Raw genomic sequence first — 72,089 nt, forward strand, 5'->3', positions numbered from 1 at the left:
GTCATGCCAGAAAAGACAGCCACCACAGGACCCGCAGTCCAGGCCAGTTGCTGCTGCACAGAGAGGCTTGAGAGCTGCCCGGCCCACTTGCCGTGAGTCAGCCATACGAGAACAGGCAGGTGCTGCATGACCCCCAGCCCAGGTCAGTCCCCGCTGCCCAGAGAGGCCTGAGAGCTACCAGACCTAGACATCCTGAGTCAGTTGTGCCAGAACAGGCAGGCACTGTGGGACAACCACCACAGGCTAGTTCCCACTGCCCAGAATTGGCAGTCCCTTCAGGATCCAAACCAGACATCAGGGTGAAATGAGTGGAGTATGATACACCTTGAAACAATGACTAAACACCAAAGGAAAGATACCAGATATATGAAAAATCAAGAAAGTACATTACCATCAAAGGGAAATAACTTTCAAGCTCTAGATCCTGTAGAACAGGAAGTCTCTGAAATGACTGACAAGGAATTTAAAGCAACATTTTTAAGGAAACTAAATGAGATACAAGAAAACTCAGACAGCAAAATGAAATGAGAAAAAATATAAAGATTCTAAGAAGGAAATGTACAAAGAAAGCAATGCCTTGAAAAAGACTGTAGCAGAGCCTGTGGAGCTGAAGGATTCATTCAATGAAATAAAAAACACAACAGAGAGTCTAACCAGCAGGCTAGAACAAGCAGAAGACAGAATTTCTGACCTTGAAGACAAGCTGTTGGAATTAACACAGGCAGACCAGAAAAAAGAATTTAAAAAATTGAAGAAAATCTAAGAGAGAAAACAGACAACCTTAAGCACTCAAATATCTGAATCATGGGTATTCCAGCAGGGGAGAAAAAAGGAAATGGCATTGAAAATATACTAAATGAAATAATAGCAGCAAACTTCCCAGGTATATGGAACATCACAGGTCTTCAGTTTCAGGAGGCCCAAAGATCCCATAACATATTCAGCTCAAAAAGGTCCTCTCCAGGAAATGTTATAGTCAAATTGGCAAAACTCAAAGACAAAGAGAGAATCTTAAAAGCTGCAAGAGAGAAGAAGCAACTCACCTATAAGGGAGCCCCACTCAGAATAACATCAGATTTTTCATCAGAAACCCTAAAAGCCAGAAAAGAATGGGATGATATATTCAAAAAACTAAAGGACAAAAAATGCTAGCTGAGAATACTTTACCCAGCAAGGCTATCCTTCCAAAATGAAGGACAAATGGTATATTTCTCAGACAAAAAGTGTGGGACCAGCCTTCCAAGAAATTCTCAAGGAACTACTGGGTTTGATACCTGAAAAACAACCTTCACTAGGTTGAAAGAAAAAAACCTACCACCAAAACAAACATGCTAACAATAAAGAAAAAAAAAGTTTATTTACCATCCCAAGAAAGCAACAAATATAGAAGACAAAGAGAAAATTAGAGAGAAAGAAACAAAAGGTACTAAAGACATGTAAGCAAAAATCAATAAAATGCTAGAAGTAAATCAACACCTTTTAATAATAACTCTAAATGTAAAGGGATTAAATTCCCCACTCAAAAGGCACTGACTGGATTGAAAAGATGGACCCAAAATATGCTACCTTCAATATTTACCTTACCTGTAAAGACACAAATAAACTAAGATTATAAGCATGGAAAAAGATATATCATGCAAATAAAATCAAAAATGAGCTGCAGTAGCTATTCTTATGTCATCTAAAATAGACTAATGCAAAAATAATAAAAAGAGATAAAGAAGGCCACTATACAATGATAAAAGGATCTATCCATCATGAAGACATAACAATCATAAATATATATGCAATCAATGTCAGAGCATCCAGATTTATAAAGCAAATACCATTTGATATAAAGAATGAGATAGACACTAACACCACAATAGTGGAGGACCTGAACACCCCGCTTTCAACATTGGACAGGTCATCTAGACAAAAAATCAATAGAGAAAACCAAGACCTAAACAAAACTTCAGACCAATTGGACTTGGCAGATATCTACAGAACATTCCACCCAAGAACCTCAGAATATTCATTCTTCTCATCAGCACATGGAACATTCTCCAGGATAGACCACATGTTAGGTCACAAAGCAAGTCTCAACAAATTTTTTAAAAATTGGAATTATTCCATGTATTTTTTCTGATCAAAATGGATTAAAATTAGCAATCAATAATAAACAAAACTCTGGAAACTATACAAACACATGGAAATTAAACAACATTATACTTAATGACATATGGGTCCAAGAAGAAATTAAACAGGAAGTCAAAAAATTTCTTGAAACTAATTAAAATAATGACACATCATACCAAAACCTGTGGGAAACAGCAAAAGCAGTAGTAAGGGGGAAATTTATCACATTAAATGCTTACTTCAGAAGAATGGAAAAATAGTAAATAAACATCCTAACACTTCTCCTTAAAGATCTGGAAAAACAAGAACAATCCATACCCAAAGTTAGTAGATGGAAAGAAATAATTAAGATCAGAGCAGAACTAAATGAAATAGACACCCAAAAACAAAAGACCAAAGAAACAAAAAGTTGCATTTTTGAAAAGATAAATAAAATGGACAAAACTTTAGCAAGGCTAACTAAAAAATGAAGAGAGAAGATCAAATAACAAAAATTAGAACTGAAAAAGGTGATATTACAACTGATACCTCTGAAATACAAGGAATCATTAGAGACTACTATAAACAAATATATGCCAACAAATCTGAAAATCTGTAGGAAATGGATAAATTTGTGGATGCATACAAATTACCAAAACTGAGACAAGAAGATATAGGAAGTCTGAATAGACCAATAAAAATAAAAGAGATTGAAGCTGTTACCAGAAGGCTCCCAACAAGGAAAACCCCAGGACCAGAGGGGTTCACTGCAGAGGTCTACCACACCTTCAAAGAGGACCTGATATCAGTGCTCTACAAACTATTCCATAAGATTGAAACAGAGGCCATTCTCCAAACTCATTCTGTGATGCAAACATCACCCTGATAACAAAACCAGACAAAGATACTTCAACAATAGAAAACTACAGGTCAATATCCTTGACGAATATAGATGCAAAAATCCTCAATAAAACACTACCTAACAGAATACAGAAACACATACACAAAATTTACACCACAACCAAGTGTAATTCATCCCATTGATGCAAGTTTGGTTCAACATATGCAAATCAATAAATGTGATACACCACATCAATAAAAGCGAAGACAAAAATGATCATCTCCATAGATTCTGAAAAAGCATTTGACAAAATACAACATTCTTTCATATTGAAGACTCAACAAGTTAGATATATATGGAAAGTATGTCAACACAATTAAAGCCATATATGATAAGCCCACTGCCAATATCTTCATGAATATGGAAAAGCTGAAAGCTTTTGCCTTAACAGGAGCTAGACAAGGATGCCCACTCTCACCACTCCTATTCAACACAGTGTTGGAAGTACTAGCCAGAGCAGTCAGAGAAGAGAAGGAAATAAAGGGCATCCAGATTGGAAGAGAGGAACTCAAACTGTCCCTGTTTTGGATTATATGATCCTACATATTGAACAGCCTAAAGCATCTACAAAAAAACTCCTAGAGGTGATAAATGATTTGAGCAAAGTTATAGGATACAAAATCAACACATGAAAATCAGTAGTATTTCTATATTCCAACAGTGAACAAGCAGAAAAAGAAATCAAGAAAGCCCATTTACAATAGTCACCAAAAAACTAAAATACTTTGGAATAAAGTTAACTACAGATGTGAAAAATCTCTACAAAGAGAACTACAAACCACTGTTGAGAAAAATTAAAGAGGACACAAGAAGATGGAAAGATATCCCATGTTCTTGGATCAGAAGAATTAACATTGTGAAAATGTCCATATTACACAAAGTGATCTACAAATTCAATCCAATCCCCATCAAAATTCCAATGATATTTTTCTCAGAAATGGAAAAAATTATCCAGACATTTATACAGAATAACAAAAGACCATGCCTAGCCAAAGCAATCCTGAGCAAAAAATAAAAAATAAAAATAAAGTGAGAGGCATAATACTACCTGACTTTAAACTGTATTACAAAGCTATAATAACCAAAACAGCATGGTACTGACATAAAAACAGACACATAGATTAATGGAATAGAATAGGGAATCCAGAAATCAAACCATACACCTACAGCCATCTAATCTTAGACAAAAGCAGCAAGTCTACACACCAGGAAGAGACTGCCTCTTCAACAAATGGTGCTGGGAAAACTGGATATTCATATGTAGGAGAATTAAACTAGAACTGTGCCTCTCATGATAAACCAAAATCAACTCAAAATGGATTAAAGAATTAAATATACATCCTGAAACAATAAAACTCCTTAATGGAAACTTAGGGGAAAATCTTCAGGAAGTAGGAGCAGGTACAGACTTAATGAATATGACCCCCCAATCACAGGCAACTAAAGGAAAAATAAACAAATGCAGTTATCTCAAATTAAAAAGCTTCTGCACAGCAAAAACAACAATCAACAGAGTGAAAAGACAACCAACATACTGTGAGAAAATATTTGCAAAATATACAACTGACAAAGGATTAATATCCAGACTATACAAGAAACTCAAGCAAATTTACAATAAAAAAAAAACCCAATTAAAAAATGGGCAAACGAACTGAATAGGTATTTCTCAAAGGAAGATATATGAGTGGCTAAAAGACACATGAAAAAATACTCAACGGCACTCAGCATCCAGGAAATGCAAATCAAGACAACTCTGAGATGTGATCTCATTGCAGCCAGTATGGCTAATATCCAGATACTGAGAATAATTGCTGGTGAGGTTGTGGTGATAAAGGAACTCTCATACACTGTTGGTGGGACTGCAAAATTGTGAAGCCTTTATGGAAAATGGTATGGAGATTCCTCAACAATTACAGATAGATCTACCATATGATACAGCTATTCCACTGATGGGAATATACCTAGAGGAATAGAAATCATCATGCTGAAGGGATACCTGTACTCCATTGTTTATTGCAGCACTATTTACAATAGCCAAGAGTTGGAACCAACCCAAATTTCTATCCTCAGATAGGTGGATAAGAAAACTGTCATATATCTACACAATGGAATTCTACTCTGCTATAAAGAATAAAATATTACCGTTCAAAACAACATGGATAGACTTACAGAAAATTATATTAAGTGAAACAAGTCAGGCACAGAAAGAGAAGTACTACATGTTCTCACTTATTTGCTGTAGCTAAAAATAAATAAATAAATGAATACAAAAACAAACAGGTGGGAAGAAGACACAACAATCACAATAATGCCTTGAATTTGTTAAGACAAGTTAACAGATACGATGTGGTGGGGGAGGGATGGGTAAAGGGTCATGAAAATCAACTACAATGTGTTGAGAAGTTAAAAAAAAAAATATATATATATATATATATATATATAAACAAATAAATAAATAAATAAAACTATGCCAATGGATGGAAAAAAGAAAGTAAGAAAATTAAGTTGTAAAGGATTATAAATTCACTCAGCTTTTATTTCTCTGAGTAAATTTTTTCTCTGTTTATTTTGGAAGGATAATTGTTGGGTGTAATATTCTAGGTTAGGATTTTTTTATTTTTCTTTTAGAACATGTCATCCATTCCGTTATAGTCTGCAAAATCTTGCTGGAAGGTCTGATAATAATCTAGTAAGAATTCTCTTGTATGCAACAAGTCAGTTTTCTCATGCTGTTTTTAAGATTTTTTTCTGTCTTTAACTTTTGACAATTTTATTATAATGTCTCTTGGTGTATGCATTTTGAATTTATTTTATTAGGTGTCCATTGAGTTTTCTTGATCTGAATTTCTTGGGAAGTCTTTTGCCATTACTTTTTAATATGTTTCAAGAAAACTAGTTTTAATAATTCTTCATTTATATGAGGTGCAGACATTTTAATATATGTATACAATGTGTAATTATCAAATAGGGTACTTAGCATATCCATCATTGCAAAAATTTATTTCTTTGTGATGAAAATATTTGAGCTCCTCTTTTCGAGCCATTTGTAAACATATTGTTAATTACAGACACCTATACAACCATACACCACAAAAACATTTTTCTATCTAGGTATAATTCTGTATTCCTTAATAAGCCTCTCTCCTTTTCCCCTTCCTATCTTCTCTTTCCAGTCTCTAGTAATCAGCATTCTACTTTCTACTTCTTTTAGCTCCCAAATATGATAATTTATTTTCTCTCAGTATGTGTCTCAACAACTACTCCTAGGGAATTTCCTTTCTAGAAAAATGCAGTTGTGTGGACTCCAGGCAACTACACAGGCTGAGTTCAAAGCCTACAAGTGCTATGATGCTTTCCTGAAGATAGGATTGCAGGTGGCCATGATGGGAGTCTAGACTGCTGAGAATTTTCCACTTACCTGCAGTAAAGAGTCCCTCCAATATTCATACCAATCTCATTTAGGCTTTTCACTTACCTTTCTATGATGCCATCCTGAGTTTCTAAGCTTCAAGTGTTCTCTTTACTATTTTGCTCAATTTCAGTGTTCTCAGTTTGAAATACAATTATGTACTTGTTGTTTTGAACTTTGTGGTGGAGGTGAGAGCTGGGTTCCTCTCATCAGTAATCTTCATTTAGTATTTTCGTGAATATGTTTTCAGTTTCTTTCTCTCTGTCCTCTTAATATGTTATTTCAGTGATGCTTATTCAGTTTGGTGGTGTCCCATAAGTCCCATAGATTGTCTTCACTTTTTTCTTTCTTTTCCCTTTTTCTATTTTTATTTCCTTCTAAGATTAAATTATTCCCTAAGACCTTCTGGTTAAGTTTAGGTATCAACTTAGCTAGATTAAGAAATATGTAGAAACCTGGTAAAGTATTGTTTGGGGGAATATAGATGAGGTTTTTGTAGAATATTTTAGCTTGTAAGTATGAGTAGACTGGGTGGGAAATACCTGCCTTCAGTATGGGCAAGCACCCCCAACTCACTGGGGATCTAGGTAGAATAAAAATTGAGAAAATGGCCAATCTTTAGCTTTTTCCACTGGAGCTGAACTACACTCTTTTCTCCTGATCATGGATATCCAAACTTGAGACTTTTCAGACTTTGGGATCCAGGACTTACACTACCAACATCCCTGACTCTCAGACCTTTGGTCTCAGACTGAAAATCACATCATTGGCTTTTGTGGTTCTCACACTTGCAGATTTGAACTGAACTATGCTACCAGCATCCAGTTTACATGTGACCTATAATGGGACTCCTCAGCTTTCACAAATATGAGAGCCAATTCCCCTAGAAAATCCCCCTCTCACATATTTATATACATATCCTACTGGTCTGTCTCTCTGGAGAATGCTGACTAATATAGATTTTGATACAAGGAGTGGTTCTAGAAAGACAGAAAGAACAAAACTTAAAGATTTTTATAAAAATTGGTTTCAGGGATTTAGACCTAAAAATGCTAATAGCCTAGCTTGATTTCTCATCATAAAGAGACCACTGATAGTCCACTACAACAACTGTTTGTAGAGATATGCAAAACAAATCTATTTTATACTACTAACTTACCAGTTGTAAGAGGCAACGAATTAAGTGACTCTGTTCATGATAGTTTTGAGTATTTATGGAAAAACAAGAAGTATAATGACATTGGTTCATTGTTCCTAGCTTTATTGGACAAAATGATGAATAACAAAAAAGAGCTCAGGAATCTGAATTCTCAAATCAAGTACCACATAGCTGACTTAAAATTGTCTATGTGTTCTCTAGGTCAGTGTCTACTCTCCAGTACCCAAGGGCTAAAACTGCCAAAAAATCAAACACGAACCCTCGTTATACTCTTGTCTATACTACAACAAAAATTGAACTCCCAGACTCACAAGGTCCCTATGAATAGTTATGGCATTGGTGGGAAATGAATGGGATTCTCCACATTGGGACAGGCATGTGGGAAAACCCTGATGAGACTGAGGATTTTAAACTCCTAAATTCTAATGAATCTTGTTTGCCAGGAATAAACTCCCCAGCCCATTTGGATGGGGAGTGGCCTTTCCAAATCTGTCTGAGGGGATTATGGATACAGTAATGGCTTTCCCTGAGACAGTTACCAAGCAAGACAATGCTGATTCTCCTCAGGACACACCCCCGCCAACAATTTTTGATTCTACACCCATTCTAGCCTCAAGTCCCAGCAGACCCCTAAGGTTGAAGTACAAAGTGTGACCCATGAGGAGGTGCTTCACACTCCAAGATAACTTCTTGAGTTCTCTAACTCATAGATGCTATCAATGGAAATGGATACTAAGGATGTAGAACACTGGTGGAAAGATCATAAATTTGGATCAGTCTGAATTTACTGATATGAGGCAAATAAGCAGATATTGTGCATTTGGTATGGTAACTCAGGGAGTTAGGAGAGGTGCTAAACATTTGTTTGGTTAGTTGGCTGAAATATGGAACAAAACAGAGCATACTGTGAGTTAGACATGCCTGATTTCCCTTGGTTAACTGTAGAGAAAGGGATTTAAAGGCTTGGGGAGATTGAAATGTTAGACTGAATTTGTCATGTAAAATCTACTCACCCAACTGGGAGGCCCTAGAAGACTTAACTCTCACTAAGTCCTTGAAAAATAGATTTGTGAGGTGAACTCTAGCATCCCTAAAGTGTTCTGTGATTGTTCTTCTCAAAACACTAGACATTACAGTGGAAACCACAGGCAAGTATTTCAAAACTTAAATTCAATGTAAATAATTGGATTCTGGGGTGGCACAGGCCAGGTGGCAACACTTAACCAACAAAGACAATGTGAGAGTAGTTGCCATGATAGACAGCAGAGGCAAAGCAACAATTGGAATAGTCTGACCTACATAGATCTATGGCATTAGCTAGTTAATCATGGAGTTCCTAGAAGCAAAATAGATAGGGAGCCTACTAAATTCTTATTTGGTCCGCATGAGCAGAAAAATTCTAGGTTGAAGGAACAAAAGCTTAACTCAAATCATAAAAACAGAGTCTGGCCCCTCGATTAATTCTGAAGCTTCAGTCAGTTTACAGACCAAAAATCCCTAGAATGAGGGGGTGACTGGGTCCTTTTGAAGAAGTATCTTGATACACTACCAAAAATTTATACTAACGATCTTTTTCTCATCCTTTACCAAAGAGACCTACAGCCTTTTACCAGAGTAATTGTGCAATTGGGGAAAGGAAAATAATCAGAATTTTCAGGGACTACTGGACACTGGATCTGAACTGACACTGATTCCAGGAGATACACAATGTCTCAGTGGCCCTCCAGTTAGAATAGGGGCTTTTGGGGATCAGGTGTTTAATGGGATTTTAGCCCAGGTTTGAGTCACTGTGTGTCTAGTAGGTCCCTGAGCCCATCCTGTGGTTATTTCCCCAGTTCCAGAATTTATAATTGGATTAAACATACTTAGCAGCTGGCAGAATACCCACATTTGTTCCCTGAGCTGCAGAAAGAGAATTATTATGATGGGAAAGGCCAAATGGAAGCCTTAAGAGCTGCCCCTATGTAGGAAAACATTAAAGCAAAAGCAATACTGAATCTCTGGGGAGACTGCTGAGTCTGGTGCCACTATCAGGAACTTGAAAGATGCAGGGGTGGTGCCTCCTATCACATCCCCATTCAACTCTCTTCTTTGGGCTGTGAGGTAGACAGATGGATCCTGGAGAATGATAGTAGATTATCATACTTTAATCTAGTGATGACTTAAATTGCAGCTGCTATATCCTTTTTGGTTTCATTGCTTGAGCAAATTAACTCATTTCTGCGTATCTGGTATGAAGCCATTAATCTGGCTAATGCATTTTTCTCCATCTCTGTCTATAAGGCCCACCAGAAGAAGCTTGCTTTTTGTCAGGGCCAGAAACACACTTTCACTGTGCTACCTCAAGGGTACATCAACTCTCTATCACAATGTCACAATTTAGTTCACTAGAATCTTGATCACTCTTTTCTTTTATAAGAAGGTACATTACACTGATGACATTATGCTGATTTGACATAATGAATGTAAAGTAGCTACTACTGTGGATTGATTTGTGAGATATTTTTGTGTCAGATAATAGGAAACAAATCCAACTAAAGCTCAGGTGCCTAATATCTCAATTAAACCTCTAGGGGTCCAATGCTGTGGGGGTATGTTCAGATATCCCCTCTAAAGTGAAGAGTAAGTTGTTCATATGGCCCCTCCAACACTCAAGAAAGAAGCGCAAAGTTTAGCGGGCCTACCTGGATTTTAGAGACAACACATTCTTCACTTAAGTGAGCTTCTTCAGCCCATCTACTGAGTGACTCAAAAAGCTTCTAGTTATTACCTAGTATTTCTGTTGTTTATATTTGCCTTGCATTAAAACATGTGCTTTGTCTGTTTTATTTACAGCTATAACCTTAGCACACAGAACAGTGCCTGGCACATTATTATTATTATTTTTAAAGTTGCTAATTTTGCGTGGGGCCCAGAACAGGAGAAAGCTTTACAACAGGTGCAGGATGCTGTGCAAGAAGTTTGGCCTCTTGTACCATATGTTCCAGCAGAGCCAATGACACCTGATGGTCAGTGGCAGAGAGGGATGCTGTTTGGAGTGTTTGGCAGGCACATATAGTTGAATCACAGTGGATATCCTTAGGATTCTGGAGTAAGACCCTACTATCATTCTCAGATAACTACTTTTCTTTTGAGAAACAGCTCTTGGCCTGCTACTGACCTTAGTAGAAATTGAACACTTGGGTATGGCCTATTAGCTCACTTGGGAAAGTGTGGTGCTGGCAACATCAAGGTCATGGATTTAGATCTCCATACCATCCGGCTGCCAAAAACACAGAAAGAAAAAAAAAAACTGAACACTTGATTATGGAAAACCAAGTTATCATGTGACATGAGCTGTGTTGTCTCACCCAGCAAGTCATACTGTTAGGCATGTAGAGCAGCACTCCATTATCCAACAGAAGTGGTATATACGTGATCAGACTTGACACAGGTTCTGGAGACACAAATAACTTTCATGAAGATGTGAACCTAAGCTCATGGTTTCTACTCCTGTTATACTGCCTTCTCTCTCCCCACATGCATGTATAGCCTCATGAGGTGTAATCTATGGTCAGTTGGCTGAAGAAGAGACTAGGGACAAGTTTACAGATGGTTCTGAACCATATACAGGCATCACCCAAAAGTTGACAGTTGCAGCACTACAGCCCCTATTTGGGATATATCTGAAAAACAGTGGTGAAGGAAAACCTAAATAGGCAGAACATTGGGCAAAGCACCTGGATGCACAGTTTGCTTGGGAGGAGAAACGATCAGATGTGAGATTGTATACCCATTCATGAGCTATGGTCAGTGGTTTGGCTGGATGGTCAGGGACTTGGAAAGGATGTGATTAAAAAATTGGTGAGAAAGAAATTTAGGGAAGAGGTGTGTGGATATACATCTCTGAGTGGGCAAAGGATGTGAAGATGTCTGTTTCCCTGTGAATGTCCATGAAAGGGTGACCTCAGTAGGAGAGGACTTTAATAATCAGGTGGATAGGATGACCTGTTCTGTGGATACTAGATTTCTGCAACCACCTGGGCATTGCCAAATAGACTCATGAGGAAAATGGCCATAGTGGCAGGGATGAAAGTTATGCATTGGGCTTAGCAGCATGAATTTCCACTCACCAAGGCCAACCTAGCTATGACAACTGTTGAGTATGCAATCTGCCAGCAGCAGAGACCAACACTGAGCCTTGCATGTGGCACCATTCCCAGGAGTAATCAGCCAGCCATCTGGTGGCAGGTTGATTACATTGGATAGCTTTTGTCATGGATGGGGAAGTGTTCTGGCTGTACTGGAATACACACTTATTCTGGATATTTGCCTTCCTTGCACAAAATGCTTCTGCCAAAACTACCATTCATATAGTCACAAAATACATTACTCACCATCATGGTATTCCACACAGCATTGTTCCTGACCAAGGAAGTCACTTCAAAGCCAAAGAAATGCAGCAGAATTCACTGGTTATGCCAAATTCCCCAAGGTTTCGAGAAGGTGTTTGTGTTCTCAATCAGCATACAATATGTAGTTTTGTTCCTCCCATAGTCAAGATTCACAGGTCCAGTTATCAAGGGGTGGAAATGGAAGTGGCAACACTCACCGTTGCCACTAGTGACCCACTAGCAAAATTTTTCCTTTCTATTCCCATGATTTTATACTCTGCTGTTCTAGAGGTCTTAGTTCCAGAGGGAGGAAAGCTTCCAGCAGGACACACAATTCCATTGAACTGGAAGTTAAGGCTGCCACCCAGCCACTTTGGGCTCCTCATGCCTCTAAGCAACAGACTAAGAAAGGAGTTATGGTGTTGGCTGGAGTAATTGATCTCGACTTCCAACAGAAGTTGGACTACTATTCCATAATGGATGTAAGAAAGATTATGCCTGGAATACAGGGATCCCATAGGGTGTCTCTTTGTATTACAATGCTCTGTGACTAAGGTCAGTGAGAAATTAAAGTGCCATCTGGGCAAGACTAAATATGGCCTAGACTACTCAGGGATAAAAATTTATGTAACCTCACTGGGCAAAGAAACCACAAACAGCTCAGGTGCTTGCTGAAGGCAAAGGGGATATAGAATGGGTAGTAGAAGAAGTTATTTATGAATACCAGCTGTGACCATGTAACCAGTTGCAGAAACAAGGACTGAATTTGTCCTCATTATTTTGTTGAGAAAACCTCTCTGTGGGTGTGTACATATACTATATATATAGAGAGAGAAATATAATGTCCATATATCAAGCAATTATCTATATTCTTGTTCTTATCATGTAACATAAGACTTTATGTCAGTAATTAAATACTGTTACCTTTACATGGTAGTATTTGTATTTAACTCACAGAATATCATAAGAGTAAACATCACATAAGGACATTACCTCTTCTCTGGAAAAGGGATTAGTGCATTTTTGGTTATAAGCAGGATAGCTGCATTATGTTAAGCAAAATTATTATATTTTTATTGTCCCATTTGGAGATTAAGTATGGTTTAAGGAGATAAGTATGAACACCGAGTTGACAAGGAGTGGACTTGTGATGGTTAATTTTTGGTGTCAGCTTGACTAGACGGAAATACATAGAAACCTGGTAAAGTATCATTTTGGGACATGTTTATGATGGTGTTTCTAGAAGAGATAAGCATGTAAGCCTGAGAGGAGTTGGTGGGAAATACCTGCTTTCAATACAGGTGTTGGAGTGAGGAGGACTGAAGCCATGTTGAGACCTAAAACCACTTGGGCTCTAAAAGACTTTAAAATGACAGTTTTTTTCTTGGCATGCATTTCTCTGAGTTCCTTCTTTTCTCATGGTTGATATTTTGAACCTTGTTTAAGGGCCAAGATGACATTATTAAAATGAATGTAAACTTGTGTCCAGTCATCCTGGAGTTGCAGAATTGCATGTATCATCTAGACCCCAGGAAACCAAGGAAGGCACCAATAAGGCTATGCAGTTTCCACCCCTCCAAGCAGGACCAGGAGCAGAAAATAGATGAAGACTTTGTGAGACCCTGTAACTGACTCCTTTCATGAAATACCCATACCTCTCATCCCCTCCCTCCTGATTTTCATTTCCCATGTTCCATTCCCTAAACTTCCCCTTTAAAAATCCCTCAGTAAATGTGAGTTTTTGAGATGAATCTAGTCCGGACATTCTCTTTCATGTTTACTGGAGAGATGGTTTAAATTAACATCTCTCCTCAGGTAACCAGTATTCCTGAATAAAAGCTTGTTTCCATTTTTACCAACATTTCATTTTTGAGTGGTCTGTTTTTAAAAGTGGACAGCAGCTGGACCTTTGCCTGGTAACAAAAGCAGGCATGATCCAAATCAATGAGGGCCTGGAGAGAACAAAAATGGAGGAAAAGTTGAATCTCTCACTCTATTCCCTGGAGCTGGGATACAATCCTCTCCTGTCTGTGGATATCCAAACTCAAGACTCTTCATCTTTGGGTTCCAGGACTTACACCAGTGGCACCCCTGGCTCTCAAGCCTTTGTTCTTGGACTGAGAATCACACCACTGGCTTCCCTGGTTCTGATATTTCCAGATTTTTACTAAGCCATGCTATAGACATCCAGATTATAGATGGCCTTTTTAGCTCTCATTCCCAAATAGTAATTATTCCCTGATTCCTGGGTTGAAAGTTACTTTTTCCTGGTCTTCATTTCTTTCTTTTTTTTTTTTGTCTTTTTTTTTGTGTGTGACCAGTAAGGGGATGGCAACCCTTGGCTTGGTGTCGCCCGCACTGCACTCAGCCAGTGAGCACACCGGCCATCCATATATAGGATCCGAACCCGCGGCAGGAGTGCCGCTGCGCTCCCAAGCAGTGCACTCTCCCGAGTGCGCCACGGGGCCAGCCCTCCTGGTCTTCATTTCTGTGTGAGGATAATTCCCTAACTTCTGATCTGCAAAGTGATTACTCCTTACTTTATTTTCTCAGGGAGGTTTATTCCCTCATTCCTCTGTTGGACATCTCTATTCTTGGATCTTTTTCTGAGCAGGGTTTTTCCCTGACTTCTAGGCTGGCCATCTCCTTTGGTTGGTAATATTTTCCTAATAAGGATTATTCCCTAACTATTGGGCTTAACTTTAATTTTCCTGGCTCTCTTTCCTTAGTGTGATTTATATTTAACTTATAGGCAGGAAATCTCTTCCTATTATCTTCCTGAGTGAGGATTATACTGACTCCATGGGTTGGAATTATCCTTTTCCTTATTGAAACTACTTCCAGACTCCCTGGGTGGAAGTCTCTTCTTCCTGGCTTACTTTTCTCAGTGTGAGTATCTTGTGATTTTTCTGAATTGTACATTCTCTTTCCTATTCTTTTTAAATGGAGTTTGAAAATTCCCTGACTCCTTTGGCTCAAAGTCTCTTCTTGACTCCTTTTTCCTTAGCAATTTTACCCTAGTTCTCTGTGCCCTTTTCCTAGATCTTCCCTGAGTTTCTCCCTGACTCCTGCACTGAATTCTCTTATTTCTGGCCTTTATTTCTGAGTGGACATTATTTACTGACTTTGTATGCTGTCTTTCTTCATGCCTTCTTTCCTAAATGAGGATTTTTCCCTGTCTGCCTGGGCTGAAGCTTTCTCCTTTACCCCCTAACCCCACCCCAGCTCTTTGGAACCCTCTGTTCTTTCTTTTGAATTCTGTTTCTTTTTTCATTTATTTTCAATTCCTTTTTTGTGACTGGTAAGGGGATCGTAACCCTTGGCTTGGTGTCGCCCGCACCGTGCTCAGCCAGTGAGAGCACTGGTCATGAGCCACAGAGCCGGCCCTTGAATTCTGTTTCTGATATCTTCTATATCTGAATAGACTTCTGTTTCTCCCATAGGCACCTCTTAGTCAAATGTTAACCCCTCTTCCTGAACAGCTGCTGGCTTTGGGCTCTGCCAACTCTGTTGGTATAATATTTTAAGAACAGCTTGTAACGTCAATAGTCTCTTTAAGAAACTTGGTATTTCCCAAGTGGCATCTCTTAGACAGATTAGAATTGTTCACTGTTCTTTAGTCCTTGTATTACCTACCTTTGATCTTCTTACCTTCATTGAATCTTTTGATAATGTCCCTCTTTCAAACCTGTTCTCCATCACTCTTTCCACCCCAAGCCTTTCTGTTCCAACTCCAGTCCCTGAACTCCCTGTAGTCACTGTAACTTTAGGACCCCTGTCCCAATCAGAAGCTTTCAAGGGACTCATGGACTTCCCCCCCACCACACCCCCTGAAAAACCAAAACCAAAAACCTGAGAATGAAAAAGAAAAAGAAAGAAAGGCTACTTAGGGTAGATGATACTTTATCTACTCAGATAGTCTTTGCAGACACCTAGATAGCCACTACAGGTATCCTCATCCTAAATTTAGTCCTCAGGCTCCGTAAGATTGTTATGGCAAAAGAATATCTTAGAAGTCTTCTTTTAAAGTAAAAAGCATTGAACCTAATATTGAATAGGTAACCTTAACTTGCCTTATTTACCAGAAGTAAAATTTAGATAAAAGCGGATATAATCCACTAAGTTTTACATTACTATGTTGTCTGATTTATTGCTAAAATTTTGTAGTATGAACTATATGATTTCTGTATGCCTCTTTTGTTTATATACATATGTTTGCAAGAACAAAAAATTCATAGAAAAACACAATTAAAAGATGATACAAATATTTCCATAAAATTTTAAAAGTACACTGATATGTGTGATACGTTCTCTCTCTAAATCAAATTTTAAAATTAATTTATAGTGTTCCTTAAAGGGGCTCTATTCAAAATGGCTTACAGATAAATAAGCACTTACATAAACTACTTACTACTAAAACTCCTAGAAATATCAAAACTAATCAAAATGCTTTTCAAGTTCATATGATTTGTGTATATCTTTGATGAATAAGGTTAGTTTAATATTGTTTGCTTAGCAAAAAGAGCTATGTCTTCTGAGTTGGTAGCACTAAGTGAAAAAGGAACATATTTTTCTATTCTACTTGTGTAGAATAAAAACTAGTCAAATATGCTATATATATACATATATATGTTTAGTATATTATTAAAATTGTAAATTCCACCTAAGAACAAATGAGCAAGTAAAGATTCAGTAAAAATAAATTGCTTAATTTCCATTCCGTTTTGCATATCAAGCATAGTAGTTTAAAAAAAAGTATTTAAATTTTTTGATTTTTGCTTTTGTGATGCTTGCCTAACGTGTACATGCTATAAAAACAGTTAATAGAAGAATAACTTGAGATTATTTCTAGCTTCATTTAAAGTTGTAATATTTATGCCTACAATAAAAATCTAGATCATTTGTAAGATGAACTACTGAAATATTAATTACTGAACCTACATTTAAGTTAATATCGTTTTGGCATCTTTTCCTACGGAATAGAGAAGCTAAAGAAAGATTTTTAGATCTATTAATAAACATTTTAAAAATTTAGTACGAGAAAAAATATGCCTCTAGAAATTGTAAAATGCCATATTCTTAAATTTACCAATCTGCTACAATACACTGGTATATGACAGGTGACTCACAATTGTCTATTTCCCAGTTTTCTCTGTAAAAGAATGGTACTAATGGTTAAAAATTATTAAAAATACTAGAAATAATATGGGTGGAGGGAAACATTTATGAAATATACACAAGGAAAATAAAATGTGTGTTTTGTTTGTTTCAATAAAGAAAGGTATGAGTATGAACTATGTAGTATTTTTTGTTCAGGAAGAAAGAAAGAAATTTTAAGTTAGAATGAATGGTAGTTCCAGAATGCAAAATTAGAAATTGGTGATGTTGGGGGAACTAAATGGATATTTTAATGTTGTAAAAGATCTTATCTCTTGTGCTTAAGCTCTTTTACCAATGCAAAACTGAAACAAATATTTTCTTGAATTATAGATCTGTTCTTAATAAAAAGGGTACCTGTTTATTCATTGCATTAATCACAATAGTCAAGATATTGGAGCCAAACTAAGTGTTTATCAAAACATGAATGGATTAAAGAAAATGATGGTGGACAATCAGCTTTGTATCTCACGAATATTGCCTTAAAAAGAATGGAATTCTACTATTTACAGCAACATGGATGAAGCTGGAGGACATTATGCTAAGTGAAATAAGCCAAGCATGGAAAGAAAAAAGTGCATGATTATAATTGTACGTGGAGTCTTTAAAAAATGGATTCATAGAAGTAATTAAGATAGTGGCTTCCAGAGGCTAAGGGAAGCAGGTGGAGCATGAAGATAATTTTGTCAAAAGGATAGAAAGTTTCAGTTAGAAAAATGTTTAATAGATATATTGCCAGGCATGGTGATTATAATTAATCATAATGTAATGTGCACTCCATAAAAAAAATTAAAAAGTAAAAGAAAGAAAGCATACTTCAAATTCTCTCTCAGATTTTAAATGTTCACATTACAAAAAAAAGCATGTGAGATGATTGGTGTGTTAATTAGTTTGAGTTAATCATTCCATTTCATAATGTACAAATATATCAAAACATCTTATTTTATCCCATAAATGTATACAATTGTTTTTCAATTAAAATAGTGTGGAAGGTTTTTCTTCACCTTTTAAGTAATCTGCTTAGGGAGTCAAAATCTGTGCATTACAGAATAATTTCCCATGCTTTATGTTAAACTTTGTGATGTTCTTGATTGTTTAACAAAACCTAATCATATTTCATTTAATCAAGTGTTCAAATATTCTGACATTTTTGACAGTCTCTCAAAATGATAACTTCTTGTTCTCAAACTGACTTTGAGATTCCCCAAAGAGCTCCTGAAAATCTCAGAGGATTGTTCTTTTGCCTTATAAAGAAATATGTAAAAGTAATTCAACTTGGGACTGGCCAGTTAGCTGAGTTGGTTAGAATGCTGTTTTAGAATACCAAGGTCAAGAGATCAGATCCCTGTATGGGCCAGCCACAAAAATGCACCCCCCCACACACATGCACACACACACACACACACAAATTCAGTTAAATATTAAACTACCTAATGGATTACCAAATTTTTTTTAAAAAGCTTAATCTTTCCTAGTTACTTTATATGATCAAATGTTATTAATATAGATACCATATAAATTCAATTTTAGATACCATATAAAGTTCATAAAATTTGTTAACAACCTCATTGTCCAGTTTATATTTTTGTGGTGTGCCAAAGAAATAACCAAATCTCGTCAACTGCAGTGTAATAAACTCATCATATCTTTCACTATGGCTAATATTGTCTTTTGTCATTCACACACAATCTTTGTTTCACTCAATTCTCTTCTGAAAGTGTTTACAATCAACTATAAGCCAAATGCTTCATCTTCAAAGGAATTAACAAGACTCTAAAAGGTACTCTAAAATACAAACCTCTGATAACTTTATGACCATGTCATTGGACTAAGTAAGAATTTCCGGAAGAACTGACTCTTCAATAAAAGATGCTGGGAAAACTGGAAATCCATATGAAGAAAAATGAAACTAGGCCCATACGTTTCATCACATACCAAAATCAACTCAAAATAGATTAAAGAATTAAATAAAAGACCTGAAAATATAAAACTCCTAAAAGAAAATATAGGGGAAACACTACAGGATACAGGACTGGGAAAAGACTTTATGAATAAGACCCCACAAGCAGGCAACATAAGAAAAAATAAACAAATTGGATCATATCAAAAAGCTACTGCACAGCAAAAGAAACAATGAACACAGTAAAAATACAAACTACAGAATGGAAGAAAATATTAGCAAACTACTAGCTTCTGACAAGGGATTAATATCCAGGGTATACAAAAGAACTCAAGACTAAGAAAACAAATAGCTCAAGGAAAAAATGGGCAAAGGAGCTAAATTAGATATTTCTCATATGAAGCTATACAAATGGACAACAGACATATGATAAAAACACTCAACATCACTCAGCATCGGGGAAAGGCAAACCAAAACAACACCGAGATACCACGCCACCACAGCTAGACTGGCTATTATCAAAAAGACAGAGAATAACAAATGCTGGTTAGAATGTGGAGAAAGGTGAACCCTCCTACACTGCTGGTGGGACTGTAAATTGGTGCAGCCATTATGGAAAATGGTATGGAGGTTTCTCAAACAACTACAGATAGAACTGCCATACAATCCAGCAATCCCACTGCTGGGCATATACCCAGAGGAATGGAAATGAACATGCCAAAAGGAATCCTGCAGTCCCATGTTCATCGCAGCTCTATTTACAATGGCCAAGTGTTGGAATAAACCTAAATATCCATCAACAGATGACTGGATAAGGAAAATGTGGTATATACACTCAATAGAATACCACTCTGCCATAAAAAATAACATAATTATGCCATTCACAACAACTTGAATGAACTTAAAATTAGGTGAAATAAGTCAGACACAGGAAGAGAAATACTGAATGTCCTCATGAAGGAATTAATGAAGGAAAGAAAGGAAAGGAAGGGAAGGGACGGAGGAAGGGGTGGGGGAAGAATGAAGAAAAGCAAAGAAGTAAGAAAAAAAGAATTACAATAATACATTGAACTTTAAAAAAAAAACAACTGTGGTTAGTAGAGGTTGCGGAGTGGGGTTTGCAAGAAAATAGTTAAAGGTCACAAAGGTTGATTACATTTTGTAAACACAAGTATACTAACTATCCCGATTTAATCACCACACATTGTACACATGTACTGATATTCAATTCTGTACCCCACAGATGCATATAATCACCTTTCAATTTAAAAAACTGTCAAAAAAACCTTTTCCAGAACTAATAGTCACATGGCTGGATTTATAAAAGTGCCAGTGCAAGATCAAGCAAGACAAAAATTACATAATTACATGAAACTAAATGAGCTGATAATTTTATGTGATTATAATTTTATGGCCTTTTCCCTTAATGTATAACTTAGAGCAATTTAGATTGCACCTTTGTAAATGAAAATTAAAACATTTTTTCTGCCTACTGCACCCTATCAGAATTCAGAAACTATTAATATTTTTATTCCCATGATAATTAGTTATTTACTTAAGTTCAGTAACAATGTTTTCTCCACTTAACAGGACATAATCGGAAATCTTGATTATACTACCAAATCTTTGACTGTTATGTCAAATTTGAAAATGACTTTCATAGAATCAGATATGGCTTGCAAAGCCTTCTTAACAAAACAGGCTGGTACTTTTCTACAAGGTTCCCAGTTTTACAGGTGAGTAAGTAAGGGTCACTTCCTTACAGGTCCGGGAAGCTCACAATATCTTGGGAACTTGGAAAACAGTAACTCACCCATGTTTATAGGTACTGAAGTTAAAGTCTGGCAATAAGTTCCTGGCTTGGCCTCCAACCCTGGATAGGCTTTAAAAAGTCTAATACAAGATCCCTTATGAAAAGTTTCAAACTCCAAAAGGTCTCTCTACTCAACTCCCATTCTTGCAGCACTTATGTAAATAACCAGGCCAGATCTTAGTTTGTGAGCAAGAATCAAAAGGGCAGGCACCTAGAGAAATTTTATCTGTTTCAGTGAAAGACTATATATAGCACACCCTTGTGGATTTCATCTTGTACATTTTGTCAGGATAAATCCTCCTTCTAGTTTTCCTCAGATATATGACTACAACTTTCCAGACTAACATTTCAAAATTGTCTCCCCCATCATAACTTGACACCAGAGAACTAAAACTGCTCAAGTTTCCCAAAACCCTGTAAGCTGAGATTGATTTCTCTGAAGTTGATATTAAGTCTATTATTTTCATGCCTTCTACTGTGTGAGCCACTCTGAAAGTTCACAGAAACTTCTGATGCCAACACCAAAGACATTCAAACAGGAAACAGGAAATCTATTGTACTGCCACTGCCACCCTCACTCCAACATCTAAAATGATGCTTCAAGCTCAGTATCAGAAATCTTTTCTATCGGCTGCTCTCTGGAATCAGAAACTCAAGTTTACATCTTTTAATTTTTTTCATTTTCATAGAAATTCCCACACTAAATACCTAACTACAAGCATCACCTAGCAAATATTCTTTCCAACTCTCCAAAAATGGTTCTGCTAGTCCTTAATGAACAAAAAATGAATGCATAAGAAATGGACTCACATTGTTCAAAAGACAAAAATGAATGTCTCAAAAAAATGTCTTTTCCTTCCTTGAACAAGGGGGTGGGGAGGTTGCTGACAAAGATTCTCCCCTTAATTTTTCAGCCATACCTGACTTCGGACTCCCTCTTGTTCCTGCATTCTCCAGTTTTAGCCAGAATCCCCCATTCTACACATATAATCACCCTGAGTATCTAATTAAGTTGTTTATGCTCCCTCCCTCCCAGCCCCTAGTCCAGTGATAGATCTCCCTACCTACTTTCAGTGTTTGTCTTCAGCAAATATCCTATTAGGTAAGTTTATTCAGAATTGTTCACCGACCCCAATTGTTTCTTCTCAGTAATTCCCCACCCAGCACCACCACCACCCCTTATCCTTTGTGCTAAATTTCCACTTGTCCATGCTGTATTTGGAGTTCAGCCCAGTCTCTCCCTCACTACAAAGCCCCATTTCCAAGCCCCACTCCAAGGCGGTCCTTGGAAGAACAGTCTTCCTTAATGTGCTTTAACAAATGTCAATGAATAAATATTTTTAAAACCTCATAGTACATTAACAGAAAAGCCAGGAAAATTAAAAATCTAAATGTAATAAGAACTTTAAAACTTTGGGGGAAAAAAATGTTACTTTTTGATTTCAGCATAGAATTTAAGTGACACAAACTATTGCCTAAAAATCGTGACAACAAAAAAGGCAATAGGTGAACCACACGAGAAAAAGGATACCTCCAACTGATAAAAACAGAAGATTTTGTATTAGTCCGTTTACGTTGCTTATAACAAAATACATGCAACTGGGAGGAGGGAGGGAGGGAGAGAGAGCGTGCGCACACAAGCAGGTGCCAAAGTCTTTTTAAACAACAATAAAGTGAGAACTCATTCATTAATCCCCCCTCCCTCAGGGAGAGCATTAATCCATTCATGAGTGATCCGCTCCCATGACTCAATCAGTTTCCAACACTGCTACATTGGAGATCAGATTTCCACATGAGTTTTGGAGGGAACAACACATCCAAACTCCATCAACTATGAAATCAAATATGGAGAAATTAATGTTACAGAAGATTCACTAAGGAAAGACATTTCCATTAATAAAGAGATTTTCAAGCACACCAAACATTATTTAACACCACTATTATTTAATTCTTCTATCACTTTTTAATTAGACATTTTGTATCTGAGAAAATTGCCATTTTCCAAAATAACCCAAGTAAGGTAATTTATTACATTAAAAAATAATATAGATCCTTATATTATTCTCACATGTAAGATGTCTACAGGAAACTTGTTAAAAATGTGCATTAAAATTTTACTTGGCACTTTTCATTTTCTAAACGTCCACCATGTGTGAACACAGCAAGAGGGTCCTCAGCACTGAATCTGCTATTGCTTGATCTTGAATTTCCCAGCCTACAGAACTATTAGCAACAAATTTCTGCTGTAAGCCACCCAGTAAATGGTATTTTGTTACAGCAGACTGAAATGGACTAGGAGAGCAAACATATTCAACTATTCACTAAAAAAGCATTATATTCCTATGACAAGAAATGGTGTAACACTTTAGCTCTGGTTACAATTTTTAGAATTTACCCTAACTTGCTGAACAAAATCCTTACTCCAAGGTAGTAAAACCACATCTCCTATGTTTCTGTTCTATATCCTATATTTATAACAGAAAACCTTGTCTAAAATCTCCTTACTCACATTGAAAGATTCCCAGGATCAGAGTATTAAAGCTGTAATTACATGGGCTCCTGTTGAGCAGTACACAATGCTAGGAAGTCTCTCTTTTTACTTAATCCTCACAATCCTACATCACAATTGAATAAAAACCCATCTTCATAGCATAAAGAATCCACCTAAGTATCAAAGTTGGGGGCCGACCCCGTGGCTCACTCGGGAGAGTGTGGCGCTGGGAGCGCAGCAGCGCTCTCGCCACGGGTTCAGATCCTATATAGGGATGGACGGTTCGCTCACTGGCTGAGCACGGTCACAAAAAAGGACAAAAAAAAAAATCAAAACAAAACCCAAAAAAGACAAAGTTGGCTATGACTCCTTTAAAATTACTTTCACCATGTTATGGTTCAAGTTCCCCAATTACTAATCCTCAAGTACTCCTATCTGTGATCATGAAAATTTTAACATGAGTAGTGATCCTTCTTGTAAGAATCACATACTGTTAAGCTTTTGGAGCTTTGTGAATTTTCATTTGGATGTACACTCCGGAAGTTTCACTGGTTCAAGTTTTGATTTGTGTCCAAAAGTCAAGTTTGCTTTTTTTCTTTTTTTGTAATCAATATACAACGTAGTTGATTTTCATGTCCCTTTACCAATTCCTCCCTTCCCCCTCCCTCTCCCACCCATCAACATGGTATCTGTTCTAGTCTTAATAAGTTTCAGGAATTGTGATTATTTTGTGTTCTTCCCTGCCCCCATTTTTCTTTTTAGCTCCCACAAAAAAGTGAGTACATGTGGTATTTCTCTAGTTTCTACACCCACTTATTTCACTTAATATAATTTTTTTCTAAGTCCACCCATGTTGCTGCAAATGGCAGTATTTCATTCCTTTTTATAGCAGAGTAGTATTCCATTGTGTAGATATACCACATTTTCTGTATCCACTCATCTGATGATGGGCATTTGGGCTGGTTCCACCTCTTAGCTATTGTAAAGAGTGCTGCAAATGAACACTGAAGGTCAGGTATACTTTCAACATGATGATTTCCATGCCTCTGGGTGTATTTCAACTTTCATTTTTAATCATTTGATGCTTTAATATGACAGCCTTTATTTAAAATGCATTACACCTTTGGGCCGACCCCGTGGCTCACTCGGGAGAGTGCGGCGGCCCTGGGAGCACCGAGGGATGGCCGGTGTGCTCACTGGCTGAGCACGGTGCAGACGACACCAAGCCAAGGGTTACGATCCCCTTACCGGTCTAGATAGATAGATTAGATAGATAGATTGATTAGATAGATAGATAGATAGATAGATGATAGATAGATAGATAGATAGATAGATAGATAGATAGATAGATAGATAGATAGATAGATAGATAGATGATAGATAGATAGATAGGATAGATAAATAAAATAAAATGTATCACACTTTTAAATAACTGTTCCTTTTAAAGTTTTTACACTTAAGTTTCAAAAAAGATATATGAGAGTATTTAAAATAAATCTTCCTATTCATGACCCTTCCCTTTAGATTATTCAGTATATATACGAACAACTGTTAAACCCTTAGTTACAGGTGCTTTCAAATATTTTAAGAAAGTTATTAATAGGAGTAACTCCTTAAACAAAACACTTGTTTTCCAATTTTTGTTAAAACCCATAAACACTTTATATTTGATTAAGACACGAACTCAGGGAACTTAACTGCTTCGGTTTTGATTTAAGTGGAAAATTTGGTTTCATTAATATTATTATTACCACTTCAGTTACTTAATGCTTTAATATTTAATTCGGATAACATGGATGAGGTAGATTTCTTAAACTTTAGGATCATCAATGTCTAATTTTTCCTTTGAACTTTACCATTCTTCTAAAAGATAACACAAAACTGTTTATCAGTAGATACACTTTTGCAGGATTTTTGAAGACTTCTCAAATCTTTTATACAATTAATTTTTAAAAGACGAACATACTATTAGCCTGCACAATCTGCAGAAAAAAGGAGTGAACTGTAAGGGAAAAGTACCATTTATTTGATTCTGTATACATTTATGTTTAAAGACACAAAAGGAAATTTTAAACAACCAAGGCAGTTCACCCCCCCAAAATATGTGCTTTTTTAAGCTTGTGTAATTTGGAAGCAAAATCGGACAGAAAACAGCATTTCATGCAAATTTTTATTCTGAAAGTTTGAATACAGACATTAAACCTAAACATAACCTTTCTTTTTCAATTAACATTAACAATTATAAAATTTACTATGAGAAATACTACTTTTCAACCTTAAGATGCAGAACAATTCATGGAAGGAAAATTATATAGGCCCTTCCTTCTGAAACCAACATATTTCTTTTAATAGTACTCAGGTAATATAGGAAAATAACATTTTAATTTTCTCCTTGGTATCCAACTAAGTTGAGTGTTAAATTTCAATATCTGCGTTGGCCTCTTCTGTCAGATCGGCTTCCCCCATAACCTCCTCCAGAAGCCCCACGACTTGAGCTACTGTATGATTCACGAGGAACACGGTACACTCTACCCACAGAAGATGGAAGACCTCGTTCTTGTCTGCCACCACGCTCACGACGCCTTGAATAGGTATCACTTCGGCTGCTTGAGTAACTTTCTCGATTTCCACCATTACCATTTCGTGCACTGTTATAATTATCATAGTGACTTTTTCCACGATAAGTTCGAGAGGACCCTAGTGCAGGTGATGCACCACGGGAGCTCCCTACAGGATCAGATCAAATAATAAAACAAACTACATTGAACAGTTTTCTGTTATTTTACTGTAATTGTAGTTAAAGTACTAAATATTTGCAAAACTTGCTTTTCTCTGCCTTTACTGCAGTAGTCAAAGATTTTAAGTTTAAAAGAAAGTCTAAGAATAATATTTTGGAGCTTAATAAAGTTTAAGCTTTATTAAGTTTTAACACTTGTTCAAATTTCCTGAAAATGGGCTGAAATTCTAACTTTTCATACTGTTAAACACTCTCATTCTTTTAAAAATGTTAAAATACTTTCTCTATAGTGAGTAAAACGATAAGACTGCCTACTTATCCTTAAAAGCAATCTGTCAGTTTAAATAACAGCAATTAAGATAATAATACAAATACTCTCAAACTAACCAAATGGCCATACTACATAGTTTTCCCTTTGTGAAAAAATTTCATTAAGACAACAATCTGGCCTGTTAAATATAATTCTATCATTTACAAGTCAAAACAGGACCTTACCATGACTTGTATACACATCTCTGTAAGAGCCTCCACTTCGATTTTCAGAATAATCTCTATCTCGTCTCCTTCCATAGCCATCACGATCACTAAATTTAAAAGAGTTGTAATTAATGTCAAAATTAACAACTTTAAGAATCTATTTGATAAAAACAGAAACTTTTATAGTACCTATACCGTCTAGAAGAATGTTCATCCCGGTAACTAGAACGGCCAATATCACGGTATGCATAATTTCTAGAAGGTGGAGCATAACCCTTGGTGTCTCGAGAACTCGGATAATCTCTGCCAGAATAATTTAAAGCAACAAATTAAAAAATAACAATTTCTAATATCCGAAACATAAACTCTTACAACTTAGCAACAAAAAGACAATAAAATTAAAAATGAGCAAAGGACTTGAACAGGTATTTCTCCTAATAAAATATAAGTGGCTGAAAAGCACATGCAAAGATGCTCTATATACTCATTAGGAAAAAACAAAACAAAAACAAAATGAGATACTATGCTTCAAACCTACATGTACCAAGCATTGAAGAAGATGTAGAGAAATTGGAATCCTGATATATATACTGCTGGTGGGAATGTAAAATGGTGCAGTTATTATGAAAAACGTTGGTGGTTTCTTAAGAAATTAAATAGTATTATCATTTGAATCAGAAATTTCAGTCCTATACACACAAAATAATTTTAAAAGGATGTTCTAATAGATACGAGGGTAACTTCAAACAGTTCATAAAAAAGAATTAAAAGACAATACAAAGCTTTCCATGAACTTTGTTTACAGCAGAACTACGACAGACACAACCAGAACAGATGAGTGGACGTATATACAATGGAATATTATTCAGCTGTAAAAGGAGTGAAGTACTGACACAAATTATAATGTAGATGAACCTTAAAACCATTATGCTAAGGGAGAGAAACCAGACATGAAAGGTCATGTATCGTTTGATTCCATTAATATGAAAAATGCAGAACAGGTTAACTCACAGAGACAGAGCACAGACTGCTATTTACCAGGGACCAACGGAAGTAATAAAATGAGTGTGACTGCTTTGTAGTGAGGTTTTACTTTGGGGTGATGAAAATGTTTTGGAACTAGACAGAGGTTGTTGTCATATAACATTAAATGTACTAAATTTGTCAGTGAATTGTTCAGCTTAAAATGTCTAATTTTATGAGATAAATATCTCAACAACAACAAAAAACAACTGTTTCATTACTTTTCTTTACCTATCTTTGGTAGAATAACCATCATCTCTTCGTGACCTGTAGTCATCTCTTCTAGAAGAGACTGGCTCTCGGCGTGGCACTCTGCCACGTGACACCGGACCTTTAATTTTAAAATGATTATATAAGTATCTCAACTTGAGAATGTCTCCAAGAAAAAAAATTCAAAACTGCTATTTTTCCTCTCTAAAATAATTTTAAAAAATGATCCATGTTCACTTCTACCTTTCAGTTTTAATTTTTAAATTTCTTCATTGTACAAGCTTGTAGGGTAGTTTGTTCTAATACATGAATACACTGCATAATAATCTAATCAGAATAGTTAGGGTATCTATCACCTAAACATTTACCATTTCTTTGCTGTTATAACATTCAAGTCCTCTTTCCTGGCTATCTTCAACCCTTTAAATGTTACTTCCAAATGTTTTAGCTTTTAACACCTTCTCTCCGAATATGCGTTTTGCATAATCTTTAAATTATCATCAGTAGATAGCACCCCAGAAATTGGAGCTAAATATAAGTAATCTTTGGCAACAATTTCCACATATTCAGTTATCAAATCTGCCTCCTTAATATATCTTACACGTCAACTTTTCTCCTCTACTTATCAGTCCTGTTTCGTCCACCTCTTCTCTAGATGACATCTTAGAAAACCTCTTAATCTTGCCCTACTGCGTTTGCATTCCTCATTATGTTTCTCTCCATATAGCGAAATTAGTTTTTCCAATAATTAAATCTTATGTTACCACACTGGTAAAAATTCTTGGATAGCTTTTTCAAAACCATGAAACTAAACTGTTGTTAAATTTAGTTTCAAAAACCAGTTCCCACTTCTCTCAGTATTTTCACCCTATTCTTTCAACCAATCATTTTCTTAAGACCACAAGATACTCCATGTCCTGTCTTGTTTACACATACCAACACTATAAAATACTCTATGACTGGTGCTTATTGATATAGAAAAGGTATTTACAAGTAACTCTAAAGTTTTAATCGACTATCCCATTATTTATCAGTTTCTTGTCTTCTGTAACCACCTCACTTTTTAATAAATTCGATATTAAAAGGTACACTTTCCTTTATATATCCTTATTTAATTCCTTCTTTAAAACTATATTTACTGTATGAAACTCTGTTCCTTTTTTCAAATGTCTTCCCTTTTCCGCTTACTCTCATTATAAGACTTCCAAATACACTGCATAGATGATATTTTACTTTGTCTATGACTCTGCTCATTTTACAGTGGATTTTTCCTTTATTAAATTACTAGCTTAACTATTTCACATGGATTTGTAGGAACCTATGGTTCCTTCAAGGCTAGTGCTGCTCACAAAGCTTAAGCCAAAGATTCATGCACAAGTGAAACATTCTTCATGATAAAGAATTGCTCCAGCCAAGCGATATTTTCTTTCTCCCTTATTTATTCTTTCACTTTTCATATAAGTGATGGTATTAATGGCAGAAAGAAAATATGTAAAACCTTAAAATTGTTTACTGAAGTTCATATGTATCCTTTCTTTCTCAAAGAAAATAATTTACCAAATCATGTTAAACCCATCTCCTATAACAAACACTACCTATTACTGAACTAATTAAATCGTAAATTCTTTATTCATCACCAAGTGGTTGGTTCTATCCTAATGCTGATGAAATAAAATGTATTAGCTTGTCTACTGTAATGATGGCCAATATTGATTTCTACTGCATATCTATCAATACTATTAAGGGCTCCTTTAAAAAAAAATTGAGGCGCTTTCAAAATGTAAAACTTTATCCTATAAATCCTATTTTCTTCATGTGCTTATTCTTAATTCTGATTTCTAGAAGTTGTCTTTCACTAATTTTTATGTTCTCACGGGCTAATCTAACAGAAATGTGCTGGCTTCTTGTATTCTGAAGTCAATAGCCAAAAATACATAATAGCTTCACTGATCTTTTACATATGAAAGATAAAATGAGCAATGGCAGTTTCAAGTTTCTACCATACCAAAAGTCAAATAACAATGCTAAATAAAGAATAAGAGACCCAACTAAAACACTTTCTTACTGAGGCATCACTAAATTACTAAATGCTATCCTAGATTATTTGTTCTTCTATTTGCTCCTCCTATTCATACCTTGTGCTTGATTTTTCAAATAATTTTAAGTATCCACTAAGAATCGTTATGTTAGGTTGTAAAAATCCCTGCACAATCCTAATGATTAACTTATGTCTTCCATACATTTAACAGCTAAGTGATCTTCTGACTTACACTAAACTTGAAACATCTGACCCCTTCAAGTCTACTTGTTAGCCTTATTTTCATTTTTTTAAAAAGATGACCGGTAAGGGGATCTTAACCCTTGACTTGGTGTTGTTAGCACCACGCTCAGCCAGTGAGCTAACTGGCCATCCCTATATGGGATCCGAACCCATGGCCTCGGTGTTGTCAGCACCGCACTCTCCTGAGTGAGCCACGGGCCGGCCCTTAATTTTATTTTTAAATATTACCTAAGACCACGATGATCTTTATTTGTGCTGAATGACAAAGAAATTTGTCTCCTATTTATCTAAGTATTCTCTTCCCAATGAGATCATTTCTGAGCAGAAAATACATCTTGTATGCCTTTATGTATTTTTTTGTATTCTCACACAACCAAATACAATGCCTTGTATGTAAGCATTACTGTGGTCTTAGAAAATGAACCAGTAAATTTTATATTGGGACACTAGGGCACATTAGCAAGGGAAGAACTCATGTTGAGATGAGGAGTGTTTCTACCATACTCTGCATTTAAAACAGAAGCTTTTAAATAAAGCACCATATAATGATTCAAAAAAAAAAAAAAAAAAAAACAGTGAATATCAAGTTTCAGTTATGGTTTATATTTAAATAATAGAACCAGATGGTCAAAATACAAAGTCCAACTACACGAAGATCACACAGGACATCATAATTTTTGTAAAAATCTTAAAAGCAAAAAAAGCCTAGTAATCAAAAAATGTTATCAGGAACTTTAAGAAAAACTAACAGGAATTCTGTAGCAAACATGATATTAAAAACAATGTTTTCTCCAATGTGATATTAATCACCTATTATATCTACAATTAGAAGTTGCAGTATTTCCTCACTACAAATCTGGAAATTTACCTAGTGAGGTGGAAAGTAATTAAGCTAGTGATCAGTAAATATGCCCATATACCTCTAACTATTTTCTCTCTTAAATTTAAAGTTAAACATCCAATCCTATACCTCATTTTCTTTCACAAAAAGTACTCTTTTCTTCGAGATAACTGTTACCTTTTCCTCCCACCTCACTACTGCTTCTTGCTGGAGTTGAAGGAGCAACTTTTTTAGGAGGAGGACCTCCACTTCTTGAAGATGGAGCTCTTTTAACTGGAAAGTGTCCCCCAGAAGAACTTACATTGAGATTAAGAGTATATCCACCATCATCTGTATTTAAAACTAAATCCTTTTAGTTAAAGAGCATTCATATTTTTTCAATAGCCAATATTTACTGTTTATAAACTTTTATTAAACTATTATATTCTTAATAATTCATATTTATCTAAACTAGTACAATTTAGTATTTCTTTATATAAAAAAACTCAGACACTTATGGTAAAAGTCAGTTTGGAAAATTCAGGATAAAAGCTCAAGAAGCATATTATATTCCTGTGAAAGAGAACAACAGAGAAAAAAATGAAGAGTGGAGAAGGAGCAGAAAGAACCCTATCACTTAAATATGTCTAAAATCTGGATTAAATAAAAATGTTTTTAAAAAATTAAAGATAAATATTTAATGATTATTTATCTAATGATACATAGTTCTGGCACAAAGAAAGCTTTTTCAAAACATGTTACAGGCATAAATAGAAATATCCAAAAAATCAAAAGGAAATGATGTGTCAGAAACATGCATTCTATGTTAGGTATTAAACATACAAGTCTTAAAATCCATTTATGAAATAATACTAGTTATGAACTTAGGCTATGCTCAATTTTACTGGTATTTAAAAATGAATACATTTATAAATGCAATTATAAATAATATAACTTTTTTATCTTTCTAACCAGACAAAAATTTAGATATATTCCAACACTTGGTACTGTCATAGGTGAAAAGAAAATTAAGATCCTCATACATTGTAGAGTACAACTTGGTAAACTTGATTTTCAGTATCATTTACTAGGAGAATTAACACCAAAATTATGTATCTTAAAATGGATCAAACCCAGCAATTTCACTTTATTAAACATCTCCAATGAATCACATTTGATTACGGAACTGGAAGCTACACGTTCTGATTTTCGAAGGTCAGTCAATAGATAAAACAGTAAAATTTGTTTGAGACATGGATTTTTTTTCCATAAATACGTTTTGGTTTTTTTATAAATGAAAAAAATTGAACAACTTACTTCCTACTGATGAAAAAGATGTCTCTGAAAATAATTCATAAATACCATTTTCAATCATCCTCCTCTCACACACTCACAGCAAAGACAAATACATATATATTTGTGAAACAGTGGTTTTTAGTCTTTTCCTGTGTCAAAGACACCTTTGAGGAACTAAAGAGAGTTCTAGATATTTCTCTGAATACAGTGTTTTTTACAGCATATCAATGTACTAATTCCTCATATCGAAATGACTAAGCAGATTTGCATAAATATTTGCAAACACATACACACAAAAAAATGCAAAATAATTCCTAAAATATGAAATACTATTTTCTGAATTTGTTGGTATTTTGAGTGACAAATTTTAATACCTGTTGTATGATTTTCAAAATTCCCTAATATTTTTATGATACAACTCATGTAAAGTTCTGGGCCACAACATGGAAAATTCTAATGTATGATCAATAGAAATGAGTTTTGCAGATAACTTGCTGAATGAGTACAGGCAATTAGTATTAATAATAAACTGGATTAATTTTAAATTTTTGGTATTTCAGTAAAGGGTGATTAAGATTTATTAATAAAGTTATTTACTGACTTTAGATATTACTTCAGTCATTGTTACAATTCTTTAACTCTTGAAGAAAACAAAAATTTCAGAGGTAGAAGTAGATTAGAGATTGAAGTAATAAAGAGAAGTTACTGCTTAACAAGTACAGAGTTTAAGTCTGGGGTGACAAAGAAGTTTTGGAAATAGTGGTATCACAGCATTGCAAATGTAGTTGATTTCACACAATGATATGTTTAAAAATGCTTAAAAGGGCAATCCTATATTATATATATTTTACCACAATAAAAAATAATATAATTTTGCTTGTAAATAATGTTAATTTTTTACACATAAAGGTGGTAAATAAAATTTAAGATATTTCTACATATTCAGACTTACTGTTTTTCAGTCCTATGGTTGCATACTTATATAAGGAAACATTACCCAAGTGTCCTCCACGTGAGGGACGCTCTCTTGCTCCTCCATTTCCTCCTCTAACATTTCTTGAATGGCCTCTGTTTTTTGGTGGTCTCCGCTTACCACCACTTTCAGAAGTTGATTTGTTGGCTTGCTCTACGTTAATTATTTTTCCATCCAAAGACTAAAAAGATCCAAGTATTATTATGAATAACATAATATGTCAAATTTAACTTGAACACAGTTACAAACTTACTTTTACTGCAAGTCTAATCGTGTTGATCAATGTCTTTTACCAAAGCAAACATGTGCTTCTGCAATTACTACATCCTTTATATTACCAAACTACAAGACATATGATGAGTAAACTCTGTTCATTAAGCCATCTAGCACAGAAGAGTATGCACTAGTTATTAAAAGTTCTTGAAATGTCCTCTAGTAATTAAATAAAAATAACAACCCCTCAGATATTCTGTAGGAGAATACAAAACGTCTATTATCCACAATGTATAAATCACTTTGTCTTTACACAAAGGTATTTCAAAAAGTTCATAGAAAGATTCAAGTTATCTTGTAATTCTATTTTTCCACAAACTTTCGTAAGTACCCTCATATCCGCACTATGTATTTAAAATTCTTAGTGTCGCACGAGTACAAGAAAGAATATGGCTCATTTATAAATTATTCAAAGTTATTTATTCCAAGTGATTATCATGTTACTCATTCTATATTTTTTTAAAGATGGATCTCCCACTATGATCTGCAGATCTGTATTTACTCTAGTTTTAACATTTTTAAAATTTTTATTTCCTCAATTAGGACCCAGTTTGGTGTGTGTGTGTGTGTGAGTGTGTGTATATATATATATATATATATATATATATATATTTATTTATTTATTTTATTTAATTTAATTTAATTTTGCTTTACCCATTTCTAATTTTGGCTTTAGATGTATCCCTAAAAAACAACTCTTGAATAGAGTCTCCAAATTCTTATTTCTTACAAATGCTTAGACATCTTAATTAATTTCACTATAACTTCCTAATGCTTAATCTTAAGAGATCAAAGTGATTTTTGTAAACATGATTCAGGTCATAATTCCTCTATATACAACGTTCTGGTAGCTTCCTATTATTTTTCGTAGATTTTAAATCGTAAATCACTAGAAAGATCTCTGGGCCCTTCTCCAAAAGTAACAGCCACACAGCCGGTTAATCGCACGTTGGGCCTTTATTTGCTATTTCTAGGCCCAAAATATTTCACTCACATTTGTGAACAGCTGCTTCCTTCCCAGTATTCAGAAGTCAGCTAAAATTCTTTAATCTTCTTATAAAAAAACACTGTCCACGCCCTGCAAGCTCTAACTTACTTACTTTATTTTCCTTTTTAACATTTATATGTATATACTTATATTTCTTTTTACTTCTATATTTCTTTTCTTTTAGCCTACATACATGTACTCAAGAAAACAGGTACTAATTTCATATCTACAGTTGCTATATTAATGCCTAACACACACAATAATCACACAATAAAATATCTTTTGAAAGAAGAAATGGAGGAATGTCCACACAAACTACCTGTTCTTTTGCTTGAAAACTAGGGGAAAAATTATCAATTACTATTCTTTAGACTTATCTCTGTATCTAACACAATGATAAGGCAAACCCAACTTTCAGTTTCTACCAAACATTAAAATATGAAAGGTAAGAATCCATAAAAATGTACTGTCTGCAACGTACCAGGAACTGAGATATATAATACAGAAATAAAGGCAATTACCATACATATTCTACACTAAGAGAACTTAAAAAGCACTAAAAACAACTTAACAATAAAGAAATTAGTATATGGTACAGTGAGTATAAAATACTTGTAATACAAGTGTACTAAAAATCAGTTCATGGAATTGAAATTATCGATTCAATTATCTTTCAATTCTCTTTTTCCATGAACTGTTCAGTGTACCCTCATGTAAGACAGGGGAGGGGTATAAGACCTCTGGAGAAAATACACAACGTAAGTTCAGTTTTTGAAGGAGACTGTTATTTGTGATGAAGATACAGACAAGAGTAATTCTCAGTAAGTCCAAAAAAGAAAGCTTAAAACACATTATAGTTTATTCGGGAGAACTTAAAGAATAAAAGGACCACAAAACAGACTTGGATAATGTAAGGAAAAATATAAATGTTAAGTGGCCTGACAGCAATGATAAGAAGTTCAGCCTTTAATATAATCACTGAAAAATTTAAAGGGTATGTCCTCAGAATTTAAGATCTGAAAGAGCAAAGACCATCTGCTAGATTAAAGTAAGTCTTCAACCAATACTGTAAAATGAATAATCAGATATATACATTACAAAATTCATTCAGGTCACAGGATGAAAACTTTTTGAGGAGAGAAGAGCAAAGTAAGGAGTGCCAATTACTTATTCTGATATCCACCTTCATCAGTTTGCCTACACTACACTCCCTTGCTGCAAGAACCAATCACCTACCTATTTAAATATAATGTAACTACTGAAACAACATTTTCAAGAATTTTTTTTTTTCCCTCAAAATAATGGGCAGTAGTATTCGCTACCTGTAAATCATTTTTTGCTTTCTAGGCTATATAAGTACTTCTGTTAAGTACAATAACTTTTCATAAACAGTAAAATTTCTCTTACCATTTTCTGTATGGTAAGAGGGACTTTTGTAAGGATTTCTTCTAAGTTCTAAAGCTCGCTAAAAGACAAAAGTCTGTTTACCCTATACTGGAATAGTAACATAAAAATAGGTTTAATGTGTATTACTTAACATGTTTATTTCAATCCCCTTTTAATGACACTTGTGAGAATTTATGGGACAAAAAGAACAATGGCTACAGAATTTTGGTTCATATGGCATTATGCTACCTTAAAAAAATTAGGAAAATGGAAAAGATCTAGAAATACTATTCAATGACGAACAGAGCTAGGACATTATTAAGACCCTTACCTTTCCATTCATATCTATGATAGTTTGCTTAGCATCTTCAGGGTTCACAAAAGTAACAAAGGCATAGCATCTGGACTTCCTGGTTACTGGATTCTTCATCAAAAGAACTGTAATACATGCAAATATTTTAAATTTATATAATTTATTATATAATATTTAACTTTTTGTATTTTCAACATTACTCTCCTTAATTTCTCACAGTCTCTTTAATTTGACCTCCTAGACATGGCATAGAACCAACCATCTGAAACTTATTTAACACAACAACAAAACAAACATATTTCATTTAATTACTAGTACTCTAAATATAAATAGGAGATAACCTTTCAGTCAGTCTATCTCATCCCACTTCATAGCCTACCTCCACAGAACATTCATCGTTGCTTGTTTTCTTTTCTCAGTGATAGGGGAACTTTAAGGTAGACCCGTCAACCATGACAATTAGTGATTTCCCAGTGTGAAACAGAAATGAAAAGAAGTCATATAAATTTCAAAAAACAAAAAAATTTAATCTAGTTGCTCAATGGAATATATTTATAATGTATGTTTTCTTTGAACAGATAAATATATATATTTGTTGGTTCTAAAAATTACCTTCTAATATGGGACCATGTTTCTCGAATACTGCTTTAAGAGATTTTTCACTGGTCTCTGCACTTAAGCCTCCTATAAAGAGCTTCCCAGGATGATCCATTTCTACTTCCTCTCTATAAGTAAAAACATATCTTTGTTCAGATAGCAAAAAATAAGCCAAAAGAATCAAATTTTATTACATACTGTGCTTAATGACATTTTAGTGTGTTACCTAAAAATAAAAACGTGAAGCATACAGAGCAAAAGTAACACTGACCTAATGCACAAATTTTCCATTTTTTGTTAAGTATCTGATAAAAATTTATATGTAAATATTAAATGGTAAAGGCTGTAATTCTTTTGGGACACAACATGCAGGGTGCCGCTTTTTAAATTAAATTTTCAATTTATAAATAATTGTATATATTGATGGGATACAATAGGATGTTTTGATATCTGTACAAGTGGGCCATGGTTACACCAAACTAACATTTTTTTGTAGTAAGAACATTTAAAATTTATTCTTTTCGCTATTTGAAATACAAAACAGACTATTAGTACCTATGGTCACTCTGTACTTTAAAAAATAATACAGCAAAAAACAAACAAAAAAAAAGATAAAGCAACACAAAATGAACTGCATTGTACCTATCTAAAAACTAATACTGTAAATTTTACAAAATGTACATAAAATACCGTAAATATATTTCTGAATTTCCCATCTCCTCTTATTTATCTTTGCTGAACACAAATACTTTCATTTGCTTTATTTATTTTAAAGAAAATATAACTTTATTATTATTTTTTTACATTCTAGGATGTTGTCCTGCAGCAGTTGGGAGCAAGGGGGAGAGGGGAAAGGGGAAGATGGGATGGAAGGAGGAAGAAAGAGGAGGTGCGGGATTGAAGCCTGTGGCACCCCTTCATTCCCACAGGGGAGACATGGGGCTTCCAGCGTAGCTCAGTAATACCCGGGCTGGGTGCAAGAGGACAGGGGTGTGTGGCAAAAGCCCTTGTTCCCCAGTGTCCCAGCTCGGAATCAGGGCTCTTCTTGCTGGGCTTGGCAGTTACTGGGCTGGTTACACATGGGGGAAGGGGGAGGAGGAAGGTGAAGGAGGAAGGGGGGAGGAGGGTGGACCAGTGAGGAGAAGGGAGGAGGAGGGGGGAGAGCGAAAGGGGATAAGGGGGGAGGAGTGAGGAGGAAGGGAAGAGGAGACCGGGAGGGGGAAGAGGGGAAGGAGGGAGAAGGGGAAAGGAGGAGGGGGAAGAAGGCAGGAGGGGGAAGAAGGGAGGAGGGGGAAGGAGGAGAGAGAGGGAGGAGGAGGGAGGGGGAAAAGGAGGGGAGGAGGGGTTGAGGGGGAAGAGGAGTTCTATGGGGGAGGGGGAGGAAAGGGATGGGGAGGAGAAATGAAGGGGGGAGAAGGGGGAGAGGCCGAGACCCTAGACTAGCCAACATCCTAGGTCGGGAGAGGCTGGAGCCTGGATTGCTTCCCGCAGTGGCTCCACTCATTCGTTTTAAGTTAATATTTCTCTTACCCAAAGTTTATAAAACGTATTTAAAGTACTATGTCATAAAAGAAAGGAGAGAACTTAAGGCTTTTCTGAGAAAATTTAAATTATGGTCATATGTGGTCCTACACTTTCACATACCAGTTAAACTGACACAATTTACAACACATGTCAAAATTTGACTAAGTCTGTAAAGCAAATAATTCCGTCATATGACGACTAACACTGCAAATTTTGAATCACAGCGATTAAGTATCGTGAGTATATTTTTCAATTATGATTGCATTCACACAGAAAAGCCGTTAAAAAAAAAAAGGCACAAGAAACAAAATGGCGCCCTAGCTTTACGTCCAACAAAAGATCCATTTCTAACCGCCAAAACACGACTAGAAAATACGAGTACAAAAAGGATTAACAGCAAAGATGCTCTACGAATTTAACCAAGACCAGTTTTTTAATCCCACTAATCAGTTTCCTATTCAGAATTCCCTCCCACAACCATATACCCAACATCTTAAACCCATTCTCCAATCGTGGACAAAATGCAGTAAGTTCGCTGGCTTTTTACATTTAGGAGAACAGAAATTAAGGGAACTTAAAATAGACTGATAACTCCAATTGCTCCACATAAACATGTACATAGATATACGTACATACGCACATGGAACTTTCTCGTACTGTATTTCTCAAGATTTTCTGAAGAAGTCTGAGAGAGAAATTAAAACCTGACCTACTACATTTATTCTATTCACAGATTATTCAACTACTAACTCTTCCTCAGGAGGTCTAAATCTATCTTTTGTACCTAAAATTCCGAATTCCTTACCTCTTTCTCCGCCACAACGGCCTACCACATCGAGCCGCCATTACCCGCTACTCTAAGATCAAACACAATCCCGTCAGTTATATATGGAAGTGGTAACCCGGATGTAACCCCCTGCTGAATCACGGAGTACGTAGGGAATGAAGAAGATAGAAAGTGGGGGACGAGTGATCCAAAAAACTTGTGAATGAAAACCCTAAAGATAGTTGAAAGGTCGAAATGTATTTCCGATTTTATTTTTATTATTTTTTCCAGTTGTCTTAATGTGAACAAATGGCTGGAAGTATTAAATTGTTATTATGAAATAGTCAATCATGATTTCCCCCCCTCTTCAGTATTGGTAATAGGCTCACCCTCACATAGTGTCTGACTATCTTGTGTTTTTAAAAAATGTGCAAAATAAAAATAAGAAATAAATTTAAAATGTTAAATGCATGCAAAAATAATCATATGAAAAACATTAGTAATAATGAAAAACAATAATAATATGAAAGTCATTAATGATAATGAAAGACTTTTGTGAAAATGAGAAGAAAAATTAGGAATCCAAAGCTTCTGTATTTTTGTTGCATAAATACTTAATCACCAGTTTTCTTTTTCAGTAGGAAATGCCATGATTTGACCCAAACTTAAGACATTAATAAGAATAACAAATCCAAGTGAGACAGTTCGTCTGTCTTAAATCTTTGTAAAATAAACAGCATCCTTAATAAACAGAACTCTGTTATTCTAAATTTCTATTCCTGAAAAAATTTTAGCTGATTATTCTTTTTTTAATATAAAAATATTCCTTTATATTAATTTGTTTGCAAAATCAAATCTAATGTTAGAAAACACTTAAATACACAATTCACCCAAAATTTATTTTTTAAAATTTTCTGTAAACTACATATTTTACCAAGGCATAAATTATGAATATCTTATAATTAAAAAGTACAACACTAAAAAATAATGCTTATTTATAAAATAAGCCATCATTTTTGGTGCTTGATGCATATTTTAGCAAACTGATGACCACTCCTCTATCCAGTTATAAGGTAATTAAAATTTATATGTGTACTGTTACAAATAATATAGTTCTGATTGTGTCTGCAGTATCATCTTCATTTTTCAATACTTTTCCTTTAGGAGAAAAACCTAGCAGTGAAACAACTCATCCAAGGTAAATATATTTTTATACATTTATAAGTATTTTAGAAAATTGTTTTTTAAATGACAGTTACCAATCTGTTAGCATTATTACTTTTTCCCCATAGTTGTCACATTCTTACTTACCAGTATTAATTTCACCATGACTTTGTCAACATTATGGATTACCATTTTCTACTTGAACAGGTTACAGTTTGTCCTGTGTTTTAATTTATATTTCTTTCAGAAAATAAATTTTATTAATGCATTTTATTGACAATCTAATCACTAATACAATAAATAATTGAATAGCATATTATTAAAAATATTTAATATAAGTAAAGAATTAATTCATTACCAGTGAGAGGACACTTTTGGAAAAACAAGCAGGTGAATAAATATGTAATGGTTTGTGCCATGAAAGGTATGAGAAAATGCTCCAGTGGTTAAAAAGAAAGGGGGCAGGGAATACATATAATGTAATTTCCTAAATAATTGTCTGTATAAATAACTTAGATATTATATCTATGCATATTGTATAACTAGTTAATTTTTAGAACTACTCTAAAAATATAGTTTGTATTATGCTGATTTTGAGAAAGAGGAAACTTTAGGTACAAGAGCTAAACTTCCCCACAGTTTCAGTAATCTATGAGGGGGTCTTTGAAGTCATGGGAAGAGTCATACTGTTATGGAAATGGAATGGACTAAGAAGCAGTCAGCAATCAGAGGGTTGGAGAATCCAGTATTTTATTATGCCAGTGGGCCCAGGCAACCTAATGCTTCAAAATCTGGACCCTGAGCTTAGGTCTCACAAAGTTTTTATAAGCAAACTCTTCCAGGGTTTTTACATTTTTTTTTCTTTTCTCAGCATTCACTAGGCTAGCATATGTGGTCTGTGCAGATAAGTGAGCTAGATTACAGAAACCAAAAATACAAGCAGTGATTAACAGCCAGACTAGTGGAGCAAGCAAATATAGTTTCAGGTACAAAAGATTATTTCAAGGACAAAACGGGCTTATGGAAAAATTATTTTCACATTTTTCCCAACAATATCATCTTTCAATTCCATTTTTCCATGAACTGTTTGAAGTTTTCTTATACGTACTTACATACATAATACATGTATATTTATACCTACTTAGACACAGACACACATATTATATCCATAGAATTTTCAGTCACATTATTCATTGTATTAGTTTGTTTCTGTTGCTTATAACAAAATACCTGAAACTGGATGATATATAAAGGAAACAAAATTTATTGCTTACAGTTTCTGAGGATGGAAAATCCAAAGTCCATCTGGTGATGGTGACAGTGATGCAGAAATCTCACATTGCAAGATGATGGAAACAGAGAGAGTAAGAGAGAAAGATAGACTCTCCTCTTCTTTTAAGGCCCTCAGAACCACATCCCTGACCACCATTTTTAATCCTTTCACCACTGCATGGTCCTACAATCCAATCACCTCTCCACCTTTCAATTACCATGATAGGATTTCCCACTCTCTTAACAGTCACAGTGGGGCTTTGCTTATAGTACATAAAACTTGGGGGACACATTTCTAGTTTCAGGGAGTATTGGGGGGACATAATTCCACTATGTTCATACTATTTTCATATTGCTCAAGGTCATGTTAAGTCATGTTAGAACTTTTATGTTTACTTACTCCAGTTCTTCATGTATTTCTAACAGTTTTATATTTTTCTTCTTCGAATAAGTCTTGCATTTATTGAAAACAAATTTTAAGCTGTATAATGAAGATAAAAACAGTAGTCACTTCATAGGAGTGTGGTAATAATCAAATGAGATAATGAAATGAAAAAATAAATGAAGTACTTACTGTACTATCCAGAATATTATAAGATTTATTACATGCTTTTATTTGTAGCCATTTGATCTGCAGTATATATTTTCATTAGGAAAGCAGCCCTCTTCTAATTCATTATGATCCTTTCTCAAAAATTATTTTTAAAGCTTTGGTTTTGATCTCATTTATAAGCTATAATAAATTAGTCACCTAATCCATGCAAAAACAAGAATTTACTATGAAATTTCCATGCAATTCACATTAGTCTTAGAGACATATTCTCCAGGATTTCCAGATAGTCAAACTTCATCTGCATCCTATATATTCTTCCTAATGGTTTGAAACAGTCTTGTGGGTCAGAGTCAATAAAGGTTTACAATTAAATCAACATATATCTGAGGCCATCACAGAGCTAATGAAATAGAGAAATTAGCTTTTATCCCCACATCTCGCACTTCTAAATAGACTGCTGAAACATCCAAGCATACAGACAACAGAAATAAATTGGTCTCTAACTACAGGCATCACTTAGAAAACATCTAGAAAAATTAATTAGGCCAAATCCTACATAAGAATATAATGTCTACATTAGTTTTCAGCTTTCTTAATGGGCCCTATGCAGACTTGAGAGAGGCTACTCAGAAACATCGTAATGGGCAAAATGTGCCTTTCTTTAGAACCCATGCTTTACCACAACACTATGAAAATGTAAAGGCTGACAAGATTAAGTTCATACAATACAAGCTCATGGTGCTTCAAAAGATAAAGCTGGAAACACTACCTGACTTCAAATTATACTGTGACTTTAAAAAGGGGTTTCCTCTTTCTACCTCTAGCACCTATAGTGTGCCTTGTTTACTAGTAAAGACAAAGAAAGGGGGAAAGAAAAAACAACAAAACAAAACTAACAGAAACTGTCTGGTTTCATGTTTGTAAGTCATAAAACTTATAACCGTGATTCTCTTAGGTCCCAAACCCCAATACTGTCCTTCCTTCCAGATTTTAATATTGTTGACTTTTGCTCCACTCTCTTTAGCATATTCTTTCAACCTATCTGTTAATACATACATGCCCTTATGCGAGAAAATCAATAATGTGAATTTTGACAGTCTTGCCCTTGGTCTCCACTTATTTTTCCAAAACATTAAATGCAGTCCTAAATAATTTGGTCTTTCCTTTCAATTCAATCTTTATTTAGTATATAGATGACCATTTTTGTTCTACAAAAGCCAGCAATTCTTTGTAGGACATGCAATATTATGAAAAGCTCTACCTCAGAAGAAATAGTTTGTCCTCTCACAAGTTTATTACCCTCCTAAGAGTAATATTGAGGCCATCATATTTTACCTGAAAAGAAAAAAAAATCTCCAGATTGTAAGACCATTCTTAATTACCTTTTCCCAAAACAAAGAGACAGTCTGTGGAATTTCTGGGACTGATTGGCTCTTATGAATATGGATTCCTAACTTTTGAGCTATAATCTCCCCTTCTGATGGCATGACTAGTGATATAATAATAAACTTCTGTGATAGGTATTGCCTTGTATAGGTGTTTTTGAATCCCTGAATACCTCCCTTTCTTGCACATCCAGTTTAGTACTTCCCAGTTGCTTGTTGTTGTTCTCCTTTATTGATTCATGAAAGGGAAAAACATGTCTTAGGCATTTTATCCACAAAATGTACCTCAAGTGGCATGCAATTCTGACACTGTTGCTACTTGAAAACACTTTTTTTTTTTTTTTTTTTTTTGGTGACCGGCCGCACCAAGCGCGCCGGCCATCCCTATGTAGGATCCGAACCCGGGGCGCGAGCGCTGCAGCGCTCCCAGCGCCGCACTCTCCCCAGTGCGCCACCGGCTCGGCCCCACACAACATTTTTTTCACTTCTTGGTTCACATCTTAGAAAGTTCATCTCCTTTCTCCTCACAACATTGTCTGCTGTCAAAATATCAATTCTTTTTTCCAATTAAAGTAGAACATGGTTATAATCATGGCCACTCAAGTTTCATCTTTGCCTTGACCTTTCTGAAATCATCCTTGAAAATCCAGATCTTAACCTCTTTGTTCATGGCTTATATCTCTGTACTTGAGAAAGAAAATTTTAGGCAGTAAATGCCAGTGCAGAGTTTCAGAACCTCATAAAATTTAAGCTTTTATCTGGGGTGAAGACAGCTTATGTCTCTGAGCATACGGCTCTCATAACGGTAAAAAGTTAACATCTATGCAGGTATTTGATATACTTTCAAAGCAGTTCATGAGTTTGGTGTATTACGGAAAACAAGTGCATTTATGACGATAGATGGGGCACCAATTAAAATGAAAAATAACGTCCAAATTCTTAGATGCCTTAATTTTGACAAAGATAGTAGCCATACTATCTTTTTATACAAAAAAAAAAAAAAAAAAAAAATCTTAAGCAAAATGAAGTTCATTACTAGTACATATGCTAACTTAGCAGGTCATAAAGCTTTCCACTCACAACAAAATTTTAATTCTATTCTGTTTAATTTACAATTTCTCAGTTTAAAGCCCCAGAACATGAAAAGGCCAGTTGGAAACAAGTTGGATATTTTATCTATAGCAACAATCTTTAAAGGTATGCAGAAAGCTACCTGTTCACAACTCAGTTCCTTGCCTAACGAGACCCACCCCGTGGATCATGGACTTCCCAGCCTCTGAAACTGTAAGAAATAAACCCCTTTGTACATCACTGAGTCTCAAGTATTCCATTGTAAGCAACAGCTAATGGTCTAATACAGTAACCAATGAAAGAATCTAACAAACAAATTACATAATCTAAATAAATTTCCTACAAAAGTAAGGCCTCTTGCCCCTCTTGGGAGGGTACGGTCTCTGACTTTTACCAGGTTGCAACTTCCTATTTTGAAGTAATCTTGTTGCCTCTTACCTGTTGATTTTCTTCTTTTTAGTGTTAAAAGTTGATATCAGAAGGAGGATACAAAGTGATTTTGTCCTCCTTGACTTGACAGTTTATGACATGTAGGAGGAACCCACAAAGGTCCATTGCACTTTGGAATCTTGGTGCCCACTGCAAGCTGGAGTAGTAAGTCTTCCTGAAATATCAAAGAGCTCCTAATTTGGTTGAAGTCTTTGCCTTTACCTAGGATTCTTTGGAGCCATTCTTTGTTTATCAATTTTATGCCCCCCTTTTTTGTGTTCCTTTTGGACAGGGTAAGTGGTGGAAAATGTACTTCAAATCAGATTGAAATCCCTCTTCTGGGATGTCACTTGTTTATATATTTAAACATTTCAGATCCTGTACTTGTTTGTTTTTGACTTAAATGGCAAAAATTTGCAATTGCAAGGGCTCCTTTAGAGCTCATTTGACATGTTTATACTTATTTTTTAAGACAACACCTCAAAAGTAAAAAGAGTTAAACCTCCAAAATGAATGGAAAGTGTGCTTGCACTATTACTAAAGAAAAAGAAAAGAAAAGAAAGAAAAAAGAAAGAAAGAAAGAAAGAAAAGAAAAGTAAAAAGGAATCATGAATCTAAAATAATTTCTGTCAGAGATACTGTTTCTAAATTGGTAAAAACAAAAATATTTAAAACTAAAATCTTCAAAGAACATCTACCCTGACTCTTTATATTCCTCATGGGCAGAGTTACAGTTTGAAAATCTGTTACTTCTTTTGAAAATCTCATACCTTCTCATTTACAATCACCCCAGGTGGCTGATCCTCAACTTGTTATGCAAACTTCTAAAGTAGCAACACCTTCATAGCTTCTTCCATTCCTCCCCCAATCTAAACTCACCCTGTTAAATATAAACCCAAGAATGAGGAAAACTTGTTAATAATATCATACTCCCCTTGGTCGTGTACTGAATTCTGAACCATAACTAAAGAATTTCCTAAAGATACTGAAGTTCCCCTTAGACTCACTGGAGAATTTACTGCAGTTTGATTTATACTGTGGGGTTTTTCTCCTTTATATTAATTGATTGATTTGATGGAACTACAGTGAGCTAATCATTGGATGAAAGAGGCAGGATGGAATTATCTACTGATGACTTAAATAACACTGCACAGGTCGATAGCATAGCAGCTATAGAATTAGTGGAAAAATTAACTAAGGCAATCTCTACAGTCTCTCCTAAGCCTGTAGACTAAAATAAAATAGAGGCTTGTACTCTGAAAGGTGAATCAGTCCATGATTATTACAATTACTTTATAAGTAGTTTCTAAGAAAAATTCTGGTCTCTCAAAGAAGCAAATATACCACTAAGGTCGATTTTAACCCTATGTTTGTCAATGGTTTAGTTCAAGATTTAGCTATACCACTTAATAAAGCACAACCAAACTGGGAAACTATTAACATTCCAGATTTAGTAGATCTAGAAATTTGAATAGGACCCAGTGATCAAAAGCTAAATGAATGATGAATTTACTGTTAAAGCAATTAAGCAGTAATTACAGTTAAAATAATTAATGAGTAACCAGAAATATCAAAATTCTTCTAAAGGAGTCTGTAACTACTGTAAAAAGCCTGGACATTGAATTAAAGATTGAAAAAAGTTGAAAGCCAAAATGGTGTCTGACAATACTTTCAAAGCTTCAGCTTCTATTAAAAGACCTAGAAGTTTCTGAATGACGGGCTCTGAGAGGAAACACTGGGCTTCTAGATGATACCTTTAATATCCAAAGGAAAAGTGGCAAACTAAAAAGCTTCTGCACAGCAAAGGAAACAATCAACAGAGTGAAATGACAACCTACAGAGTGGGAGAAAATTTTTGCCAACTATGCATCCAACAAGGGACTAATATCCAGAATATAGGTAGAATACAAGCAATTTCACAGTAAAAAAAACCAAATGACCCAATTAAAAAATGGGCAGAGGAGCTGAATACACATTTTTCAAAGGAAGACATACAAATGGCCAGAAGATACATGAAAACATGCTCAACATCACTAGTCACCAGGGGAATGCAAATTAGAACTACATTGAGATACCACCTCACTCCAGTTAGACTGGCTATCATCAAAAAGACGGTGAATAACAAATGCTGGTGAGGGTGTGGAGAGAAGGCAACACTCCTCCACTGTTGGTGGGACTGAAAATTTGTACAACCACTATGGAAAACAGTGTGGAGTTTTCTCAAACAACTACAGATAGATCTTCCATATGATCCAGCAATCCCTGTTCTGGGTATATATCCAGAGGAATGTAAATCATAATCTTGAAGAGACACCTGCACTCCCATGTTCATTGCAGCTCTGTTTACAATAGCCTAGACATGGAACCAACCTAAACGTCCATCGATGGATGATTGGATAAGGGAACTGTGGTATATATGCACCATGGAATACTACTCTGCCATAAGAAAGAATGAAATACTCCCATTTGCAACAACATGGATGAGCCTGGAGAAACTTATGTTGAGTGAAATAAGCAAAGCACAGAGGGGTAAATACCACATGTGCTCACTAATATGTGGGAGCTAAGAGAGAAAGAATGAAGGAAAGAAAGACCACAGTCGTGCCTTGGACTTGCAGAGGAAGAGAACATTCCTAGGGCTACAAAGCAGAGTTGAGGGGAGAGCAAGAGGGCGAGGAAGGTTGGAGGATAATCGGATAGGGACACGTGGTACAAAAGTAATTTCTGGTAATGGGTATGCACCCAGTATGAATCTGGCCCCCACATCATGGGCAAGGGGCGTGACAACTTTGTATCTCATGAATATTCTTAATTTTTTAAAAAAAGGAAAAGTGTCACTACTAATAAATAACCAAAGAAGTTTCAATACTAGTTGGCACCAGGGTAGCAATGTCAGTTTCAAACCCCTCTGCAATTAATTGCTTGTTGACTCAGATCAAAGTAACTTTTCCTATGATGGGAGTTTCAAATATCACTATTAAAGCTCCTTTACTTATTCCTTTGTTTATCCAATTATAAACTCTAATTATTTGTCTTTACAGCTACCCAGTACACCAGCCCACCTAATGGTTAGGGACCTCCTAATGAAAATATAAACTGCTGTCCTCTTTTCACAGAACAGGGAACTTAGTCTCACTCAGAATTTCCAATTGCACCAGAAGAACCAAAAACTTTTGCTAAAATGATCACTGCACTTCCTTGTAAGTTAGCTGCTAACACACTGGACTTGTCTTCTGTCCAAGATGTCCTTTCGGCAACAGATAATATGGACATTGGACTAATTAAATCAACTGATCCCATAAAAGTTCAATTAAATCTTAAAAAGCATTTACCATTTATCTCTCAATAACTCACTTTCACAATGGGCCATAACACCAATTATTGAAGAGTACATAGAACAAAGACTGCTCAGACCTTGTACTAGTCCTTGTAACATTGCAATTTGTCTAGTCGAAAAGCCTGGAAACAGAGGATGGCATTTTGACCAAAATCTGAGAGCCACCAATAATATAGTAATTCCCCATCACCCTTTTTAGCACATACCCATAAACTATTCTATTTCTAAACCTATTTTATTGTTTAGCATAACCCTAAAACCTATTCTATTTCTCAGGACAGTTTTCTTTTCTTCTTCTTCTTCTCCTTCTCCTTCTCCTTCTCCTTCTCCTTCTCCTTCTTCTTCTTCTTCTTCTTCTTCTTCTTCTTCTTTTTCCTGTTATGGATCTGTGTATTGCTTTATTTTGCTTACCAATGCATGAAGAAAGACAAATTTTGTTTGTCTAGTCATGGAAAAATCACCAATATACCTGCACTGCAATGCCTCAGGACTATACTGAAAGTCCTAAATATTTTTCTCAGATCCTCACCAATGATCTTAGAGACCTGTCTTTTAAGCACGATCTTCTTAGTTACAATATGTAGATGAACTTTTGGTGTGTTCTTCCTCTGCTTACAGCTGCCATAATGATGTTCTTATATTAATAATTTTATAGCTGTATATGTCATCGAGTAAGAGAAAACTACAGATAAGACAACCTTATGTTAAGTTGTTAGGATATGTTACTTCTGCTAAGGGAAAAAATAATTAGACCCAGAGACAATAAAAGGGATCCAGAAGTTTCCAATTCCTGTGACACCCCGACAGCAATTAGGTTTCCAGGAGTTGGTTTGATATTGCCAGCAATTGATATCTGAGTTTTCTGTTTTAGTTAAACCCCTTTATAATACTCTAAAGGGAAATCCAGACCAAATAAAATGGACATCAGAAATGAAAGAAGCTGAAATTGTTTGAGGAACCTCCATACCATTTTCCATAATGGCTGCACTATTTTGCTGTCCCACCAACAATGTAGAAAGGTTCAGAGAAGATACTCTGATTCACAGCTCCTAAGTTCCAACTTCCACAGAGTCCTAGGGCATGGACACAATGCAGCCAAACTCTTTGCCAGTTCACAGCAAGGGTGATCTGTGCCCCAGTTTCCAATAGTCTCCTTCTGATTTCTACCTAAGACCTCCTTAGAATGGTCTTTACTATCCATATTTCTATCAGCATTCTGCTTGATACCACCATTTAACCAATCTCTAAAATGTTCCAAACATTCTCTCACCTTTTTGTTTTCTTCCAAGTCCTCCAAACTCTTCCAATCTTTGCTGTTACCCAGTTCCAAAGCTGTATCCATATTTTCAAGTATCTGTACAGCAACACCTACTCCTCAGTACCAATTTTCTGTTTTAGTTCATTTTGTGTTGCTATAACAGAAATACCTGAGCCTGGGTAATTTATAAAGAACAGAGGTTTATTTGGCTTACGATTCTGGGACAGCTGCATCTGGCGTGGGCCTCAGACTGCTTCTACTCATGGCGGAAAGTGGCAGCTGCCAGCAAGTACAAGCAGGTCACATGGTGAGAGGAAGCAAGAGAGAGAGAGAGAGAGAGAGAGAGAGAGAGAAGGTGCCAGGGTCCTTTAAACGATCAGCTCTCCTGGAACTAATACAGTGAGAACTTACTCACTACTCTCCCCACCCCCCAGGGAGAGTATTTATTAATCCATTCATGAGGGATCCACCCCCATGACGCAATCAGTCTCCACCACTGCCACATTGGGAATCAAATTTCCACATGAGTTTTGGAGGGGACAACAGATCCAAACTCCATTCATGTATTTTTCCTGATCACAATGGACTAAAATTAGAAACCAATAATAAACAAAACTCTGAAAACTATACAAACTTATGGAAATTAAACAACATTCTACTTAGTGACATGTAGGTCCAAGAAGAAATTAAACAGGAAATCAAAAAATTTCTTGAAACTAATGAAAATAATGACACATCATACCCAAACTGGTGGGATACTGCAAAAGCAGTACTAAGGGGGAAATTTATTGAATTAAATGCTTACTTCAGAAGAATGGAAAGATGGCAAATAAGTAACCTAACACTTCACCTTAAAGATTTCGAAAAACAAGAAAAATCCAAAACTAAATTTAGTAGACAGAAAGAAATAATTAAGATCAGAGCAGAACTAAATGAAATAGAAACATGAAAAACAGTACAAAAGATCACTGAAACAAACAGTTGGTTTTTTGAAAAGATTAATAAAATCGACAAATCTTTAGCAAGACTAAGAAGAGAGAAGACCCAAATAACAAAAATTAGAAATGAAAAAGGTGATATTACAACTGACGCCTCAGAAATACAAGGAATCACTACTATAAACATCTATATGCCAACAAATTTGATAATCCAGAGGAAATGGATAAATTTCTGGATACATACAAGCTACCAAAACTGAGTCAAGAAGATATAGAAAATCTGAACAGACCAATAACAATAAAAGAGATTGAAGCAGTTATCAGAAGGCTCCCAACAAAGGAAAGCCCAGGACTGGACAGGTTCACTGGGTAGTTCTACCAAATCTTTAAAGAGGAACTGATACCAGTTCTCTAGAAATTGTTCCAAATGATTGAAACAGAGGCCATCCTCCGAAACTCATTCTATGAGGAAATATCACCCCTATACTAAAAACTGACAAAGATGCATCAAAAATAGAAAAGTACAGGCCAATATCCTTGATGAATATGGATGCAAAAATCCTCAGTAAAATACTAGCTAACAGAATACAGCAACACATACACAAAATTATACATCATTATCAAGTGTGATTCATCCCAAGGATGCAAACTTGGTTCGACATATGCAAATCAATATATGTGATACACCACATTAATAAGAGACAAAGACAAAAACCACATGATCATCTCTATTGACGCTGAAAAAGCATTTGACAAAATTCAGTATCCTTCAATGATAAAGACTCTCTACAAGTTAGGCATAGATGGGAAGTAGCTCAACATAATTAAAACCATATATGATAAGACCACTGCCAATATCATCCTGAATGGGGAAATGCTGAAAGCTTTTTCCATAAAAACAGGAACTAGACAAAGACACCCACTCTTACGACTTCTATGAAACATAGTGTTGGAAGTAGTAGCCAGAGCAATCAGAGAAGAGAAGAAAATAAAGGGCATCCAGTTTGGAAAAGATGAAGCCAAGATGTACCTTTTTGCAGATGATATGATCCTATATATTGAACAGCCTAAAGCTTCTATTAAAAAAATCCTAGAATTTATAAAGGATTTCAGCAAAGTTGCAGGTTACAAAATCAACACACAAAAATCAGTAGTATTTCTATACATCACCAGTGAACATGCAGAAGAAGCAATCAAGAAAGCTAGCCCGTTTACAATATCCATGAAAAATAAAATATTTAGGAATAAAACTGACCAAGGATGTGAAAAATCTCTATGAAGAGAACTACAAAGCACTGTTGAGAGAAATTAAAGAGGACACAAGAAGATGTAAAGATATCCCATGCTCTTGGATCAGAATAATTAATATTGTGGGCCGACCCTGTGGCTCACTTGGGAGAGTGCAGCGCTGGGAGTGCAACAGCGCTCCCGCCGCAGGTTCGGATCCTATATAGGGATGGCCAGTTTGCTCACTGGCTGAGCGTGGTCACAAAAAGAAAGAAAGAAAAAAAAACCAACGAATAATTAAAATTGTGAAAATGTCCATATTACCCAAAGTGATCTACATATTCAATGCAATCACCATCAAAATTCCAATGACATTTTTCTCTTAGACTGGAAAAAAACTATCCAGATATTTATATGGAACAACCAAAGACCACACATAGCTAAAGCAATCTTGAGCAAAAAAAAAAAAAAAAAAGCTGGAGGCATAACATTACCTGACTTTAAGCTATATTACAAAGCTATAATAACCAAAACAGCATGGGGCCAGCATAAAAATAGACACACAGACCAATGGTATAGAACAGAGAAGAAAATATCCAAGCAGCAAAGCATTAAGGATGCTGCATGGTTATTTCTAACAGCCTATGCTTAGTTATGGCAGAAAAGGCATGATGTAAAGCCAGAATTTAAAAAGGGGGCAGAGCATAAAGATTTGGAAAATTTGCAGCATGGCCATGTGGTAGAAAAGCAGAGAATATGCAATGGTGCAGCCCAGCGACCATTAGCTAAGTAGATTAGTACAAGGGAAAGGGATTACCAAGAGAAGGAGAAAAAGGTCCTGAAGGCATTGCAGAAGCCTCTGAGGCCAACCCTTCCATTTCAGGCCCAAAGGCCTAGGGAGACAGAATGTTCTTGGGGAACAGGCCCAAGGCACCCTCCATGGGCTCGCTGACCAGAGTCACCTTGAGAAGCTACTTCCAGCACCAGCACCCCAGCTGCTTTGGCTGCTAGAGCTGTGGCTAAACTGGCCTCAGGTGTGGCTGGACCCATAGCTTTGGAAAATACAAACCGAAAGTCTTGGTGGCATCCGCATGGTGTTAGGTGTGCAGGCTCACAGAATGCCAGAGCTGGGAAGGCTTGGGAGCCTCCACCCAGATTTCAGAGTATGTATGGAAAAGTCTGGGAGCCCAGGAAGAGTGCTGTCACAGGGGTGGAGTCACTGCAGACAGCCTTTGCTAGAGCAATGGCGAGCAGAAATGTGGGGTCAGAGTTGCAGCAGAGAAACCCCAACAGCACCATGCCTAGTGGAGCCGAGAGAGTAGGACCACTATGGAGACCCCAGACCTGTAGAGCTACCAGAGTAGCTCCCCAGCCTTGGGAGAGGTGAAGTGTGGCCCGAGACTAGGAAAGTCATAGGAGCGGAGCTGCCAAAGGACTTGGGGACCGAACCCCCACACTAGTGTGCAGAGGCAGTTGAACATGGAATCAAGGTACCTGATTCACCAGCCTTGAGATTTGATGCCTGCCCTGCTAGGTTTCAGACTTGTTAGGGACCTGTTTTTCCTTTCTTTTGGCCTATTCCTTCCTTTTGGAATGTGAATGTATATTCAGTGTCTGTTCTGCCATTGTATCTTGGCAGTAAATAAATTTGGCTTTGTTTTTCATGTTCACAGCTGGAAGCACTTTTACTTTTGGTCTCAGATGAGACTTTGGACTGTGGAATTTTAAGTTGGTGCTGGAGCAATCTAAGAGTTTGGGGACTGTTGGAATAGAATGACTATATTTTGTATGTGAGAGCGACATGAGTTTTGGGAGACCAGGGGCAGAATGATGGAGTTTGGATGTGTTGTCTCCTCCAAAACTCATGTGGAAATTTGATCCCCAATGTGGCAGTGTTAGAAACTGATTGAGTCATGGGGGTGGATCCCTCATGAATGGATTAATGCTCTTCTGGGGGAGGAGGGGTAGTGAGTGAGTTCTCACTCTATTAGTTCCATGAAAGCTGATTGTTTAAAGGACCCTGGCACTTCCTCTCTCTCTTGCTTCCTCTCACCATGTGATCTGCTTGTACTTGCTGGCTGCTGCCACTTTCCGCCATGAGTAGAAGCACTCTGAGGCCTGTGCCAGATGCAGCTGTCCCAGAATCGTAAGCCAAATAAACCTCTTTCCTTTACAAATTACCCAGTCTCAGGTGTTTCTGTTATAGCCCAACAAAATGGACTAAAACATACATGAAGTAATTTTAATTTTTTTGAATTTGTTAAAACTTGCTTTGTGACCTAACATGTGGTCTATCCTGGAGAATGTTCCATGTGCTGATGAGAAGAATGAATATTCTGAGGTTCTTGGGTGGAATGTTCTGTAGATATCTGCCAAGTCCAATTGGTCTAAAGTATTGTTTATGTCTTGTGTTCTTTATTGATATTTTGCCTAGATGATCTGTCCAATGATGAGAGTGGGGTTCAGGTCCCCTGCTCTTATGGTGTTAGTATCTATTTCTTTCTTTAGATATAATAGTGTTTGCTTTGTAAATCTGGCTGCTCCTACATTAAGTGTGTATATATTTATGATTGTTATGTCTTCTTGATGGATAGATCGTTTTATTGTTATATAGTGGCCATCTTTATCTCTTTTAATGGTTTTTGCTTTGAAGTCTATTTTATCTGATACAAGAATAGATAGTCTAGCTAGTTTTTCATTTCTACTTGCATGATATATCTTTTTCCATCCTTTCACTCTTAGTCTTTGTGTGTCTTTATAGGTCAAGTGAGTCTCTTGGAGACAGAATATTGTTGGGTCCACGTTTTTAATCCAGTCAGTCAGTCAGTCTGTGTCTTTTGAATGGGGAATTTAGTCCCTTTACATTTAGAGTTATTATTGAAAGGTGTTGATTTACTCTTAGCATTATACTGATTTTTGTTTAGATGTCTTAAGTATCTTTTGCTCCTTTCAAATTTTGTTTGTCTTCTGTATTTGTTGGTTTCTTGGGGTGATATAGAAACTATTTTTTTCCTCTTTTGTTAGTATTTTTGTTTTGCTGGTAGGTATTGCTCTTTGTTGTGTATTCATGGCAGTGATGGTTGTTTTTGTGGTATCAAACCCAGCACTTCCTTGAGACTTTCTTGTAGGGCTGGTCATGTGTTAGTGAACTCCCGCAGTTTTGCTTGTCTGAGAAATATACTACTTGACCTTCATTTCGGAAGGATAGGCTTGCTGGGTAAAGTATTCTTGGCTGGCAATTTTTGTCTTTTAGTGTTTTGAATATATCATCCCATTCTTTTCTAGCTTTTAGAGTTTCTGATGAAAAGTCTGATGTTATTCTGATTGGGGCTCCCTTATAAGTGACTTGCCGCTTCCCTCTTGCAGCTTTTAAGATTCTCTCTTTGTCTTTGAATTTTGTCAGTTTGATTATTACATGTCTTGAAGAGGACCTTTTTGGGTTGAATCTGTCTGGTGATCTTTGGGCCTCCTGAATCTGGGGATCTGTGACTTTCCCTATACCTAGGAAGTTTTCTGCTATTATTTCAATGAATAGGGTTTCAATGCCATTTCCCTTTTCCTCCCCTTCAGGAATATCCATGATTTGGATATTTAAGCACTTAAGGTTGTGAGTTGTCTCTCTTAAGTTTTGCTCAAACTTTTTGATTCTTTTTTATTTTTTCTGGTCTGCCTGTGATCATTCAAACAGCCTGTCTTTGAGGTCAGAAATTCTCTCTTCTGCTTGTTCAAGTCTGCTGGTTAAACTCTCTGTTATGTTTTTTATTTCTTCGAATGAATCTTTCAGCTCCACAAGCTCAGCTACATTCTTTTTTTCAAGGCATAGATTTCTTTGTACATTTCTTCTTTCAGATCCTGTATGTTTTTTCTCATTTCATTGTGTTGTTTCACTGAGTTTTCTTGTATCTAATTTAGTTTCCTTAGAATAGTTACTCTAAATTCCTTGTCTGTAATTTCAAAGACTTCCTGTTCTATAGGATCTAGCACTTGAAAGTTATGAATTTCCTTTGGTGGTGATGTTCCTTCTTGATTTTTCATATTTCTGCTTTCTTTCCTTTGGTGTTTTGTCATTGTGGCCAGGGTTATCACAGTTCACTCATTTCACCCTTATGTGCTGCTTGGATCCTGAGGGTCTGCTGCTTCTGGACAGCAGAAACTAGCCTGGACCAGAAGCCCCACCCCACCTGTCTTCACCAGCAGGTCGTCGGGTGTGGGAATCCAGAGCCTCTCAAGTTGCTCATGAAGACAGATGGCCTGAGCCGGAAATCCCACCCCATCAGCCTTCACTGGCTTGTCTGGCTCAGGGCTTGGGAACCTGGAGCCTCTCAGGTCACTCACGGAGATAGTACGGCCTGGGCTGAAAGTCCCACCCCCCTGCCTTCACTGGCTCATCTGGCTCCTGCCTTGGGAGCCCAGAGCCTCTCAGGTCATTCATGGAGATGGACAGCCTACGCTGGAAGTCCCCCCTCCAGCCCCGCCTGCCTTCTCCAGCTGGCAGGCTCAGGGCGTGTCAGCCCAGATTCTCTAAAGTCTCTCTACAAAATGAAGAGCAACCTGAACTGAGGTCCCATGGCAAGTGGCTCCTGTCTGCTCCAGCACAGCTTTCGGGTCCTCTGTCACTGCTCCTCAAAAGCTGCAAATTGGTCACTCTGTGGGAGAGAGTGACACCAGGAACTGACTACCCCACCATCTCGACTGGAACTCAATCTGGTTAGTATAGCTTTAGTATGGTATAATTTAAAGTCAGGTAGTGTTTTGCCTCTGGCTTTATTTATTTATTTATTTATTTATTTATTTATTTATTTATTTGCTCAGGATTCCTTTGGCTATTCATATTCTTTTGTTATTCCACATGAATGTTAGAATTGTTAGGGATTTTTTCCCCATTTCTGAGAAGAATGCTGTCGGAAATTTGATATGGATTGCAATCAATCTGTAGATCACTTTGGGTAGTATGGAATTTTCACATAGTTGGTTCTTCCAATCCAAGAGCATGGGATAACTTTTCATCTTCTTTTGTCCTCTTTAATTTCTTTCAACAATGGCTTGTAGTTATCATCATAGAAATTTTTCACATCCTTGATTAATTTTATTCCTAGGTATTTTATTTTTTGGTGACTATTATAAATGGGCTAGCTTTCTCGATTTCTTTTTGTGCTAGTTCATTGTTTGAGTATAGAAATGCTACTGATTTTTGCATGTGGATCTTGTATCCTGCAACTTTGCTGAAATCATTTATCAACTCTAAGAGTTTTTTTGTAGAGTGTTTAGGCTGTTCTATATATAGGATCATGTCATCTGCAAAGAGGGACAGTTTGATTTCATCTTTTCCAATCTGGATTCCCTTTATTTCCTTCTTTACCCTGATTGCTGTGGCTTGTACTTCCAACACTAGATCAAATAGGAGCAGCAAGAGTGGGCATCTTTGTCTTGTTCCTGTTCTTAAGGGAAAAAATTTTAACTTTTCCATATTCAGATGATATTGGCAGTGGGTTTGTCATATACAGTTTTAATTGTGTTGAGATACTGCTATACGCAATTTATAGAAAATCTTTATCGTGAACGAATGTTGAATTCTGTCAAATGCTTTTTCAGCATCTAAAGAGATGATTTTTTTCTTTGAGTTTGTTGATCAGTTTATTATATTTATTGATTTGCCCAGCTATTCCACTGTTGGGAATATCCCCAGAAGAATGGAAATCATCATGTCAAAGGGATATCTGTACTCCTATGTTTATCGCAGCACTCTTTACAATAGCCAAGAGAGTTGGAACTAGCCTAAATGTACATCACTGGATGAATGGGTAAGGAAAATGTGGTATATCTACACAATGGAATGCTACTCTACTATAAAAATTGAAACGCTACTATTCATAGCAGCATGGATGAACTTGGAGAAAATTATATTAAGTGAAATAAGCCAGGCACTACAGAAAGAGCAATACCACATGTCCTCACATATTCGTAGAAGCTAATCAAAATAAATAAACAAACAAAGGGGGAGAGGAGGGAAAGACACAACAATCACAACAATTTCTTAAACTTGTTAAGACAAGTGAACAGATGTGATGTTGATGGTAGGGGAGATGGGGGAGAGGAAGAGGGGGAAAGGGACTCAAAAATCAACTACCTTGTACATTGATAAATTTTTCAAAAGTAAATGAAGCTTTTACAAGACTAGAATCATTGCTCTCCTCCTACTTTAGGACATCCTAATTATTATTTACAATTTAATTTATACAAAAGAAAGAAGAATACACTTTGATTATTTTAACCCAGAAACATGACAAAAGTAAGAGACCTCTTGCCTATCTTAATCAATACTTAAGCCCTTTTTCTGTATCTACAAGCAACCTCTGCTCTTACCTTATGATCAAGGCAGTATCAGAAGCAGTTTTAGATAATTCTTTGAATCTTTGTTCTATTTGCTAAATTCCCACCACACTCAACACTTTTCCAAAGTGTCCTCACACAATATGAGCTTATTTTTCTTACCTCATCTAATATAAAATTCTTTAAATCCATCAGTTTTAATCCTGCTGCCTTTTTGCCTACTGACTTACAAGACCCCCAAACATGGTTGCTCTGATACTATTAACTACAATAAGACCCTATTTGAAAAAAAAAAAAATCACCTCCTAAAAATTCTGATTTTGAATGCTGTGCAGGTGGTTCCTAACTTAAAATAAAGATGCAGACTTCTAGACTGGGTATTTTATAGCATCAGAAACACATGAAGTCAACGGCAGAACTCATCCTTCATATATGAGTGAAATTCAAGAGCATAACTCTTCCTTCACCTATGAGTGAGTGCTCATCAAGCTGAGTTATATCCAGTCATTAGTGCTTGTGTTCTTGGCAGAGGACACATTGTAAATATACATAAAAACAAGAGATATGACTGTGGTGGTGTTCACAATTGGGATGTGATTTGGAAACAATTTTATTTTTAACTTCATCAGGACACCACATTAAAAATGGTGCTCTTGTTAATGAATTACTAACTGCCATTCAGTTACCCAAGGAACAGGCTATTGTTAAGGTATGAGCCCACTGTACTAAAGATACTAAAAAGGAAAAAGGAAATTCCTTAGCCAGCCATTGGCTAAACAAGCAGCTGTGACTTTTGGTTTTGTTATAAGCCATGGACAAACATGTGCCTCAGTGACCCCATCAGAATCCTCTATCATTATGCCCCAGAAGAATTTACAGAAAGTATGACGAGGCAGCCACAACGATCTCCAACTGTCCATAAAATTAATAAATGGAAAGAAGAAGATCTGCTATTCAGGTACACAAAAAAGCCTCTAGAAAGGCTTCAGTGGAAAACCTATATTACCTAAAACTTCAGCAAAATTTTTGTTAGAAAAACTTTATGATTTAACTCACTGGGCAACTGACAAGATAACTGAATGCACAAAACAATATTGGTGTGGAAAATTTTGTTCTGTGGTGAACAGGCACATAAAGAGTGTGTGAACTGCACAAAATTCAATGCAGGAGAGCCCAAAAGATGGGGGGAGAAAATTCAACTTCCCAGAAGCCCTCTGTGAAGTAAGGCAAGTGAATTTTATCCAGTTACCTCCCACATAGGAGGTTACAAGTACATTTTGGTTAATGTCTGCATGTGTTCAACTTGGGTAAAAGCTTTCTCATGTCATCAAGCAATTGCTGTGGCAGTGGTAAAAGTATTGTTAGAAAAATGTAATACCTACTTGAGTGTTCCTGAAAAGCTACATGATATTAGCTTTTCATGATATTAGTGACTGGGATATTAATTTTACTGAACAGGCTTTCCAACTTGTCTGCAAAGTGTGGCATATTTTTCAGTGCTTTCATTATACATATCAGCCCCAATCTTTAGTCTTCAAAAGGAATTATTGGAATAATAAAAACCCGATTGTAAAATATATGGATGTTTTAAATTACCTTGACCAAATTGTTTATCATTACTATTGATGAACCTGAGAGAAACCTCATTAAGACACCACCACTTACCTCCATTTGAGGGAGTTACAGGTAAACCTATGCCATCACCAGTTGCTCTTTCCAAATCTCTCCTTGTTAAAGGACCAAATCTTCAACACTGCAAGGAGTTAATCTCCCAAAGTAAATCATAAAAGTCGGCTCTCAAGAAATACTTTTTAAAAAGCACTTCCAGGAGATGATGATCTATGTTTTACATCTTAAGAAAGCACCCCAACCAGCCTGGATATCAACTTCAACTGGAGAGATGCTACCCTGATGCACCAAGTTCTCAGAGTGACTGATTGCATCATTGGGAGGGAAGAGTGATTTGCAGGAGTGATTTTTGTTGTGAACATATATTTAATGTGTGTGTGTGTGTGTGTGTGTGTGTGTGTGTGTGTGTGTGTGTATGTTGCTCACCCTTTGGGGGAGGTTTGACTAAATTATAGTTATCAACAACGGAAGTATTCTCTTTATTTTTGGTTATTATATTATTTGTACGTGTTTAGAATGATAATGCATTGGTGAGATTATCAAATGCTGTTGCCTATGGTGGAAATTTATCCAATTGTTGTGTATACGATCAAAAATATATAACTTTTTCATCCTCCTCATGACCCATAGATAATCCCTACAACAAACTAATGAGGAATCTCTAATGCCCCAAAATAATCAGTCTATGCTAATTATACTAACTGTTGGGTGAATACAAAGAAAAACTACAACCAAAAATTACCCTGTTTCAACTTAACTCTATCCTCTTTACAATGACAAAAAGCAAATAACCAAAACCAAAACCAAAACAAAACAAAACAAAAAAACTGTTGCTTCGATACCACTGCTAAAACTGTGGATTTTACTGATTATAGGAAAAAATTTATTTGTAATTTTGGTGTTTTAAATGATAATCACATCTGGCAGCTCCACCCATAACAAAGAAAGGCTAATTGTGGCAAATCAGACTATACTCCAGACTGATGTTTATAGAAATCTCCCACAAGCTCTGTCCTCCACCAGGATATATTTTTGTTTGTGTATGGGGACTAAAATTCAATGTAGGATGAGAGAGAAAGTGTCTTGACTCTTGATAACTAGTGAGTAAGTGTACTGTGTGTACCCATATTACTAAGATCTCTGCCCATCCCCCAAACGATACCTTCTCATGGTCACAAAGTCTGTATTTTTTCTGGTCTGAGAGAAATATCTTCCCTAGAGGATTTGGATGTATAAAGATGACCCTTCTGCTAAATTTGTTAGCATTTTTCTTTAATGGAGTGGGCCACCGAGAAATATGATAATCACTAATGTCTCTCAAACTCTAGTTAACCTAAGTGATTCAACTGCCAAAGCAACTGCCACTGAGCAGCAATCATTAAAATTTTATTAGGAAAACCTGCATTAGATAATGGGAATTGCTCTAGATTCCCTGTTGGCAGAGCAAGAAGCCATGTCTGCAATAGTTAGTACCTTATATTGTACTTGAATAAAGTCCTCTGGAATAGTTGAAAGTGAGCCCAATAAGATTAAAAGTTTAAGGAATTGACTACAAGTTGCCAGTGGTAAATAAATACTGTATTATTGTTAATTATAATTCTGTTGATGCATAAATGTTTGTCTCAATGCTTAGAGTGATTGCTAAACCACCTATTCACCTGATACTGGCCTAGGTTCCTGTAACCTGCTCTGAATATACAGAAGTAACCTATGGCACCTGTATGGTAAGCCTAGTTGTGAACCCTCAAATTAGCTCTCAAGATCCCTCCTTCAAGGGCCATGGTAGACCCAGAGAGGATCCAAGCCATTTTCTGGCATTGAGGGTCAAGATAGAACAAATTAAAGGACTAAGTTCACCTTGGAACTGTCTGTCCTGTGAACAAAAACCAGAGGAATTTTCTTTTCCCAATTGGATGGGATGGCATCTCCAACAAAAGGGCTTATATGAACTAGAAAATACAAATCTACAAGACAATTATTTATATGAACCCTGGGTACCTCCTAATAAGATACAATTTTTTTGTGACAACTGTGTCTATTAATATTTGTTTGCTAATTGGACTGTATCTGATTATTTAGCTAATATTTATAGCCCCTATCAGATATTTACCCAAACTTCCTTCTTTGTCACTTGAACCACTCTTATTACCTTTGCTTTGAGTTTTCCAGGTAATGATCTAAAGATTTATAAGGTGTGTTGCAGATATAGCCTTAAAAATAAAATTGTAGTCTCAGGAGAAGTCTGTGATGTTTGTTTTTCACTATGTTCTTGAGAAGCCTTAGAACAAGTTTGGGAACTTGTGTTCTGTGAAGTTGATCTGTATTTCCTGAAATAAGTCTGTGTCCTTGAACTAAGTCTGGTTACCCTGAGTTTTGTCTGAGGCCTCTGAGAACTATTTCAGGACATATGTTCTTAGGGATTTCCTTGCTTAATCTGATTGGAAGTCTATCATGGTTTACTTTAATCATTGTGAGTATCTCCTGGGATTACAGAGTCATCAGAGTCACTGATATACATCTGGAGGCCATGTAGTATTGTATATGGGGATAACTATAGCTAGTTCTGGACATCCTGAGGTGTGTGTGGGTCCCTGTGATGTGTTTGGACTTCAGCAAAGTGAGTCTGTGGTCATTTGAGGTGGCTGTCTGCACCTCTTGGTTTGCCTTCTCTAAATATGAGTTGCCTGAATTGTATGTGTGTTCTCCTGAGTGGACTTTAGTCTCCAGAAATGACTACGTGTTCTGTAATGTGGGTCTGCATTCATTTGAGGCTCCTCTGAGGTGGTTTTGGGATCTCATTAGCCTCACCTGGACCCGCTAAGCTGTTTCTTGATTTCCTTAGCTGAGTTTGGAACCCAGAGTTGGGTTTGCAGTCTCCTCTGCTATGTGTGGACCTGTTACTTTGTTGACTGAGAAGATGAGATAAATCTGGGTCCTCTGTGCTGAGTTTATTTCCCCTTTAGAGGATCTTTAAATACCATATGACATTCCTGTTTGCGGATATGAGAGCTGAGCTGTGGATCCTTAGGTAGGTGTAGGATCCACTGTTGTGGGTCTCCATTCCCTTCATTTGGGTCTGGGACTACCTGAGGTTGGTCTACAGCCACCTGGCATGTTGCATTTGACCCCACGTCTTGGTTTCTTCAGATAGGTTGAAGTATGCTGAGCTGAGTCTGGATACTCTGAATTGGGACTTTGTCACCTAAGGTGAGTCTAGAGTTTCCTGTGTTGAGTGTGGATACATTGGGATGTTGTTTGAAGATGACTGAGCTGAATTGTGTCTCATGTGCTGAGTCGGTGTCCTTTAGGTGGGCTTGAAATTCCCCTATGTTAATTTTTGTGCCTCTCTGCATAGGTCAGGATTCCCTCATTTGGGTTTAGAGTCAGTTGGTTCGTGGTCTGAGTTCCTCTATTTAACTTTGGGTCCCTTTAGGATGTCTGAATCACCTGCAATTTTGGGGTTTTATCTGGGTATTCTTAAGGAGGGTTGGTCTCTTCATGTGGGTGTGGATTCACTACGGTGGGACTGAGTCTTTTGAAATCCCTACGGTATGGCCTGAGGATGGCTAGCCACATTTATATATCATGAAATGAGTCTAGGATTTCTTAGTAGATTTATGGCCTTCAAACTGATTCTGAGTCACTTGAGTTAAAGTTGTGCTAACCACAAGTATATTTGGGTTCTTCAGTATGGGTCTGAGATCTTCTGAGCTGACCTGGGATACCGGGAATTATCTGCAGTCCTCTAAGGTAGGTGTATAACCCCAAACTAAATCTGCATCCCTTTAAATGAATCTTAGTATTTTGTCAGTGTCTTAGACCCTGCTGTGTTCTACAAAGATGCCTGAGTTGACTTTTAGTCATATGATATGGGACTAGGTACTTCTGAGATGAAGTGTAGGGACCCCAAACTGATTCTTGATTGCCACATAAATCTCATATGCCAAAATTATTTTTCGGGTCTCCAAGGTGTACTAGGATCTTTCAGCTAAGCCAGAGATCCCTGAAGTAATCTGAGGTCCCCTGAGGTGGGTCTGACAACTTCCAGGTGAATCAGGAGTAAATTGGGGCAGAGATCATTCCTGCAACTGGAGCTGGCATAGCAGGCCTTGCTACTGCCTCTAATTCTATCAAAAAGTCTCAGAAGAACTAAGTATAGATAGCATCTCCTCCCTCCAGCAACAGGTCACCTCATTCATGACAGTCACTTTACAGAACCCTCAGGCCCTTGACCTCCTTAAAGCTGAGAAGGTAGGCACCAGACTCTTCTTGGGGGAGGACTGCTGTTACTATGTAAATGAGTTCGGCGTGATCCAAAACAACATTAACCATTTAAAGGCAAGCATTGATTGCTGAAACAGAGGGTTACAAAACACAAACTCACATTGGGGGTGGCCCCAGTCACTGAACACTGGGATACCCTGGCTTATGCCCCTACTAGGACCCTCAACTGTGCTGGGATTCATCCTACTTTTTAGTCCCTGTCTCTCTTGGTGTTTCTCTAGTTTCTTGTAGGAATGTACGTAGGCTTTCACCAACCAAAAGGTCACCAAATTGTTCCTGTGAGGAGGATATCAACCATCAGAATGAGCAAACCCACCCTGGAACAATACAGCCTCCCCACACGAAACCAATACCCCACCACATAATAGTTTTACCTGCAGACATAAGTCTTTATTTTTTCATCCCTTTGCCCATATCAAGCAGGAAGTAGATTCAGAAGAATGAGACCTTTGCCCCTTTCCCCCGTTCTTCTTATACTTAAAAGGCAGGAATGATGGACTTCAGAAGTGACTAGTGCCCTTGTGCTTACAAGGTAAGCACAAAATAGCTGCTGGCCTTTTCTTCCACCCCTGCACCAAACCCCTCCCCGTTCCCTTTATGAGAAGCCTGGTGACTTAAACAGAAACACTTTTGCTTCTGCAATGGCACAATTCTCCACCCTGGTTGCATAGCTTCTGCATTAGCATAACACCCCTCCTTGTTTGTATCAACCAGCCCTTGGTGCCCTATAGAAGCTCTCTCCCCAACAAGTCTGGTGTTGTCTTCCATTTTGAGGGCAGCCCTGGGCTGCCTATCACTTTCAGTGCAGCCCGGCAGATTTTCTTTTCCTTTAATAAAGCTTGATCAGTACCAGGCATCTCAGCTCACTTTCTTTCAATATGAAAGAAATATAAAGTTAATAGTTAAAAGTCAACAATTTAGTACCAGATAGTGCATTCAAGATGTATGTAACTGTCACCTCCATCTAGTTACAAAACATTTTTATGACCCCCAGAAAGTATCCCATATCCATTAAATTACTCCCTATTTTCCACTCTCTTCAGGTCACGTCAATCCCCAGTATGCTTTTTGTGTCTACGGTTTACTGATGTCCAGAATATGGGAAATTTTGTGCCTTTTTTCACTCAGCATAGTGTTTTTAAGGCTCAGGTATGTTGTATCATCGATCAGTACTTCATACCTTTCTTTTATAGGTTAATAAAATTCCATTTAATCTGTATATTATATTTCATTTAGTCATCTTTTTTTTTTCTTTTTTCTTGTGACCAGTAAGGAGGTTGTAACCCTTGGCTTGGTGTCGCCTGCACTGCGCTCAGCCAGTGAGCACACCGGCCATCCCTATATAGGATCTGAATCCGCAACCTCGGCATTCCCAGCGCCGCACTCTCCCAAGTGAGCCATGGGTTCGGCCCTGTTTAGTCATCTTTGATGGACACTTGAGTTGCTTCCATATTCGGGCTACTGTGAGCAAGGCTTCTATGGACATGTCATGTCCCCGTGCTTGTTTTGGTACCTATTTCAATTCTTTTGATTATATATCCAGGAGTAAACTTGAGTTATATGTTAGTTCTTGATAGGTTCTGATCATTACCAGCACCATTTTAGGAAAAGCCAAGCACAAAATAAATGGTCACCAGCCCCTCTCTCTGTAAGAAACCTCATAATTTCTGAGAAACATCAACCCTTTTTCTTCTGCAATGGTGCAATTCTCAACTCTGGTTGCATAGTTTCTGCATCAGCACAAAACTCCTCCCTGATTATGTCAGACTTCTCTACAGCCCATATAAGCTCTCCCACCCCTACACCTGGGGCTGCTCTTCACATTGAGGGCAGCTGCAGCTGTGGCTCTCCATTTTGAGTGTGGTTTGGCAGATTCTTTTCCTTTAATAAACCTTGATTAGTACCTGGCATTTTGGCCCAGTTTCTGTCATTATGATGCCAAAACCTGGGAAGGGTCATGGCTGGGACTTTTGGATGATCACCTCTCTTGGTTTGATTGGCCCTCCTGGCCACCCTTTCTAGACCTGTTGAACTGGGTGCCACCAGGACTCTCTCCTTTGGCTGTTTCAGACCAATGCATCCACTATCAGCTTCAATTCAGGATGTCAGTGGGTCTGTCCTACTTCTAAGGCTTCCTACAGCTACTCTCTATGACTACTGTCTACTTGCTATGAAGCCCATGTGCCTGACCAAAGGAACCCTGTTCATGCTTCCCATCTATTGGAGGATGCTCATTTACCTGGTTTGTGGCTCCTCTCTTGAAAGGAAGGTATGCACCAACAAGGGTAACTTTTCTTTCTCCTCTCCTTCTGGAATACCCATAATTCAGGTGTGTGAACACTTAAGATTGTCTGGTCTCTTTCTCAGATTTTCCTCATTTAAATTTTTTTTTCCTTTTTTTTGTCTACCTGGGTTATTTCCAAAAGACCATCATCTATGTCCAAAATTCTTTCTTCTGCTTCCTAAGGACTGCTGCTTAAACCTTTCTACTTCCTTGAGTGATTTTTATTTCATCTAGTGAATGTTTCAGTTCTAGGAATTCTGTAACATTCCTTTTTAAGGTATTAATCTCTTTGTAAATTTCCTCCTTCACATCCTGGGTACTTTTTCTTGTTTCATTGTGTTCTGTCATTAATTCTCTTATCTCTTCAGGTTTTCTTAAGATCACTTCTCAGAATTCCTTTTCAGACATCTCAAAGGTTTCCTGTGCTATGCAGTATGGTAATTGAGAATTACCATATTCCTTTGGTAGAGTAATATCTTCTTATTTATTTGTACTTCTAGTATTTTTATGTTGATGTTTGGTCATCTGTAGGACACTTGTTCCTACTATTACTTTGGAGTGGGCCATGAGGGAAAAGACTTCTTCCTCTATTTGTAGGCTCTGCTGGTGACTTCTGGTATCATTGCAGTTGAGAGTGCAGTGGGCTGCCTCTGCTCCTGTTCAGTCAGTGGGTGGGACTCTCTGTGGCTTGGGTGTATGCCGATGGCTGTGTCAGGATCAGTGTGCAGGGACCTGCACTCACCTGGGCACCCACTTGGTCGGTGAGTGGACCTCTCTGGGGCTTGAGCATTCTCCAGTGGCTGCATTGCATCCTGCCAATTCTTGATACCACTTAAGTCCCTAGGGCTTTGGACATCATCAAAATTCAAGGTCACTCCTCTGAGCTCATTGGAAATAGCAAGGACACTCTCTTAGCTGACACTTTAGCTATGTCTGCTGCCTTAAACATGCCTCCTCTGTTCAAATCCCATCCTCACATCTGTCCTTTCTGAAGATCTCTCTAGACTGTCTAAGTCTCAAAGGATGAGAGGGAATGTTTTCTCTGGACACATACAGGGGGATATTTTGGCCTACTGCCAAGGACTTGCTGAGAATCTAAATATTAACCATAAACTACTTGTTAAATCCTGCATCCACCAATCAAGTGACAAGCTCCAATATCATGACCTCCAGACTGGAAACTTTATATTTTGGAAAACATAGCAGCTGAAAGACTCTCCAGCCTTGCTCAAAGAGACCATTCTAAGTACTTTTAACCATGTTTACTAGATTATAGGTCATGGACTCCGGTTCTATATATACCATCTGAAAAAGGCATCTAAAGTTAAACTTTAATACCAGTCTGTAACACTAGATTTAGGCTGACTAGAGCTCCATTTCCTAGGCAAGAAAAAGTGTGCAAGTAAGACAGGGTATTTTCTTCTGCTACTGAAGCAGGTTTCTACCCAGGCAAAATCTCATATTTACCTTATAACAATTATTATGTGTTGCTTTAGTTATATTATTTGATATTATTGCTAGTATTTTATGTAAGACAAAACATTTGCCATAACCTACTTGATCTAAGGAAATATACCTCATCCTATGCTTGTTTCATAATTACTCTGATAATTATAACTTTATATATATACATATAGTGCTGTATAACTGAACTATCTATTCAATATTTAGGCACCAGTAAACCTCCCTTATCTATCTAAACTTCTTTGAAACTCATGACCCTCATTCTAAAAGAAAATGTCACCTTATTTTTCTGCCAAGTACTCCTCTACATTAGAAAAACTCAGAGCTTCACTTAAAACCCCCCAAGATTTATATGGGATTTACAGTTTCTCCCTTGTTTCAATTTTCTCAATAGTTAAAGTAACTACCCCTTTTCCATTATTCACAATTATAATTCTTCTGACACTTTTGTCCTCAGTCAAAACTTCACAGGCTAAAAAGGACAAAGTGTCACCAGACACTGCTCTAGGCACTGGAGGACACAGCAGTGAACAGAGCAGACATGAATGGAGCTGACACTCCTTAAGGAGAGAAATCATGGGCATGTTTATCTGTTTTAGAAAGTCAGCTCTGTACTGAATGGAGTCTCTGAGAATGCCTCCTACAAATGCTCTTCGGATGCTTCTTTGAGACTTGCCAATTACTAAGTGTGCTGTACTTTCCAGAAGCTTGCCCTTTGCTTTACATACCCAGAGTTCATACAGTCTGCCAGCTTTTTAAAGCTGGTATGGCAGCAGTCCACTGAAAATGCACAATTTACCAGATATCTTACTCATAATATGAATATTTGTTGAATTCAATAAAAAGTAACAGCTCCAATAGTAATACCATTTTGCATTCATATTTTTTCAAAGTCAAAAAGTCGAGTTGGATTTAACTTCAGACCACAACAAGACTTACTTTTCAATGATGTTTCTCCATAGTAACAAATGCAACTGAGGAAACTGAGAGAAGTCTGACATTTTCTTGTTTGGCTTTAATATTGATTCATCACAATGATGGGAAGGTTAATACATCCAGAGGGAGAAAGTGTCAGAGACGTTTTTAAAATATTGATGCCATGTCAGTGTTTTAAGTTGTTAGTGTTCTTTAAAACTATAGTGTGTGGTTGTGAATATTGTAAATACTGAACAAACACATAAAACAGTGGGAGAACTATCTTTAATTCATTGCTCAAGGTTCACTGGAAGAAAGTAAAAACATAAATCAATTATCCCTAGATATGGAAACCAAGGCCCAAGGAGAAGGGAATTATCAAAGTCAGTAGAAGGGCCAGAACTGGAATTCAAACCTTCCTAGGCGCTAAATCAGAGCTTCATAAGCCATGCTGCATCCATAAGTCACCAAAGAGTACTTTCTCTAATTAAGGGTACATTAAATCTAGTGTATGTCTTATAAAAATTGATAGAGCCCTTAATGTCTGCAAGAAAAAGCTCAGCTACATTTCCTTTTTAGTGAAAATATTAAAAACACCATTTGAGAAAATATTGTTTATTTGCAATATCATATCTCTTCCTGTTAAGCTTGATTTAGTGATTAAGCAGAGAGATCTAATCTCATATAAATATCAACAGTAAATAATTCAGCTTTCAAATAACATAAGGTATGAATTCAACTTCCAGATTTGTGTTTATTTACCTGATTGACAATGGTGCCCTTTGCTTTCATTTATACAGGGAATTGTGTGTCTCACCTGTAATCAAATGAACTCTTTGAATTAAATACTGATCAGTTCCCTTCTGCATTGAAGTTTTCTTTAAACAATCAAATTCATAAATTTCTCAAATCCAAGCAGATGTCCATTTTATTTGCTGAAGTGTTTTCTTTCTTTTTTTTAATTTCTGTGTGAAAGTGGAAGAAATCTATAGAGTTTTGAAGTCTTAATTATAACTGAGCTTTGTATATTGAAGTTCCAAAGACTTCCAAACAAATAGTATTAGTTATTTGGATGCCACAAGACATACAGTCAAAACTTGTCTAATTTCCCATGGGCTAATGTAGAGAGCAGAATTTCAATCATTTGCTCATCCTGACTTCTGGCCTTCTGCATCAGTGAACATTTTCTGATTGGCCATTCTGAGCAAGTCATGTTGTAGACCTAAAAATGAGCAATGAAATTGGTGGTGGAGGAGGGAGAGGTGTGTACAGGAATAGGCATGACTAAAACCTTGTCTTTTTCCTCACATCATTTAGGGTCTAGAAAGACTGTTAAGACAGGAACTTCACTCAGGAGAGTCAACGGAAGGAGAAAGTGTTTCAAGGCAGGGTCTCAGACAGCCTGCCAGAGGAGAAGGGATGGGAACTTGGCCTTAAAAAATGTAAAAATTTCAACAGGCATAACAGGGAGGGCTGAAAGAGAGGGAGTATTCCAGGTAGCGGGAACAGCAATGGCAATGCTACAGAGGTGGGAACAGAAAGGAAACAAGCCCATAAACTTTGATTGACTGTGGGTCCTACCAAAGTATGGTTCATGTATGCAGCAAAGTCATATGGCTGGCTAATTAGAGACACTCGTTATGATGCTCTTGTGGCATTAAGATAAGCTATAGGTGGCTCCATGATCCAAGGCTGATATTCTGTTACTGAAATCCATCTAATAGCCATGTCTTGAGGACTATTGTCTAACTAGAACCCTCTGGAAGTTTTTATCAAAGCTAATAATGAGCACTGGGAGCTACAAGGACATGGGACAGATGTAGAGCCTTCCTCTGTCTCACAAGGTGCCATAATTCTTGTATTTGTTTGGACCTTTACAAATCAAGACAGAGCAGTACTACAGAGGCCAAGACAGGCTGCCTCCTTTTTATGGGTCCCAGGAGAGCTCTGAGGGAATTCTCAAGTTGCAAACCTCTAAAATATAAATGACTGATTTCAGAATGTAGAAAGATATAATCTGGATGTCTGAGGATGGAAACTACCTCTCTAAAGCTGATCTCTAAACAAGAACTCACAGAGGCAAACTGGAGCAAACTATTTAGAAAAAACAACAAAAGTCTGTTTGGCTAAATTTGTACAATAGGCAAATTTTTAAAAAATCCTTCCAGAAATTTCCATGTTCCATTGGGTCACAGCTCAAATCTACCCTCTGTTATACATGCAACAGAGCTACCAACCCCACAAAAAAAGGAACAGACCCATGAAACATTCATCGGGGTTCCATTCATACCTATATTACCAAACACTTTGTGTGAGCATTTTAATCTACATGCTCTTTCCTCACAAGACCATCAGAGTCTATGATCATTTTATATTATGCATTTGACAGTAGTAGCCAGAATTGGTTATCACCTTTAGGTACAAACATTTAGAGTCAAAATAAAAGGTTTTTACTGCTGTGTAAGGAAGCTAAAAACAGAAACTTGATTCAAAAATGCAATTACTTTTTCCTAATATAAACACTGCCTCAGTTCATTGATTCCATTTATTTTTATTAGACTAATATGTATTTTACCCCAGCAACCTGAAGAATTTGATGTAAAATATTTTTACTCAGATTTATTAAAGTGTAATTTACATGCAATGCAAATCACCTTTTTCAGTGTATAGTTCTATTAGATTTGATGAACACATAAAGTTGTATAATTACCTCTACATCAAAGTATAGAACATTTTCAACACCCCTAAACATACTCTCATGCCCTTGTGTAGTCAGTCCCTCCCAATATGCCCATACCTTTGACAACTGTTGATCTATTTACTGTCTGTTTAGTTTCTCTTCTTACAGGTAGCTATGTAATTGGAATGATACACTATGTAGCTGTTTGAGTCTGGCTTCTTTCACTTAGCATAATGCATTTAAGATTCATCCATGTGGTTCTGTATCAGTAGTTCATCCCTTTGTATTTCAATATATCATTCCATTGTATGAGTGTACCATACTGTGTTTATCCTCTCATCTGATGAGGGCCATTTGTGTTGTTTCTAATTTTATGCCCTTATGAACATTCACATACAGGGTTTTGTGTGAACATAAGGTTTTATTTCTCTTGAACAAATATGAGTGGGATTGCTGGGTTGTATAGGTTATGCAGGTTGAACTTTACAAGAAACTGCCAAGAAGTTTTTAAAAATCACTGTACCATTTTGCATTCCCATCAGCAATATATGGGAGTTCCAGTGGTTCTGAATCCCTTTTAGCACTCAGAATTGTGGTGTTTTTAAAAACCCTATAATCAGTGTGTATCTCATTGTGGTTTTAACTTAAAATTCCAAAATGACTAATGATGTTGAGCAAATCATCTTCTAATGTTCTTATTTGCCATTCAAATATCTTCTTTGACGAAGTGTTGTTGCGAGGTTGCTCACACAGAGGAATCCAAGACCAATGTTGCTATTATAGCTTTTTATTAGTTAACAGGTCTTTTTGGTGTCACAGTTCTTTTTGGCATTACAGCATTTTATTCCTTGCAAGCAAGGAGAGCACAAGCCTCAGGCTAGTGTCTCCCTGAATGAAGGAAAGCA

General features: G+C 36.5%; 1 protein-coding gene across 1 annotated transcript; it reads right to left on the reverse strand.

The window, feature by feature from the left end:
- Positions 1–25,722: 25,722 nt before the first annotated feature.
- Positions 25,723–39,044, reverse strand: LOC134368968 (RNA-binding motif protein, X chromosome-like). Its single transcript, XM_063085202.1, has 9 exons — positions 39,004–39,044; positions 36,690–36,802; positions 36,096–36,202; positions 33,142–33,298; positions 31,047–31,199; positions 27,769–27,868; positions 26,704–26,829; positions 26,533–26,621; positions 25,723–26,027 (listed from the first exon to the last, which is right to left on the reverse strand). Exons 1-9 carry the CDS (start codon positions 39,042–39,044, stop codon positions 25,723–25,725), a joined length of 1,191 nt encoding a protein of 396 aa, XP_062941272.1.
- Positions 39,045–72,089: the final 33,045 nt, after the last annotated feature.

Source organism: Cynocephalus volans, chromosome Y (assembly GCF_027409185.1).
Source record: "Cynocephalus volans isolate mCynVol1 chromosome Y, mCynVol1.pri, whole genome shotgun sequence".
Classification (NCBI taxonomy): Eukaryota; Metazoa; Chordata; class Mammalia; order Dermoptera; family Cynocephalidae; genus Cynocephalus; species Cynocephalus volans.

What these genes read in the sequence shown, in the direction of transcription:
- LOC134368968 (XM_063085202.1), bottom strand. Translation starts at nt 39,044, where the DNA reads ATGGCGGCTCGATGTGGTAGGCCGTTGTGGCGGAGAAAGAG. An exon ending in CTCACGTGGAGGACACTTGG is followed by an intron (nt 31,200 to 33,141) that starts GTAATGTTTCCT and finishes TTTTAAATACAG; the next exon opens with ATGATGGTGGATATACTCTT. An exon ending in TAGTGAGGTGGGAGGAAAAG is followed by an intron (nt 27,869 to 31,046) that starts GTAACAGTTATC and finishes TTAAAATTAAAG; the next exon opens with GTCCGGTGTCACGTGGCAGA.